General features: G+C 47.3%; 1 protein-coding gene and 2 long non-coding RNA genes across 4 annotated transcripts; 2 read left to right on the top strand and 1 right to left on the bottom strand.

The window, feature by feature from the left end:
- Positions 1-16,157: 16,157 nt before the first annotated feature.
- On the top strand, positions 16,158-20,167 carry ARL4C (ADP ribosylation factor like GTPase 4C). The gene has a single exon (XM_005610737.4). The coding sequence runs from the start codon at positions 16,689-16,691 to the stop codon at positions 17,265-17,267; it is 579 nt and encodes a 192-aa protein (XP_005610794.2). The 5' UTR covers positions 16,158-16,688; the 3' UTR covers positions 17,268-20,167.
- Positions 20,168-27,275: 7,108 nt separating this feature from the next.
- LOC138924586 (uncharacterized) lies at positions 27,276-35,435 on the bottom strand. Its single transcript, XR_011439559.1, has 2 exons — positions 30,892-35,435; positions 27,276-27,673 (listed from the first exon to the last, which is right to left on the bottom strand). It is a non-coding gene; the product is annotated as an uncharacterized lncRNA (long non-coding RNA).
- On the top strand, positions 33,022-43,047 carry LOC138924585 (uncharacterized). 2 transcript variants are annotated; one of them, XR_011439557.1, is made up of 5 exons: positions 33,022-33,167; positions 33,483-33,607; positions 38,386-38,491; positions 39,392-39,549; positions 39,809-43,047. It is a non-coding gene; the product is annotated as an uncharacterized lncRNA (long non-coding RNA). The 2 variants fall into 2 exon arrangements; XR_011439558.1 differs by lacking the exons at positions 38,386-38,491; positions 39,392-39,549; positions 39,809-43,047 and adding an exon at positions 33,969-34,257 and having other exon boundaries at positions 33,039-33,167.
- The last annotated feature ends 28,501 nt before the right edge of the window (positions 43,048-71,548 follow it).

Here is a 71,548-nt window from a genome sequence, read left to right as displayed (position 1 = left end):
TTTTACTGGGGGCTGGTCACGCAGGCACCCTCTGCCTGGCATATACCCAGATTCCAGACTCCCGGGAGGAACACGGGTGCTCGGAATGAACCACACAGCTTATCCCAACAGCACAGGCACAGAGAGCAGCTTCCATTAGCTCAGGGGATGCTGGGAGCCCTCTCCCGAAATCCAAGTTCCCAGACACCAGCCAAAGGCCACCTGGCAAGCAGAGTTGTCTAGGGACAGCAGTCAGGCCTGCAGTGTGAAGTCCCTCCTGAACAAGGGTCATGGTGCCCTTGACCCTGGATCAAGGGTCTGGCCTGGATAACCCAGGGAAGGTCTGTGCAGCCCACACTCGACCCTCCCGTGAGGCAGAGTGTTTGCTGGGGGAGACGGAAACAGCCCCTTCTCCCTGTAACGGGGGCCTCAGGGGAGCCCACATTGATTTTGGATATGGCCAAAGGCTGTGCCTCATTCAACAACACACCCCCTTTACACATGACACACACTCTACAGACACACACATGACACACCACACATATCACTACACACACAACACACACACACCATACCACACAAACCACGTACACCACACACACGCATACACAGCACACACTCCACTTCATACATTGGCACAAAAATTAAAAGCAGAAAAAACATCATTTGAACGTTGCAAAATACTGACTTTAAGTTGTTAAGCATGGTAACTGCAGTAACAAAATAATCAATTTTATAGTCATCTAATCATACTCAGGACTTCAGATGTAGATGAATTTTTGTATGTTTCAGGAGACAAATCCAGGGGTCTGACAAGGAAGGAATTTGCATATACAAATCCACTGATGCGGCTGTCCCACATACGTGTGGAACATGACGTGGACAGCGTGAAAAGATGCGTATTCTCCAATCGAAAGTGGAGACTATAACCTTTTATTCTCTTACAAACTGAGAAAACACATTCTCGTATTAAATCTACAGATGACCACTTATTGAAATAATTATAGGCCAGAAAACTAAGCTACACCACATCAGTAAAGTGATATTTTAGTGACTTTCAGGAAAACCACAAAATGAGCGCGTAGAGAGAGAAGATGAATAATATAATCTGATGTAACAGAAGACAAAACGACAGGAGCTAATGTTACTGAATGTGTGTTGTTTTCCAGGATGGCGCCAGATCCTTTAACACCCAGACTCAGACAACCGCCCCTGTGGCTTATGAGACAGGTGTCATTATGATGCCCATTTCACAGATGAGCAAAGTACTGCCAGAGAGGTTGGCCCTCATCTCGCATCACCTCGCTGTGCAGAATTGGAGCTCAGAGCCTGCCAACTGCCCGAGCAAAGCTGTTAGAAACTGAGTCAAACATCCCTTCCAGAAAAGCATGAGTCACAATCCAATAGACCTAAATACGCCCCTACTCCTACGTCTTCCCCGTAAACGAACAGAGTATTTAGATGTGGCAAATATTTGCATTTTTAAGGAACAGGGTTTTTGTTTTTTTTTAATGAAATAGCACTCGAAAATATCACAGATATTGCCCATTTGAGGGCCTGCACTATTTTGCAGACTGATTAGGCAGGCAAAGGCTCTCGAGCATGTTTCCTAAATATTGACTCAATGCCTGGATTACAGGTCACGCAGCTGAGACCTCTTCTCTGTTGATTTGCACTGCTTCTCCATCACCATTATGCAGTTCCCTTCACGCTCAAGGGGCCGTGACTCTGGACCATCTGGAACTTTCCAGATGTGCCGTGGTCCAAGAAAGGTCCCGAGTGAGGTCTGTGCTTCTGCCCGGACACCCTCAACAGGGGCTTCTGGAAGACACATCAGGTGTGAGGAGTCAGAGCAGGGTCCCGGGAACATGATAATCCCCTGTCAATCCCTTACTCCCAGCTTCTTGCTCCCAGCGCGGCTTTTTAATTGTCTAAAAATCTGCTCGATTGTATTAGATGGTTTTGTCCCAATGCTGTTCAGAGACAGCCCAAGAGCCAAGGGACAGCTCGAGATCTCTTCCAAATGGAGGTCGCAGACCCTCCTCGTCCGGGCTCTGCCCCTGCTTCTTGGGAACCAGAGCAGACAATGGTGGATGAGGAAGGAGTGCAACCTCTGCTCTGGCTGTCCGCAGAGCTGAGGAGACACCGGGAGGATGGCCCTGCAGGTGGCCACACCACCCCAAGCATCCTTGAAGCCCCGGCAGGTAAGAGGTGTGCCAGTAGGATCCCCAAGGAAGGGGGTCTGGGAAGTCACTCTCCATAGGATGGGATGTACCTCGCCTCATTTTCATCCACTGAGCTGTCTGCCATTTTATAAATGAGGTTGATGGTCCAAAGTCTTGTCTGCCATTTCCGCTATCAGACAGTCCAACCAGGCTGGCGGGTCAAGTCCTCCCGTTGACTCAGAGGAGCTGCCCATCTCCTCCGGACTCTGAGCCTCACTAGATGATTCTTACTGACCATCTCAGATCGTTTTCTGTGAGTTCTATCTTCATCCCCAACCTGGGCTTTATATTTTGGCAATGTTCTTCTCTGTCATCTAAGTGAGTCAACTTAGAAATGCTTCTGTGCATTATCACGACCTGTGATGTTCTAGTTAAATAATTTCCAATTTCGTAATTTTCACACTCAACAAATGATATTCAAAATAGCCATTCTGCAGCTCTCCTAAACGGCAGATGTTATTACAGGCTGTTGTGGATTAGAAGCAGGCTGAAAGTGGGACCTCTGCTGGATCCCATGTAAACCCAACACCCAGCTTAAAGTCTAAGGTCTAATGGTGATGCTTGGCCCCCACCTTCACCACCACCTGTCACCCTCAATGCTGCAGCAAGAGGAGGACAATGGGCAGATCCCCAGTGGTCTCCTCGGCCCAAGAAGTAGTGGGGCTCCCGCCACCTGTGGACCACGATGATGTCATCAAGCTCACTCCAACCAAATGGGAGAGAAAGTGGCCTTCTTCCCTCTGGATGCGGTGGGACTTGTTCTCAGCTGCTTCATCCAAAGATGTACAAGAGCTTCACCAGGCTCCAGCTCTCTGCTGGGATCTGGCTGTGAGACAAGGCGACGGCAGTGAAGGAGGTAAGAGGAGGAACACAGGAGGGGGGATGGTTCCGTCTAAGGAACCATCTAAGGACATCCATGGGACATTCCACTAGAAACATGGAGCAGGAGAGTGAGCGTAGGTCAGAGCACAGCAGAAGCTGACATCTGGGTTGTGATAAGACCTGAGACATCAGCATTTGGGGGAAAGAAGAATTCACTGGTGCAGGGAGCCTTCAAGGGAGTCCCTTGAAGGTGAGTGTGGTGTGGAAACAGCCAAGCAGAGGACCCAGAAAACACTCACAATTCAGGGGCAGAGGGAAGAAAAGCACCCTGGGAGGGAACCTGGAAGGTCCAAAGGAGCTGGGAGCCAGGGCTGCAATGAAATACGATGAAAGCCAAGGCAGAGAGAGTTCTGGCAAAAAACAACGTGGTCAAGAGTGCCAGATGCCACAGGGACGCATAAGAGGAGACCGAAAGGGATCCAGGTCGCGCGGCAACAGGAGGTCACCTTTGTCAGAGCAGGTTCAGAGGTGGGGGAGAGGGCACAACAGATGTTGGCAGATTGTGGGTTGCACGGTGGGGAGGAACAGAGACTCCTCTGGGTGGCAGAGACAGAGAGACGGACAGACAGCAGATGGGGGAAGAGATGTGTGTGTTTGGGGGGGGGATTCTTTTGAGGCAGATGAGACTTGAACAGGGGCTGTATCTTAAGTGGATTCGTACATCTTTGTGTTCCTGTGGCCAAGAGAGTCCTCCACACACAATGCAAACCCAGTGCCTGATGAACAGGAGGTAAAGAAAATGTGCACTGATGACGATGGTGCGGCGGGGACATTGATGATGGTTCCAGTCCAGTTGGGATGTCCTTGCCCCACGTCTGCCTGGGGGGACCTGCAGGGTGCAGGAGGCGGCTTCCCAGCGTTTCTGTCCCATGCTGCGCCTCTTGTGATCCACCAGACAAGAGCATATTTCCTCCTGACTCGTTTTATTAATATGAATCTACTTAACATTAAAACTGTGTTATTGAAATAAATCCTTGAAGTTACTACACACCCTAAGTGAGAGGCGTTATCAATTAACTGGCACATAATAGTCGCTGAATTAACGGAAGCTGTTTTTGCTGTTGTAATTGTCACTATTACCCTCTGATGCACTAAGCTGTCAGGGCTGGCCTTTAAAAAGTGCATGGTATGATTTCAAGACTATAAGCAGAATTTTTTATTCCCCACCTGAAATCAGGACACAGAGGCCCTTGGGGCTCCAAGAGTAAACTCCTGAAATGGTTGTCACTTGGACTCATCAGGGGTTTTGTCCCGAACTCTTCTTTCAGATAATACCTGTGCTGTTACCCAGGGGCCTGTCCCCGAGATGTTGCGCAGAGCCTTTCTCAAGCAAAGCTTCTTTGTCTTCTCAGGTTGGTTCGTGACCATGCTACCTCAGGACCATCGGGGGACCGCAGTGCATTCCGGAGGACATGGGGACAGATTCACAGACAGCGGTGAGCTAACAACGTATTTTAGTCACCCGAGTGTCTGTTTATGATGTTCCCTGCTTAGATCTCACCTGCATGGGAGCTTTCCCAGATTGTATCGCCTCCCTGCCCCTCCCACTCTCTCCGCACCGTCCCCCAACCCCACTCCACAGTGCTCTGGGCTCACCTCTCTCTTAGAAATTACCCCCCACTATTCTCGCCTGATGATCTGTCTGTATATTCACTAGCCTGTAAGCTTCCAGAGAATCTGCACCACGTTTTATGAGTCCATCACCTGACACAAAATAGACATTCACAAACTACATCTTAAATGAGTAAATATTGAATGATTTCCCCCCAAAGGGTATTTCTATTTGAAATGGTGGTTTGTTCATTTCCTGTATTTCACTTGAACTCTTCCCTGCGTCAGAAACATGGACTATCATGTCATGACTTGTGCATACATGTCTATTGCATGTCCATTGATGATCTTACAGCAGCAGGATGGGCAATGGCATATGGCCCTGGGCTGTCAATCAGGTGGTTTTCCCATTTACCTGTCTGAAAGTCCTTGTTTTCTTTGTTGAGTTGGACATAGAGGTGGGATGAACAGTTTAGTTGTGTGCCACGGCCCAGGCTGGCACTATAGGCCACAGCTCAAAAAGAGGGTGAGGAGAAGTCCTTGTAAGTCGGCGACCTTTAAAGACCTCCAGAGGCTCTCAAGAGAGGGTGCATTTGTTGGCAATGGTGGGAGGTGGACAAGGGCCCAGGAGAAGACTGGGCTGCCGAACCCCAAACGGCAGGTGAGCCATTCTTTGGCCCTAAACACCCCCAGTGGCGCCAGATTAATTCCTCTGGTTACTTAGGATATTAGCAGAGGACAAGAGGACAAGGAAGAAGAAAAGGAAACCGGAAACTGGAAAAAAGGAAAGAGTGAGGTGGAGGTGGTTAATGAGAAGAAAGGAAACAACAGGAGGAGAAATGTAACTTGAGGAGTAGAAAAATAAAGGTCCAGTGCATTTAAAGAAACAGGCTTAACTAGGGAAATAATATTCTTTGGCTACTTCTATCCATATTCCTGATAGGTTCTTACGTCTGCTGACTTCTAATAGATTATGCACACACCCAGGTCCCTTGCAAGCAGTCTAAAGAGAGGATTAAAAAAATTAATTCTTTTTGGCAGAGGGTGTTGATCAGGAGAATGGTTTTGACAAAAAAGGAAAAAAAACTCTAGAAATCAGAAAAAAATGACGTCATCAATTTGATCGTAAGATCACATGAGGCACAGGCGACTTGGAGAATGCACTGACTTTTTTACATCATTTCCAGCTCTATGTTGTGTGACTATGACAGAAGTTTCCAGAATGGGGGAAGTGGCAAATAACTCTATATTCAGAGCCTGGGCAAATCAAACTTGCTGAGTAAATTCTTTAGCTTGGGTCTTTACAGTGCCCTGAAAAGAAATCAAAAGTAATGAGTTCCCTGAAATTATTGTGGAGAGGGCAAAGGTCAATTTGACACGAGCAGATGTGATCAATATCAGTCATAATGACATGGTTGATCTGGCCAGACCCAACCGTCCCCTGAGTGACAATGTTTTATTCTGCACACTACGTCATCGAGAAGCCAAAATTAAATACGGTCTGGAAGGGTGATTTCTTCAGGAAAATCTTATTTCCATAAGAGGCATTGAGTCTTGAAGGAAAGAGGAGTGTCTGTTGCTATTGCACACATTTAGTAACATAGAGAACACCCTGTGTCCTGGGTGGTAAGGATTGATACATAGATAACACACATTCTTTAAAAATGAGAGGTGTCCTTTCTCATGCAGGAAACTGCCTAGATATTCAGAAGCCACATGCAAACATGAGAGACCCAGCTCTCCCTCCCCACTGGTTCTTCCTCTAACGTTTCTGTGCTTCGTTTTGCCCAGATGAACACAGAAAGTGTGTAAAAACCTCGTGCAGGGCCAGCTCTCCACTGCCTATGGAAACTCTGCTGGGAAACACTTCTCCATCATTTTCTGTGATAAGGTGTTAATGACATGTAGATTCGATATTGTTATGAAAGAGAATTTGCATGCATACACAGCAGAAAGGAGAATTTTTAATTTTTAAGTAATAGTACAAAATGTCTCCAGCATCCTGGGCATGTTTCAATCCACTGCTTTATTCTCAACCTTGGTCCTGGAGAGAATCATTTGAAAACGTGCAAAGAACTTGGGATGTTGGCAGGATGACCCCTTCTGAAAAGGCTAAAGGGGTCACTTCTGCACTTCCGCCTCCGTGGCACAGCACTTCTAAACGTTCCTGTTACATTTGACCTTGTCAGCCTGACCTTGACGTAGCACACCAGCAGGTCTGGAGGAAAACGATGCTCTCCATCAATTTGCACCTGGAAGCGCTTCCCAAGCCCCACACCCGTCCTGCTTCTCTTGCAGCCGAGCATGAATCATTTATTTACGGATACCTGACGTTTGCTGTGGGGTAATTCACTCTCTGGACATTTGTTTTATTTATTTTAATTCCTTCTAGAGTGCAGGACAGAATTTAGAGCTTTTAAAATCTGTAGACATATGCAGGCATTTTTTTCTTTTTGTGTGCACATTCATTAGCTAAATGGGCTTTTTGGACTTTGTTATGGTGAAAATAATATTTTCATGCACATAGAAGGCAAATCAAACAGTACAGAAGGTATGCATTGAAGCATGGGTCCCTTTTGCATCCCACCTACTCAGTTCTACTATTCAGAGGTGACTACTATCAATAGATTCCTGTGTTCTTGTGCATCTTTTGGGAAAATCTCCACACATTTTATATATATATATATCTATATCTATGTCTATGTCTATCTTATACCCCACACATTCATACATATATATATATATATAAACAATTTTTCATTGAGATGGAGGCATTTGTGTACCACTTTTACTCAGCAATATCTGGGTAATCTTGACCATATCAACACACACAGATTCATCTCACTTCTTTTAATAGCTCTGATTTAATTGATAATTTAATTTATTATTTAATAATTTCACTACAGACAAGCACTCCAGTTTCTGCCTAGTACAAACAACCAACTTTTCAGGGGACTCTTCTGTCAACAGCCCACTCTCTGTCCTTATGGCTACACAGGATTTTAATCTTGGTTTCTTTTCTTTTCTTTCTTTTTTTTTTTTTGAGGAAGATTAGCCCTGAGCTAACATCTGCTGCCAATCCTCCTCTTTTTGCTGAGGAAGACTGGCCCTGAGCTAACATCCGTGCCCATCTTCCTCTACTTTATATGTGGGACACCTGCCACAGCATGGCATGCCAAGCGGTGCCATGTCTGCACCCGGGATCCGAACTGGCGAACTCCGGGCCACCGAAGCGGAATGAGCACACTTAACTGCTTCGCCATGGGGCCGGCCCCAAATCTTGGTTTCTTGAACTGTCACCCTGCCCTGCCGTGTAGGCCTAATTTTTGTGTTTGAATTTATGACTTCTTTGGCAAGGAAAAACCTAGGGTTGTTTTTATTTAGTTATTTTGTACATTTAGCACTACATAAATTCATAACCAAAGACAAAGATGAGCAGCAGGCTGGAAATTAGGTTACAAAATACTAGATAAATAAGCTAGAATTCAGTAAGAGATGGTAAGCTGCTTCCATCACAGAAAGTAAATTTATTCTCATTTCTTTGCTTTTGTTTTTCTTCATCTTTTCATCCTCAGCCATAACAGACTGGAAAACTGCTGGGGTTACTGTTTTCATCAGTCTTGCCCCTCCCATCTGTGCCCGGCCATCACTGAGCAGAGGAATGAAGGCTGCTGCTGAGTCAAACAGGATGCCACCAGCAGCTGGAGGTCCAGATGCAGGAGACAGGAGGAGGGGGTTCTGAATGATTGGCCAGTTGTCAGGACAGCAGCCGAGGTGGTTGGAGGTCCAGTGGCACGGTGGGAAGGCTGAGGTCCAAGACTCGGGTTCCCCGGGGAGCACTGCCAGGTGACCCCAGCAGCCAGCTGCTCCTGGGAGCAGAGGTCCTTCTGAGCTCAGAGTCTGGGCACGGCTGGGCTGTGGGTCTTTAGTGAGAGCAGCGGGAAAGATCTGATAACTTATTCTTTCTCCAGAGTTCATAGTTTCTCTCTGGAGTACTTTGCCTTGATGTTTCACGGCCCGATTTTAGCTCTGCCAAACTGCCTGCTATCAGATTAATTTACGACCCTGCTCTGTCTTTTGCCTCCTTGGCCTAGGATTTTTGAGAAGCACAAATACATTTTCTCTAAGGGATAGCTCTGAAAATGGACAACTCAGTATCTAGAAGAATACACAAGCCCTTGGCAACCGCAGCCACCTCTAAGGAGAAAGCTGTGGCTGGGGGTGTGGGAGGGTGGGAAAGAGAATTCTTTTCCCCTGAAAACCCTCTGTGCCTTCTGAACGTTGTACTCTGTGTTCCACCTAACAAAAAAATACTGGAAAATGATCTATTTAGTCATTTCTATCTGAGTTCTCTTGAACATCAGTTTCTCAAGAAAGAAAAGTTCCATCTATTGTGAGCCAATAAAAGACAGGATCCTCCATAAAAATTGTGACGTCTTTGACTCGAATGAAAATATCAAAAACAAGAAAAAAGAGGAAGCTGAGAAGGAGGAACTAAATTCACTTCCCCGTGCCTTTATTCTTCTGCCCAGGAGTTCTTTCATCTTATCTTGGTGCCTTTTTATTTGGGTCTCTCCTGTCCTTAGAGCTTTCTCTTATTGTATTTCTCCTGTCTCCTCACCTTCTATTTTGGATGCTAGAGTTTACTGAACATCCTCCTGGGTCCGGTTAGGGGATGAGAGTTGGGTTTCGAGGCCCAAATCCCTTCACCTCTCACCTCCCTGTGTGGACCAGGTGGAATGGCTTTATTAAGCTGGGCAAACACTGATGACCAACCTCCCACCTTTTTCTAGAACTCTGTGGTAAAAGCTAGATTGAAAAAAGCATCTTAGACCACAGACCGAAGTGATATTGCCTTTCTCTATCCCTAAATATAAGCAGACCGACCCCACAGAGCTTATCTACCTTGTGACAGGTGGAGAACGGGGCAGACACTAAATCTACTCACGGACGCACATCCCTTCAGTGATCACTAGCAAAATGTGACCCAAGGTAGTATTAGGTTCAGGCCAATCAGGTTAGCCACTCTCTTCCCCAGGGATGCAAGCCGAGAGGACAGAAGCACCTGCCTCCTTTCAACACGCAAAAATGGAAGTAAATTCAACATTCATCAAGGACATAACTAAAGGCAACTGTCTGAAATGGAAGAAAAACCAATAAAAGTGATTTAAAAGGGCTCACCATCTCAATTCCAAGAGGCCACTTCCGAGGTAGAATTATCTGGGCTCTGGTGGACTGGATGTAGGAATGAGCAGACAGAAGGGAAAGATGAGATTGTCTGTTGTCTAGTGCTCATTCGATGTACTTGCTCGATAATCCTGGTGGAGAGATAGAGAGAGTGAGCCCTCAGCTCGATACCCCGTGTTGTGTCCTTCCGCCTTTCGGCAGTGAGAGAGATTGAGAAATCACGGGAGGTAGATAGAGCTGACTACCGAGAGGACGAGAAGGTCCAAGACCAACCACTGAGGGCCACCAACATCCTGTGGGCTGATGGGAAGGCACGCACAGACAGTGAAGTGGCCGTGATTGGAGAGAGGGAGGGGAGCCTGGTTTTGTAGCCATGTGTTTGGAGGTCCCCGTGGGTGACGTACACCTGAACCCATGAGCATCTCCATCCCAGACGGTCATCAGCACGAATCTGTCCAGCACCTTAGGGGCAGCATGTGGAGCAGGAAAGGGTGAGAGAAGTACCACCATTTAGCCAGGCCAGTTTTCTTAGGGAAAAATATTAAGAAGGATGGAGGGATCAAGAGAGTCAGTTGAAAGGCCAAGAATAAGGGAACCAAAAGGCCTTTGAAGTTTTCCTTTGGTCACCAGTGACCTTAGAAAAGCAGATTTAAGAGACTGGAGGGTGCAGGAGCAAGAAAGTAAAAGGAATCTTCTATGATTGATGGAGCAAAGTATTAGATTACATAGGCACAGTGTAACTCATAAGGAGGAAATAATCATCTTAAGTGGCTGTGCCTTTTATAAAAGCAGCCAGGAGCCAAAGAACTTGATTCAGATGCTTGTGCCATATTCACATAGAGAACAGTTCCACCCGAAGCCAACTGCTGCATTAAAAGGAAAGAGGGAAAGAGTCATCTTGAGTGACCGCACCGTAGACCAAAGGGAGAGCTGCCAGCAGACGCCATTCTCCTCAATCACAGTCAAGAGAGCCAACAGGGCTTGATGGAGGCACAAAAGCACGATTGTTTCCATCTCTCTTGGGTCCAGCCAACTAGGTTTTAATTAAATGAAAATAATAGGCATCCTGGTTCACCTGGGGAGGAGAGCGAAGGGGAAACAAGAGTAATCCAAGTTTCCACCAAATACTTTTTGGTTCATGGCGTAGTGCTCCAATCACTGGTGTTTATCGTTACTCATTTTTTTCTCTTTCTTCACTGCAACTATTAGAGGAGAAATTTAATTACGGTGATTGAATTATTAAAGGAATCACAAATAACTTTTGCATACCAAGCTTTTTCTCCCCCTTCAACTGAAAGGACACTGGCACAGATCTGAGGACTTCTCTGTCATTTTAGCAGCCCTGAGTCCTGAGTTCCAAAGGGTAGACTCTTAATGTCCTTGATAAAAGTTCACTTAAGAGATGAAACTTAAGTATTAAGGAGAGATTAACACAATCTTATCGGAAAATGATGTTGACAGGAAAGATAATGACTTCTAAATTTTCATACCTATCTGGGCATATAATGGCTACTGATCATTGATAACGAAGACTCAAATGGTGAAAAAGAAAAGTCTCTTAACTATATTTTGCCAAAAACAATAACAGCAATAACAAAATGCTCGTAGCAGCGGTTGTTGTAAAAATGAGAACTTAAATTGTTTCAGCCCTGTCGCTTGACAAAAATTGAAAATAAGGCACTCTGAACTGTTTCTGTGTTTTCATTAAAATCAGGAAGTTGAATGGACGATAGAGTAGAGGATCCTTTTTATTTCCACGCTTGGGGCCACTTGAATGAAGCAAAGGCCACAAGCATCCCAGATTCGTATTTGTCTATGCCAAAAATCTACTGCCCCATCCACAAAACTCCCCGTGGAACCAGTGCCTTAGTCCTTCCACTTGTGCCCAGAGGCTGGCATTTCACCTGGACTCAGGGAGAGCCAGCGCTCCAGTGATGGAGACATTCTCCATCCTGCACGCCCCAGGACTTCTGGGAGTACAAGTTGAGGTCTTCGTCAAGGAAACACTCCCATCAGACAAAGAACTTCAATCCTGGACCGTTTGGCTGCAGCTGCTGCAGGCCTTGTTTCTTTCTCTGTCCAACTGGCCTCCTTTACTCTCAGTTCTTGTTTCCATCTTCATTTATGGTTTGCCCATGCCTGCCCACTGAATTTGATGCAAAAATTGATTTCTTCCGATCTCGAATCTCAGCTGGGTTTCCTGCACGCTGATTTTCTCTGTCTTCCATCAATCTGTGATTCTTTGAGCAGCTTTTCTGGAAATATCCCTTCACAGTCTGCGAGGCTTCTGGGCCCCTCTCCTGGCAAATAAGCCCTCCTGCTCTGCACTGGTCTCACACGTAAGACCCAAGCCTGCCTCTGAGAATCCACACCCTCAAGCTCTGAGCCTCAAACAGAAGCATTTTCTCAGCCTAGTCAATGGGGCTCTAAGAGATCTGGTCCCACAGGTCCAGATGGAGACTCAGGTTAGAGAGTCACTTATCCAGTCATTTGTTCAATAAATATGGATTGACCGTTTACTAAGCACTAGGCAAATTTGCCTCTGTAGAGGCTATCATCTGTTATACAAGAAGCTCAGCAGAGGGCACTCCTGTATTATAACAGCCAAGCATAGCGGGCAGTGAACTCAAACCCAGGGATCCAAGGAGAAAATGCAAATCATCGTGCACCTTTATATGCATGCTTGTGGACACACATGCCCACGTTCTGACATTTATCCTTATCCACGCTCAGCTAAGGATGGGACGCTCATCTTTGCCTTTATGCCATTAACCTTACCGAAGCAAGGATAACGATGGACTGTGTTGCTCTATTTACTAGATGCACTCAAAAGTGATTTTAATTGGTTGCACAGTTTGTTTCTCAGCCTTTAAAGGGAAAAAAGAGAATATCTTAGGATAACAATTTCAAAATGCCTGCCAAGTTATGGCATTCTGTTTGCTTGAACCAACTGAGTTCTTTTCTGGGTATAAAGTCATCTAGATGCAAAAGAGAGGGGAGAGGAGCTGAAACATCACTGAGGCTGGAAGTGAAATTCATCCTAGGCAAGACACAAGTGCATGCTATTCTTTGAGAAATGTCTTATTCTGATTAATTAAAATGAAGAAAGTAGCACATGGCAGTCGATATTTTCTTCTCAGTGGAACACTTGCCTATCTGGTGGCCACCACTATTCCAATGATTGTGTACATTATAAAAGTGGTTTGTTTGTAGTTATCAAAACTGACATTTATTAGACACTTACTGTGTACCGGGCACTGTGTCAAACACTTTACGTGTATTATTTTCTTTAATCTTCACAACCACCACATATGATAGATACATTTTAGAGAAGGAGAACTTGAGAAATAGCAACATATTGCCACATGGCAAGAACGTGGTGGGAAATGGGTAACACCCACCAGTCTGTCGACACAGTCCAGGCCATCAGCCATGACGCTTACGTCCATGTGGAAATCGGCTCAAGGTGGGCCTTGCTTTTCCGACCTAGCAGTAAACATCACTTTCCTTTTCATAGTTCCAGTGTTTTTCAATTGCAATTCATATTCGAAGGAACATTGACGAATGACATTTTTATGGGTTAGAAGTTAAATTATCCACTATAAAATCAACTTATCACCTGGTGAGTGAAATTAGAATGGAGGGCCATTGCTATTCAATTATGGTGAGTTACTGTTTAATGGCTCTGTTCTGGAAGGCCCTATTAATGTCTATTAATCTGCTTTTTCTACTGGACAACAAACGGCCTTTTATTGCTAAACCCCACCATGGGGGTGCAAACTGTGGGGGCTGCAGTCAAAACCAGTGTTGGCAGTCGTCAGTACAGCACCAAGAAAACACATCGGATGTTTTACTAAAATATTTCCCTCCTACTACCCTTAAAAAAAAAACCCAAGATGTGACTAGGGGTAGAAGCAAGTGAGGGAAAGGAATCCTACATTATACTTGTGGGAGCCAGACCAAGGGGGTTCCAGTCTGGTCTATCCTTTTCCAAATGCCCAGGCCCCAGACTACTAATCCAGACCCATCTTGGGCTGGCACCCAGCCTTGGCCCTGTCTGTAGCTCAGAGGAAGGAGAGAGAAGAAAAAATCTTATGAGAAGGTGGCTATCTATGGGGCAAGCCTTGAAAAGAGCCAAGAAAAACCAGTCCACAAACACAAAATCCTGTCTTCGCAGGGTTCCCAGTAACCAAAATGACGTCACTATAAATTACACCGAAATCTGTTAGTTTTGCTTCCTCACTACCATTTGCCCTTTTGGGAACAGATTCCTGATTCTTCTTTAGGAACCACCCTGCCCCAGCCAGTTTTAGGCCCTGGGTCACATCTATCAGCGTGTTTCATCCTCCCGGAGAGTAGTGCTGGATTCAGAGGTGGGCCAGACAGGTCAAGGGGATGTCCAGGCTTTTGCTGGAGATATTGGAAAAGAGACACATCTTTCTTCTAGGATATAAACCAGGGATGTGAGCTGCCAGGAGGAAAACAGGAGAGAGGGAGAGAAACCTGGTCTAAAGACTTCCTTTGCACTCCTGGATCAAGCCATGCCTGAAGAGAATCCTAATCATGAGCTGTTCAATTATGCTAGTGAATGTGTTTCCATTTTTGTCCAACTCAAGCTGAGCTGAATTTCTGTCTTTTGCAACTGAATTCACGGTGCTTACAACTTCATTCCCCATTAAAATAAAATAGTGTGAGGGTGGAGGGTAGAGTGGGAGAGAGAGCAGGCAGCCCCTCAGCCCTTGGCATGAATACCACTGGGCTTGGAGCATGCAGCCCGCATCTAGGTTCCACCTTGACAAAGTCACAAGCGCCCGGCCCTTGGTTTCCTCATCTGGTGGGTTCGACAGAATGACTGCAAGGCTATTTCCAGCCCCGACATTCCATTTCTCTAGCCCACTCTGGATGGCAGATAACTGCAACGGCTGTTGCCACCATGGGAATTCCAGAGATGGCATGGCTTGTCCTGCCTTCTGCAGATGTGGGCTTCTGACACGTGTCAGTACAACAAAATCATATATACTTTATCACATCTCATGAAAGGAAGGTGATAAAGGAAAGCATTTCTATGAACGTTGGTTTTTATTCCTAAATGGTTCTCATTTTCATTTCTGTCCCCCCGGCCCCATTTTTATCTTTTCTGCCTCATAAGCGGGAGTTGGAAAGACGTGTAGTTCCATTCTGCCTCTAGCATCTCTCCTCCAGAGCAGCTCCACCCAGGTCTGTGTGTTATCCTTAACGCCCTCTCAGTTCCCTCTGACCCAGACAGGATGTGCATTATGTGTTTACAAAACAGAATAAAACCACCGAATTGGAAAGAGGGGAGATGGAACCAGGGATGGGGCATCTGTGTTTGTAACCCATGATGCCACCCACTCCAAGCTGTGGACACATTTTCTTTCAGCCCCCAAGGTTGTTGGGAGCCCCAGGCACCTGAGGAGCCTGGTATAGCTCCCATGGAAAGGTTCGCTTGCTGGCAGGTGGTTCTCAGCTCTGGGAGTAGGGTGGCAGAAGGTGCCCTCCCGAGATGCTAATGCTTGCCCTTGGCTGCCAGTAGACTCGGTGGGAAGAAAATAAGGCAGCCAAGGGGGTTGTCTGGGAAAGATGAGTTGTCTGAGCTACCCGGGGCAACGAGGTCTCCCTATTCTCCCATCTCGGCCTAAGATGCAAGTGCCTGACCCCTGGACCTCTCCACTCTTGTTGCCAGCAGGCCGGAAAAGCTGGGCCTCCAAGATGCCCTGGGCACAGGCCGGGTGGCAGGAAAAGAAGCCAGGGCATCATGGAAAGCCAGGGCCCAGGGCGTCACGAAGGGTCAGGGCCTAGGGCATGACGGAGAGCCAGGACCCAGGGCACGGCGAACGGCGCGAGAGAGGGAAGGTGCTCAGGCTGGGCACAGGGGCGCGGCTCCGGGCGCAGGCTGGCGGATCACTGAGGCCAGCGCCCTCCTTTCTCTTCTGGGAATCTGGCGATCAGACCCCACCATCCTCGCTGGCCCGCAGGGCACTCACACCCCCACCCCGGGCGCTCCCCAGCCTCGGACTCCCGGCCCCGCCAGCGCCGGCAGCGCGGGGGCCCCGGAGCCAGCCGGCCCGGGCTTGGGCGGGGGCTGGCGGGGCACCGGGGACTCCTTTCCTCGGCGCCTCGGTCGGCCGGGAGGAGGGCGGCCCGGCTCATTGTCCTCATGCGGCGCGGGAGGGACACGCCCAGCGCATTCGAACGCGCGGAAGGCGCGAAACCCGCCCGCGGGGCGGACCCGTCCCCTCCCGCCCGGGCCGCGGGGCGGGGCGGGGGCGGAACCGTGGGGCGGGGCCGGGGGCGGGGCCGCGCGCCCTCGGGCCGCGGCAGGCTGGCGGCGGCGGCGGCGGCGCGGGGACTGCGGGGACAGCCAGGCGACCGCGCCGGTAGCGACGCCCGGGGAAGCCCGCGCCCCGCCTGCGCGTCCCAGGCGCGCCCCGGGAGCGGGAGCGGCCCCGCGGCGCCGCCCACGGCAGAGGCGAGCGCCGGGCGCCCCGAGCCCAGAGCCCGGGCAGCGGTCGGAGCGCGGGGGCGCGGCCCGAGGCAGCCGCAGAACGAGCCGGGGCCGGGGGAGGGCGCCGGGCGCGAGCATCCCGCGCCGCGGCGGCGGAGGCGGCTTCGCAGGAGACAAAAGCCCGCCGGAGAGACGCGATGCCCGGGCGGCGCGGGCGCGGGGGCCGCTGCGTCTGAGCGCTCCGAGCCGTGCGCCCCGGGGACGCCGAGGCCGGGCCGGTGCCCGCGGCGGAGGGTGGCAGGCGGGGCCCAGGTGCGCCCGGCCTCGCCGGGCCCGGAACTGCGGGGGGCGGCGCCCTCCCGCCGCAGCCGCAGTGGCCGGCGCCGCAGCGAGGAGCCATGGGCAACATCTCCTCCAACATCTCGGCCTTCCAGTCCCTGCACATCGTCATGCTGGGCTTGGACTCGGCCGGCAAGACCACGGTGCTCTACCGGCTCAAGTTCAACGAGTTCGTGAACACGGTGCCCACCATCGGCTTCAACACGGAGAAGATCAAGCTAAGCAACGGCACCGCCAAGGGCATCAGCTGCCACTTCTGGGACGTGGGCGGCCAGGAGAAGCTGCGGCCGCTGTGGAAGTCCTACAGCCGCTGCACGGACGGCATCATCTACGTGGTGGACTCGGTGGACGTGGACCGGCTGGAGGAGGCCAAGACGGAGCTGCACAAGGTGACCAAGTTCGCCGAGAACCAGGGCACGCCGCTGCTCGTCATCGCCAACAAGCAGGACCTGCCCAAGTCGCTGCCGGTGGCTGAGATCGAGAAGCAGCTGGCGCTGCACGAGCTCATCCCGGCCACCACCTACCACGTCCAGCCGGCGTGCGCCATCATCGGCGAGGGCCTCACCGAGGGCATGGACAAGCTCTATGAGATGATCCTGAAACGCAGGAAGTCCCTCAAGCAGAAGAAAAAGCGGTAATGCTCCCGGCAGCGTTCGGGAGCGAGGGGGCAGCAAGCGAGTGAGTCGGGAATGAATGAATGGGCCAATGGGTGGACGGACGGATGGGTGAGCGAGAGCCCGCGCCCGCGAACAAAGACAGCGAACCAAAGCGATGCTTCGAATTTTTAAAGCAGCATCCTGCGCCCAAATGCAGGACTAGTGACTTAACCTGGGTAGGTAGGCTGACTTGCCAGTCTGCCCTCGACCTGCCCCCACCCCCAGCTCAAGGGACCTTTTGTCTGAACGCCAGAGCTACTAATGGGGTGAGGGGCCGCGCTGGGAAGTGGACGTTCAGGTCCTGCTCTCCGCCCTCCCGTCCCAGGTGGAAGGCTCAGATGTCAGAGACAAAAGCGATTTCTTCCTGCTCCGGCGGGGCCAGAAGTTCAGGCCGCCCCGCCCTCACTGGGGATGGCACCTGTGAGTTACCTGAGGTATGCGGTTCCCAGAGCCCATCAGGGAGCATGTTGGCAGTGGGAGGTGCTGGGGAGACAGCTGCTTCTTGCATTCTTGAGCTGTGGAAGCTGGATAATTTTATGTCACAGGGCAGGCCCCTGTTGAAAATTCATTTGTCCTGCTCTGGGCCCAAACGAGGTGGTGATTTGGGCCATCAGAGGACTGTCTGGAACAATACACAGCCAGAGGGCATGGGGGGCTGTGCCGGCCTGGGCTGGGGAATGGCCCCGAAGATGCCCTTTCCTGGTGCTTTGTGGTGGCTACGGAAGACCAGTTTTGTTGAGAACTGCTTTTCAGCCTGGAATAAGACATCTTTCAGATGGTTTGGACCCTGTCCATGTGTAGGTCATTATCACACAAAGAGACCAATAAAAATTTAAAAAAAAAAAACAAAAACTGTTGGAGGTGGTGGCAAATAATGCGTTGACTGTCTGCAGGATAGTTAAAGGTGTTTAAAGGGTAAGGTTCTTGGCGTAAACGCTGGATGGGGTGTGTGTATAGATACTGGGACCTCCCTCTGTACTGTGTAGTCAGTAAATACCTAGACCCAGATATGTGGAATCTTAAATTCTCTTAGCCTGCCGATTGGTTTATGTGAGCACACACCAGCTGCAGATGTGTGCTGAATTGCAAGATGGTTTTCACAAGGGATGTGTCTTGTCATACTAACCGCCTGATGATGGGTTTTGGTTTCCAGACATGTTTAAAAAAAAAAAACTTCTACAAATGAATACTCACGTTAGAAATATTCACCTTAGGAAAAAAGACTTTGCCCTTTTTCAATCCCTTTACGATGCAAGTGGCGACATGTTCAAATTTCTAATTTGGTTCCTTGTGGCCTATCTGGTTCAAGTATTTTCATTACCAATGTCTCGTTAGAGTTTTTGATGTCATGCACCAAAAAATAAAACCCCACCTTGTTGCAAAAGCCGACCTCGTTGCATGGATTTAAAAACGAAGGAAAAGCACAAGGATGAGGTCTTTCCTAATTCATTCTTGTGGGAACTGGCTGCGTAGCCATCGCAAACAATGAGTGCATGGGATAGCAGAAAGCAGCGTGACGTAATGGTCACCTGTACTCAGGCACCCTCCCAGTTTACTTGAAAGAGGCTTTGGAAGAATAGATAAAATGAAAGAAGAGTAAATACATATTTTTCATAACGTAATTTTAAAAAATCCTTTATAATCAGGACTGAGTCTTGGTTTGCAGAAGCTGTCATTTACGCTGAGACACAGTATCAAAAGGGACACTTAAGCTTACTGTTTGATTTTTATTTCCTCTAGGAGTCCACGTTGACAGGCAGCATTAGGTTTTTTTTTCCCCTGCCGTTAGAAATTTCTTTATGAAGGAGGCCTCTAGAAATTGGCATGATCAGGCTAGAGCATGTAAGTTAGGCAAATTATAAATCCATGCCTTTTTGTCCATTGCACTCAGAAAGGTAATTTAAGAACCAGAGACAGAAGTCCTGGCTTCTTGCTTGAAACCCGATTCTTCTAGGAAATATGTTTAAAAGAAGAAAACTGGCAGCCCATCTTTCTTTTCTCTTTTGTCGGTGTATTTGGTACCCCTCCAATGCTGGTCTTTTTGTAGAAACTCAGTAGAGAAAATTTAGCTAAGCGGTGTTGAAAAGCCTGCAGGATTTCAGTTTACATATCAACAGCGTATTCACTGATTTCTAAATGGGCTGGTCCCAACATCTGAAGATTCTGTATAGAATTATTAAAAAAAAAAATCCATCTTCTTTATTTTCTTCACATGCGACAATTTCTTAAGCACTTTGACATTTTGGTAGTTCCACACTATTGAGAGAATAATATATTTATTTTGTGACATTGCAGATGCCAAATACTCTAACCTTCTCGTGCTAACGATACTTAGGTTCTAGGTCACTGTTCCGATCCTGTCGTGCTTTACAAATGATGTGAAAGGATTCTGTTTTTTGCATTATCGATACTTACCGGTGCAGTCAACTGTTAGTAATTGTGCAGTAAAGTAAAGCCCTGTGGTGTTTCAACTACTAGTTAAGAGTCTCAGTTGATTTCTCTAATGTTTGACCTAATAATTGCCCATTTCATCTCTGACCAGAGGAAGCAGCGATCAAATCTGGAAGGGTCACCCCCGGAGGCCGCTCCAACATAGCGATCCGTTCTGCCTCCTGCCCTTGAGAATGAATGGGCTTCACGTAGAAGTTGGCCTCCCCGTGTGAGCTTTGGCAATGTTTTCTCGTAGTCGCGGAGAGGCCGGTTTTGTTTCAGGACAATTCTCTTCACAAATTCTCGGGCAGGGTGCCGGGACCCTGTCTCCTGGTTTCAGTTTTCGTTCCTACTCCTGTGATGCTCCGTCTTCATCCTCCTCTTCTGTTTCCGTTCCCTTTTATATGCATATATGATGCTGTGAACAGAAATAAATTATTTATACAATCAAACTTTTGGGGAAATCGTCTGTGGATGGTTTTTCGAGTTGCCCCTGTGTGTTCTCTGGGTCTCCTATGCTGAGCGGAGGGATGGATCACAAGGTGGTCTCTGGGGTCCTAACGGGGTCTAGGGCTGCGTGAGTCATCTCTGCTTTTTTGGTTGAAGTGTCCAGCTCTGCCCTGAGTGGTGGATTGAGAGGCCTTGAAGGCAGGAGTCTGTGTGTCCTCTGACAGGGCCTGTCGGTAGGCCTCTCAAGTCCCTTAGGAAAATGGCCCGACGCCTCCCCGTCCTCAGCCTCTCACTTGTTAAAAGGGTCATGATTGTTAATTACTTCAAAATATTATCCGATTATGTACAATTGGAAATAGCCATGCGCTGCTATAACACCGTTAGTAGTCATGAAGCTGCTCAGAAGCTTGGCTGCCTCTCTGCTCATCTCTGGGCCGGGTCCATCACTCTTGAACCTGTCAGAAGTTCTGGACTCCAAGACTTGAGTCCTCGTAGACGGTAGGTGTGCTAAGGCCATCAAGCTTTGTAGTGGTTGGGCAGAATCAATAGAGCTTTGGACAGGCACAATGCATAGCTCATGGAAACACTCGGCAGGTATTAACAAGCTTGATACTGACCAGGTGATGGTTGGGTCTTCACTCTGCAGCCACAAAGATCTAGTTTCAAATTCTGACTCAAATGCTTAGGGCCCCATGGTTTTGCTGAAGTTCCTTAGCCTCCGAGCCTCAGTTTCCCCATATGTAAAATGAGATCATAACGGTTGTCGGAAGGAGGAATTGCAATAATGCACAAGAAATGCTTCTCAAGTACCTGGCGCGGAGCGTTAACTTGGGTTCTTCTGGGCTGCTCACAATATGTGGGATGCACGATAATTTCACCTTATGACAGGCCTTCAAATTAGGTCGCTGCATTCTCCCTTTTATCTTGGTGTGCTTGTCCTGCTAAAACCCAGGCTGCTGACTCCAGACCCAGGCCAGAGGAGTCGAACGAGCAGCTATAGAATCTGTGATCAGCCCGGGCGGTCTTGTCATCCAGAACTGTGAGAGGCTGAGTTAGGTGCCAGATTTAGATCTCTAGACTCGAATCTGTTATTCCTCATACAGCCCACCTCATAGGCTGTGAGCCTCGCATCCTTGACAGCTGACGTCCAAAATAACACTGAGTATGTAGTAGGTCCTCAATAAATGTTGGTTGAATGACTTAATCCATGTTGGTTAGTTTTGGTTGCTAACTTTTAAAGTGGGCATTGATAAAATAAATGATTATTTCCCATGAAATATTTTAATTATGATGAAAATAGACAAAAATATTCTCATCCTTCAGGATCGCTCTTGTGAGATGAATCATTGCAGTGACTGTAAGAGGATGCCGGAACTTTCCCCCGTCAGTGAAACATCTGTGAGCTTAGTGGTTTTTCTTAAAAAAAAATGAGCCAGGCTTAACTTGATCATTCACGTTGCTACAGAAGCTAATGTTTGAGAGCCAGATTACATCTAAAGGGCACAGATGCCATTTCTAAGTACCGAGACCCAAAAAATTACAAATCGTTTAGGGACCATTGCTGCTCCATATGAGTAAAAGTATTAGAAATCAAAGAAACAGAGCTGGAAACTCTTGTTTTATGGTACGACCTAAGTTTAACTTGATTTAACAAATAAATCCCTGAGGATCCAGGAGACACTTGATTCTTGGACGATATTGTGCATTTTTTGTTCTCCAGGGAACAATTCCTTTACCAACATCATAGACTGTTGTGATGTCCCACTTGTGTGGTACCGAGGGACAACAAGTTATATGCAAAGAGCAGAAGATAAAAGGCCAGAAAGGATGAGCACACCCAGAATGTGGCCCTCCTTGATTTCACAGCTCCGACCTGTCCAGCTAACCTCTCTGCTTCCCCCCTTTGTATCCAGATGCATATCTGATGCCCACAATTCAGCATTTGCCATCCCGGAAACAAATTCACCATCTCAGGTATTATGAAGGCATTTCTGTTCTCTCCTCAAACTTATGCCTTGGACACATTCGCTTGTCCTTAGCGCAGCCTTCTCCTTGTGGCTCTCCCTGGTTCAGCTGAGACCTTTTGAACATAGAATTTGCACAAGACCCTGGAGTACTTTATACGTTTGTTTGGTACAACTTCTGAGCTTAAGACGGGCTGCTTCAGTTTCTGAGAGGAAATTGCAACTAAACCCTGCACTGTGGGTTTCTGAGAAGGTGGTGTATTGTTTCTTCCCCCAAATTAGAATTGAGAACGAAAGAGAATGTGGTTTAACCCCACCTAAGTTTTCAGAATACTCAGTGGCTTTTGAATGGTACGTACAACCTTATATGCCACTGTGGGCGGTAACTTCTCCTAATGACAGCATCACGGTGAGTGCATTCTTAGAGAGTGACAGCATGGCATGAAAGAACCCAAACAAATAATTTTTTAAGTTGTACTTATAGAATGGGTTTGGGAGGGCAAGCATCTCTTGCACTTACTAATTACAATAGTTTAACATCCTCACGTACAGCTCTATTGCTATTCCGACTCAGTCCTGTGTCACCATGATAACAGCCATTGCTAATCTTTAGCGAGAGCTTGGCATATGTTAGCTGCCAAGGTAAGTGCTTTATCCCCTTGGTTTTTCTCCTTAAGAGCCTCAAGGGATCAATGCAAATAAATTAATCAATTAATTGTATCCTCATTAGCAGATGAGGAAACCGAGATGATGAGAAGAGGAGAGAACCTTCTCCGAGGTTAGTCTCTGTTTAGGGCGGAGCCCCCCAGGTCCCTGAGACCCAGAGGCCCAGCTCTCGGAGGCTCCCCCAGCCTGCTGCTCCAGAGTGAGGCAAGCCTGCAGGTGGAGGCAGCTGGGACTCTGAGCGCAAGGAGGAGAAGGTGGAGGCTTGTGTCCCCGGCGTGCAGCGCTCCCCTCCTGGCAAGGAGGGCCACCTTTCCCACCCCCTCCCCAGAACTGGCACCCCCCTACCATAACATGCTTGACCCCAAGCTCAGTGCCTCAACTTCCCTTCTTAGAAAACACATCCCAGTGTCTAGGAAAACACAATCCCGCGTGTACCAAGTTCTGTCCTTGAAGCATTATATTTCCAGTCTTCCTTTCAAGAGACTGTTTGTGTGGGGGGCGACACCTCCCTGGGCATACAGGAGCGTTTACATATCCCAAGGCACAGACAGTGGAGGGTGTCGGTGTTCCAGCATCGGGGTACCCTCTTGACCAGGTCATCCACCTCTCTCAAGCTATACCGTGAGGCTGAGAGTTTCTGCCCTGCCTGTGCCTCAGGGGGCTTCTAAAGAGAAAATGAGGTAATAGATGGGGAAGCGTGGTGCAACCTGCAGGCAAGTCTAGACACACGTCAAGGTTGCACCTCACCCTTGGACGGGGCCCCGGCTCTCAGCGATGCCAGCTCTGGCTCGCGGATGCTCTGCTCATCCAGTGTTTGGACAAGCCCCGAAACACCAGCTCCCTCTACCTTTCCACTGATAAGAAAACTCCCACCTCCTGGGGTAAAGCAAAGGAGATGTCTCTAAGGAAAACCTCTCCCTGCGAGATTCTCGATGTAGAGCCTTTAGTGGAAGTTTCCATTGAGTGGCTGTTGGGCCTTCCTCCATCTGTCGTTTGCAGAATTCTCATTCTCCTAATGGCTACTCCTGATTGTTTTCATTTCCTTAAACACCAACTCCCCGTGCAGTTAATTTCAACTGCCCACATCTCATAAAAGCCAAAATGATTTCAATGTATAATTTAACAGTTATCATGGTAAGTAAGGACAATTGCAACAGCTGATTTCATAAATACATGTTTGAATCCATTATTACATAGATGACATTTTGCATTGCTGTGTCATTTGAAGTGTGCCAGGATGCCGTAGTCATCACGTAAAAAATGCTGTGGAAAACAATATCCACAAACCATTGTGACAGCCATTATTTTGGGGACACTCCACGAGGGAGAGGTGCCAGGAAGACTGACAACATCATTCTTGTCCCCAGAGGCTGCTAGTCCAGCTGGTGAATCAGGCCTAAACTGTCAAACGAGGTGCTTGACTCCAGTGGGAAGCATCTCTCAGTTTTATCAAAGACAAAGTTACTAATTCAACCAAGTTCACGTTTTCCATGCCATGCTAGCCTTGGACTAAATCTAGGAATAAATACATATTACTCTGTGTCCTGGTGCATTCCATTTGAAGACCGCCAATCTTCCATCAATATCCTTCTCCAGCTCTTTCTGAGATTTCCTTGGGGGTGTTCATTGTGCTGATGTCCACTGCCTCCTCCATTTTCTCCTTTTCTGCCCTAACCCCCTGTGGAGACGTCTGTTTCATGGTCCTTCTAGAAGCCAGGGTCAGTGTGGTGGCCGAAACTGCTGGCCCCAAACACCACTAACCCACCTTGAGTTCCTTCATTCTCAGCGTCCAACAGATATTTCAGTGGCTTGGTTCCTTGGCGTCTACCCCCACATGTAAGGGACTCAGACCTCCAAGAACCTGGGGACTGCCTGAGTGGCTGACCCTGAGCCGTCTCAGAATCCCTCTTCTTATCTGACAACCTGACACTGGCTCTGTCAGCGTCTCCTGGGTGTCTCTGCCCTCTGGTCCCCTCCATGGGGTTCTTCCCAAGAGACACCTCAACTGGCTAGAAATCCTGAGATGAATATGAATCCCCGTGTGGACCCCCACACCTGAAAGCAGAGGGGTGATATGTCTTGGAACTGGTTTCCTCCCACAGAGTTAGGAATTTCCTGCAGAAGTGTTGAAAATGAGCACTTCCTCCTGAAATTCATTCTGCGCCTTAATCCTGCTCTTCTTGCGCCCGTTTGAGTAAGTAATTGGGACAAAGAGATGGGGGGGGCGGGTTGAAGAATCTGATGTGGGCTAAAGGCTTCGGAAGCAGACACTATGGGCAACCCACGCAAATCCACATCTCTGTCATCTTTCTTGCTGCCAGAAGCCCAGTTTTGCGTGGGGGTGTCCACTGCCTCATGGCGATATACTCAGCAAAAGTGACCATATACCCTTCTTCAGGGGAGATTGGTCTGAGCCATGAATTAAATCCATTTTTCTGAACAGTGATTTGCTTAGGAAGGGTCATGTGACACAGTTCTTATCTGTGAGGCTGGAGGGAAAAGCTTCCTGGAGAGGAGCAAGTAGATGGGCTTTGAAAAAATTTTCTTGTGTTTTAAAATTAGACACAGGAACCATATAGCTCTCCTTTGCTGCCTCTGAGTTCTGCTGAATGAAGATGTGATGGCTGGAGTGGCTGCAGCCATCTTGACACCACAAGGAGAGCCAACCCACACAATGAAGATAGCAGAAGGGAAATATGGAAGAAACCTGGGTCTTAGATGGTGTCATTGAACTGCTGAAATAACCAACTCTAGGCCTGCCCAACCTCTGGATGATTTATGAGAAAATAAATCACCTTTTACTTGGGATTTCAGCTACCTGCAGCTAAAAATCCTCAACTGGTGAGTTCCCTCAGACACCAAACATTGATGGTATAAAACATTCAGGGCTCCACATAAGAGCTGCTGTGTGAGAGAAGCTACACCACCACCTCTGTGCCAACAGATCATAAGCAGATTGAAAGCCGCCTTGATTGGCCCAGGCTAGGGGAGTGGAAGGGCTGACTGCCCAGCTCCTGGGTTAACAATGACCTCCAGGGAGCCAAGGAAATCCTGGCCAGGACAGCGTGGCACGTCTTGAGTGTAATTCCAAGTAAACAATTGGGAAGGTCATTAAATGTTAAACCCTATACCAGCGCTCAATATCTCAAAAGAAATGATTAAGATGATATTAATTGGTACCACTCATGGGGTGTTTGTTTTATGCTAGACAAGGAATTAAGCCTTTTACAGAGTCGTTTCATTTCATCCTCTGAAAGACCATGAGATCGGGTGTTCCTCCTGCCTGCACCACTGCCAGCCTTCAGTAGACAGATGGACAGACGGGTGATGGAGAGATCCCCACAATAATAGATACTGACCACTTATGGTGTGCCAAGCGCTGAACTAAATCCGTTAGGTGGATGTCTTCTTTACAGCTCCTGGTAAACATTGTGGCCTAGGGACCGTTTCTGTCACAGCTCTCATTTCACAGATGCACAGACACGCTTGGAGATGCTGGGTGTCTTGCCAGGGTCACAGAGCCCCTAAGCAGAGGGAGGGTTTGAATCCCGCAATGTGACTTCAGAACCTGTGCACCCACCACGAGGGAGCCCCTCGCAGCCAGGAGCTGGGGCCCGGCACGTGGCAGGTGCTTCAGATTATCCGTGACAGCAATGAGCTCGTCCTCTTGGACGGTCCCCCACCACTGCAGCTCAGAAAGACGGCGTGTGAGCTCTCCAGACGGGCGCCTCTCAAATCTAACATGTGCGTCGGTCACCTGGGGTCCTGTTGCATCACAGGTCCTGATTTGGTAGGGCTGGGGGGTGTCCTGAGAGTCTGCTTTTCTAGTAAGTTCCTGGAGACGCCATGCTGCTGCTCCCTGAATGCAAGTTTCAAAGCCGTTCATTCCTCAAGAGCTGCCAAACCTCAGCTTTGCATCACGCTAGGGCCCCAGAGATCTTGTGCCTGAGCTGAATTACCCTGGTCCCTCTAGGGCAGTGGCTCTCGAGTGGGGGCAATTTTGTCCTCCAGGGGACAATGGCAATGTCTGAGACATCTTTGGTTGTTGCCACTAAGGAGAAGGGTGCTACAGGCATGTAGTGGGCAGAGGCCAGGGACGCTGCTCAGTATCCTACAGTGCAGGACGCCCACATCACAGAGAGTGATCCAGCCCAGGACGTCCTCAGAGCTGAAGAGAAGACCCAGCTCTGCAGACTCCACAGCGGCCATTCCTTCTCCTTAGAACACCTACCCTCAGCGCCCGGCTCCGTTTCTCTCCCATTTCAGGTCTGTGTGTGCCCGCCCCCTTCTCTGCCCGCCCTCCTCTGCCATCCTATTTTAATGGGAACCCGTCCCTCACTCTCTCTCCCCTTCTCTGCACCCTTTTCCTCCGTGGCACTTATTTCCCCTGACATAATATGTATCTTCTTCAATTATCTGTTTATCGTCTGTCTCTTCCTATGTGTGTTTCCTGTTGCCACTGTAACAAATTGCTACAAGCTTTGGCTTTAGATGGCACACATTTATTCTCTTACAGTTCTGGAGGTCAGAGTCCTAAAAGCAAGGTGCCAGCAGGGCACCCTCTGGAAGGTCTGCTGGGGGCTCTGTTCCTTGGTTTTCTAGCTTCTGGAAGCTGCTGCCATTCCTTGACACACGGCCGCCTTGTGTTGTCCAATCCAGCAGTGTGGCATCTTCAAATCTCTCTCTGTCTCTGAATCTCCCATCTCTCTCTGATAAGGACCCCTGGGATGACATTGTCCCTTCCGGATAATCCAGCATCATCTCCCATCTCGAGATCCTTGACTTAATCACACTCCCCAGGTCCCTTTTGCTGTGTGGGGAGACGTATTCGCAGGTTTCATTTCTCGTGGAACCCAGAGCCTGGAAAGGTGCTGGTGTCTAGGAATAATAATTTGTTGAATAATGAATGGCTCTTTATTTTTGGAGGAAGTAATAAGAAAACTAGAAGCCACAGGAGACACTCCCCAGTGACGTCAAGTCTCACAGCTAAGAAAAACACAGTCACAGGGGGCACAATTCAACCCATAGCAATGAGTTTCTGTGAATTGAGGTAATGTGGGTCTGAACCTCTGAGTTTAATCAGCTTTGAGGAGTGGAGGAAACCCTGAACTACGGGAAATCCACCCAGAAACGGGGGCTGTGGTAGCAGCTGCTTGTTCTTCATATTTACACCTGGCCTCACCCTCGCGTCCATCCAGCCCTCTCAGTCACAGGGAACTTCCATCTTGCCAACATCATATGACGTTTGTGGGTTTTTTTTCCCCGAGGAAGATTAGCCCTGAGCTAACTACCGGCAGTCCTGTTTTTTTTCGCTGAGGAAGCCCGGCCCTGAGCTAACATCTGTGCCCATCTTCCTCTGCTTTAAATGTGGGACGCCCACCACAGCATGGTGTGCCAAGCGGTGCCATGTCTGCACCCGGGATCCGAACGAGTGAACCCCGGGCTGCCGAGAAGCGGAGCATGTGAACTTAACTCCTGTGCCACTGGGCCGGCCCCTCATATGATGTTTTACAGCTGAGTTTCAAGGTAGAAATCAGTGCTGCAAAGCTATCCTGATCCACAACATATTAGTACATGTGTTTGGATGCAGAGAAATAAGCCTGCTGTCCTGGGAGTGAAGTCAAGTCTCACAGCTAAGAAAAACTGGGAGATCTACATGTCGCCATTCTTACATCGATTTTTCCTTAAAACGAGAAATGTGGTGTGAGTTAATATAAATGCCAGGAGAGACAGCCTGGTGTAGCTTCAAGACAGGCGGCAGTTTTAGAATCAGGCATATGTAGATTCGAATTGTAGCTCAGGCACATAATTGCTGTGTGACCCGGAGTAAGTTTCTTAACTTATCTGAAGTTACATCCATAGGAGATGCTCAATAAATGAATACGAGTGGCATCCCATTTCAGTCACTTATTAGCTCTGTGACCTCGGGCAAGCTACCTGACACGCTCTCAGCCCGTCTCCCTGTATTTAAATGGTGCAGAGGACCCGCCCCACCCATGGCTGCGAGGACTGAGAATAACCCATCACGTGGCACAGACAGCCCTGCAGGATCTTGAATGTGACACAGGTGACAGCTCCCAAAATCTCAGTGGGACGTTTATTCTTCAACAAGCGTGGAAGGTCTGCCAACAAAAACTGCTCAAAAAATATGTGCGAACAATCCTTTGCTATTCTCCACTGAATATGCCAAAACTGGGACGGTTAGCAGTGTTGTCGATGCAGCATTGTTTCTGGAGCAAATCAAATTAACCCTCATTGTGAACTTCTCCCTGTTCACCTCAGTAAGATACTGATGGTCTCAAGAGAAACTCTTACAGATGTGGCTTTAGAAAACCATGTGTCAAATAGTCAATATTTTGTGTCTTACATACTTAGCCAGATGAAAACGCTAAAGGTAGAGATATACATGAGTCATTTACCTTTAGCTGAGTTTACCAATTATGACAACTTTAAAAAAAAAAAAAACATAAAACTTTTCAACAGTAAAAGGCCAACCCAGGAGGCTGGCCCGGTGGCTCAGTGGCTAAATTCACACATTCTGCTTCAGCAGCCTGGGGTTCGCTGGTTCAGATCCCGGGTGTGGACATGGCACCGCTTATCAAGCCATGCTGTGGCAGGTTTCCCACACATAAAAAATAGAGGAAGATGGGCATGGATGTCAGCTCGGGGCCAGTCTTCCTCAAAAAAAAAAAAAAAAAAGGGACAACCATAGCTAAAAAATGGGCAAAGAATTTGAATAGACATCTCTCCAGAGAAGATACACAGATGGTCAATTAACACATGATGAGATGTTCAATGTCATTAGTCATTATTGAATTGTAAATAAAACCACAATCAGGGCCCAGCCCCACGGCCAAGTGGTTAAAATTCCATGTGCTCCGCCTCAGTGGCCTGGGTTCTCAGGTTTGGATCCCAGGCACCGACCCACTCCACTCACCAGCTATGCCATGGAGGTCTTTCAGGTACAAAAAAATAGAGGAAGATTGGCATAGATCTTAGCTCAGAGTGAATCTTCCTCAGCAAAAAACAAAAACAGCAACAAAAACCAACCACAATCACAGTGTGATACCATGTCACGCACCTCAGATGGCCAAAATAATTTTTTTTTTTTTTTTGGTGAGGAAGATTAACCTTGAGCTAACATCCGCCACCAATCCTCCTCTTTTTGCTGAGGAAGATTAGCCCTGAGCTAACATCTGTGCCCATCTTCCTCTATTTTGTTTTATATGGGACACCTGCCACAGCATGGCTCGACAAGCGGTATGTATGTCGGCATCCGGGATCCGAACCTGCAAACCCCAGGCCACTGAAGTAGAGCATGTGAACTTAACTACTATGCCACCAGGCTGGCCCCAATAATAATAACTATTTTTAAGTGGAAAACAACAAGGGTTGGTGACGACATAGAGACATTAGAACCTTCATACACTGCTGGTGGGAATGTAAAATGGTGCAGCATCTGTGGACACAATCTGTTTACCTTTCCCTACAAAGGTAAACATAGAATTGCCATATGACCCAGCAATTCCATGCCTAGGTACATACCCGGGAGAAATGAAATGTGTTAGCACAAAAACTTGTACACAACTGTTCATAGCAGCATTCTACTTAACAGCCACAAAGCGGAAACAACCCAAATATCCATCAACTAATGAATGGATAAACAAAATGTGGTATATGTGTACAATGGGATGTTATTTGACAATGAAAAAGAATGAAGTACTGATTCACGCTGCAATATAGATGAACCTTGAAACCCTTATGCTGAGTGAAAGCAGCCAGACGCAAAAGGCCACATATTGCATGATTCTATTCATACGAAATGTCCAGAATAAGCAAATCCATAAAGACAGAAAGTATATTAGTGGTTGGCAGAAGGTGGGGCCGTGGGGCGTGACCACCAATGGGTATAGGGTTTCGTTTTGGGTGATGGAAATGTTCTGGGAATCAGACAGTGGAAACGGTTACACAACACTGTGAATATACTAAAACCCACTGAGTTGTCCACTTTAAAACCACGAATTTTATATGACTTACATCTCAATTTTTAAAATTGAAAAAAAAAAAAAAAAAAAAGCCCAAATGGAACAACTTACCTAATAGGTGGCCGCAATCATCCTCAGGGAAACGTAGTAACACAGTTGTTTCTCTTCAGCTTGACAAAATGATAAATTGTATCTGTTTACTTGTGTGTACCCAGCAGAGAGTGCTATTCTTATGCCGCTATATTTGAGCAGCCCAGGACCACGACGTCCCAAGCATATTTAATCAAGTTATTAACGAGGGCTGTGTTTGATCTTCTGCCATCAGCCTTAATTGCCACTGTTGGGCTCCCAGATATGAAATCACATCTTTGTATCAATTCCTTTGGTAAAACTCAAAGGCAGAACAGGGCTGGGAGAAAAGAGACAGCCCGATTCTATTGACCATGATTACTAATATTCCTGCTTTCGTTTCTCAGATCCTAGGTTTTTACACTCCCAGGAATATGTATTGATCCCAGAAAACACTGAAATGGTGTTGCTATTTATTACCTTGCAACCAGCCTTCCAGTAAACTCAGGGCCTTTATGCTAACCTCAGGCTCTGGTTCAAATGGAAGTTTGAATATCCAGACATGTGTATACATCTTACATGCCCATCCTCCTATAAGGGAGTCGCGTTACAATTATAAATCAATGGAAGGCCCCTTAGGCTGAAAAAAGATTCTGACCTTGGAGTTTCCGCGTTGTTCCTCCTCACTGTGCACGTAGATCTTTGTATCTCGATCCTCTGAAGATCCTATTAACCCTTGTTTGTCTGGTACCCCTTTAAGATTATGATCAACACGATTCAAGTAAGACATTCATCTACCGTTCTACGTTTCCTCTGGAATCAACAAATTCTACAGATGACCGCTTCTCAAGCTGTGACGTGCAGGGGACTCACCTGGGGGCTCGCTAAAATGCAAAATCTCACTTATTAGGTCCAGGTGGGGCCCAAACTTCCGCATTTCGACAGGCTACCTGGTGGTGGTGACGCTGCTGGTCTGCAGACCTCACTCTGAGCAGCCAGGTACGAAGCCATGGTTTCCACACTGTAGGAGATGGAATGTAACGCACGATATGCCGCTCGTGCACTTCCGGCTGCCGGCTCCAGTACAGAGGGAAGGCATGCTCATGTAGGAAGAGGACCCAGGAAATGCACAGATGTGCATTGGTCCCATGAAATGAATATTACCACCGCCCCTGCCAGCACAGGGCATCAGAAGGGGCACAGAGATACCAGCGGGTTGCTAGTGTGGCCCCAGGTATTCATGAGACACAGTGTGTGGCCTGAAGCTCAATATGGCACGTTCAATGTGAAGGTCAGTAGCCATGACCTTCCTGGGGTCCAAGAGGATCTGTATAATTTGCGGAATCTCAAGATGTTTGCCTGGTCTTAGAATAGATGCTGGCTGCATGGCAGCAGGGGATGCAACGTCTCAAGAGCAGCTGACAAGTTGTGCCTACTCCTACTGCATCCCTCCCTTCCGGTTCCTTCTATTCCCAGTGAGGCAGGGTCTCCATGCTCCCTGCATACGCATGTGCTTCTCTTCCCTCTCCAGCCCTTGTGGATCAAGACTCATCTCCATGCAGCTGATGCTCCCCGATGTAACGCGAGTGAAAATGGGGCAGTTCTGAGGGGATGTCCCTTCTCCATGCTCTCGCTCCCCTCTGTGAGATTGAAACCAAAGATTCCAAGATAACAGGTACAAGATGGGAACATCATCCAGGAGAGTCGTGCTGCTCAGCTGACACCAACGGCAACATGAGCCAGACTGAAACCTCCGTTGGGCTAGACCACAGAGTTTATTTGCTGACATAGCGAAGCTGGGCATCATGACATCCAGACACGCTCCCTACCAACCACAAGAACTCACAACGCGTGACAAGCAGCTGGTTATCAGGAAAGCTGGTGACAGTGAGCCTGCACATTCAAAATCCCCTCCAGTTTTTAGGAGTTTGTTCTCTGGGCTCTTGGTCAATCCCCTCCTACTTCTTACTTGTCGTAACAGCTAACAGCGTACATCTGGCTGTTGGCGCTCCCGGTTCCTCCCAGGTACTCCTAATCTTTTGGCATCCAGGGCAATGCCTTTCAAAGGAGGGCATCAAGTGAACCTCAAGTTTATTTAAAGCGCAAGCTTCCTTGCAGGTGTGTATAATTATACCCCAACTCCAAAATGCGGTTCCGATGAGAGGGCGTGCCGGGTGCACGCGGGCAGCAGCTTGTCCTGGGAGGTGTACTAGCTTCCTGTGGCTGCAAGTTACTACAAACTGGGTGGCTGGAAACAACAGGAATTTCTTCTCTGATGGTTCTGGAGGCCAGAAGTCTGAAATCAAGGCGTTGTCAAGGTTGGTTCCTTCTGGAGGCTCTCGAGGAGAATCTGTTCCATGACTCCCTCCTAGCTTCTGGGGGCTGCCAGCAAGCAATCCTCAGTATTCCTGGGTTTGTTGATGCCTCACTCCTGTCTCTGCCTCTGTCTTCATCTGGCTTTCTCCTCTGTGTGTCTTCTCCCTTTTCTTCCCTTATAAGGATGCTTGTCATTGCCTTTACAGCCCACCCTAATCAGGATGCTCTCATCTCAAGATGCTTAACTTAGTTACATCTGCAAGACCCTTTGTCCCAAAAAGGTCACATTCACAGGTTCCCATGGACGTATCTTTTAGGGGGCCACCATTCGATCCACTACGTGAGGCAGTAAGAAGCATATTCCCGAAGGAATTGTTGAAATATTGACGGACTTCAGAGCTCCGTGAGCTGGGCGGACTCACATGGCTGGTGTCCATGCTATGTAAGTATCTCCCGTGCTAAATGACACCACGGTGTGGCCAATACAGGCGCCCACCTGTGAGTCGCTGGCAGGGCATCGCCTGTTTTGATGTGTGCTCTGCCAAGGGGACAGTACCCTGCTGAGATGACACACTTTCTTTCAGTTTCTGTTAGTCTGTGTGTTTGTTTGGGTTTATAAGACCCCAACCCAGAGCCCCAACATTGGAAGAAAAGGCAGGGAACTTATTTCCCAAGTGGAGGGAAGAGGGCAGGCTGCCCTGACCCTTGTGGGGAAGGAGGTCAGCCATGTGCCCACCTGAGACTTTGTCAAGAAGCTTTTTGCCCAAGGTAGCTAAACCCCCCCCCCCCCCCCCCCCCCGCAGGAGGCGAGTGGGGCCCGCATGCTCTATGCCCTGGAATGCCGCTCCACCCACCTCAGTTACTCATGGAAATTAGAAGGAATGGGCTTCGTTACACCATTGTGAGTTTTTCAAATGGGATTCCACTTCAGTTACATTATGACATGGAGGCATTATGAAAAGTTACTGACAGAAGGAACACACGTGTGAAGAAGGATGCTCTGGATGGAATTTGATTCTCTTCCAATATTTGAATGTTGAACATGGACCCTCTCAGTTCACCTGCCTAATCAATAAATATCTGTCCTGTGCAGCTGTGGATTTCTGGCCATATGAGCCTCCATTAGGAGATGCCCTATCCTAGTAGAATGCTGGTAATGATTTCTCTCATTCAGTCCTAAAAGTGGTGGATTTCATGCACAGAGAAGCTGCCAGGTGTTACTTAGGGCATCTTTATTGGTCATAGAAGCACCTACTGCTGACTCAGTGGGCAGGCTGGTGGTCACGTGCCTTTGATCAGCAAGAGGGTGTAACTCACACGAAGACAGAATCCGGAGGGAGCAGGGAGAATGGAGGTGTGGGTAGGAAGGTTCTGGGATGGCTTGGGGTTGGCTCTAAGGATTGGGCCACGGCCTCCAAAGCCCAGCCTGATGGAGGCAAAGAGAAGGAATCGGCGCTCTGAACCTTTGAGATCTATAGACATCAGGTCTCCTCTGGGATCAAGGATGCAGGAAAGTCTGATGTAATAATAACAACCACCACCATTTATTGGGGCCTCTATGTTCAGGAATTTGCTAAACATCTTATAGTTTTATTTCTTTTAATCTTCACAGCAGCCCTGGGAGGTGGTATCCTAGTCAGGGCTCTCTCAGTTACAAGAGACAAACTAGGTCAAGTTCAACACAGGGAGGACTGGACGTATGTTGGGGTCACTTGAAGAACTGGAGGAAGAACCACAGAAACCATGGCACCCCCAGGGGCCTGGGGACCAGAAACGAGAGCGGGTCACCATCAGCACACGCCCCATCTCTGCTCCCTCTAGACGTTGCCTTTTTTCTCTTTTACAGTGGAAAGCTCTTTTCATACAACAAAACAGCAAGCAGCTTTGGCTTCCATCATGCAGTTTCTCCAGTTGTCCATCTAGAAAAAAATTCTGGAGAATTTAGCCCTGCTTGCATCTGGGGCCCAGTCCCAGGCCAGTTCCTCTGGGCAGAGGGGTGGCCCGTCTAGACCATGTGCCCACTCAATGAAAGTTGGGCCCATTCGTGCAAGAAGGGATGGAAGGTTCTGGAAAAAGCAAAGTAGCAGTAGGTATTGCTCTCCCCTTGGACGGATGGGGCAATGAGGCTCGGAGATGTCATGCGCCTTTCCAGGCATTTGAACCCAAGTATATTTGGCTCCACATCTTGGCTCTTAACCCCATCCTGGTGCTGCCTTGCCCAATGCCAGCTGTGGATCCCAGGCAGAGGCTCAACATGACCACGGGAGGGCCTGTTTGGGAACGAATGGATGAGAACAGGTGCTATATTCAATATATTTTGCATGGGCATTGCATTAATTTCCTAGTGCTGCTGGAACATATCGCCACAGACTAATTAGCTAACAGTTCTGGGGGTCGGACTTCCCCAAACCAGTCCAACAGGGCTAAAATCACAGTGTCAGTAGGACTGAGTTCCTTCTGGAGGCTCCAGGGGAGAAGTCATCCTTTGCCCTTTCCAACTTCTAAAGGCGCTTGCTTTCCTTGGCGCATCTCCTTCTCTGACTCTGACCCACCTGCCTGCCTCTTATAAGGACCTTTGTGACTAAATCGAGCTCTCCTGGAAAGTCCAGAATCCTCTCCAGGATAACATGTTGCCGTGTGAGGTAACATAGCACAGGCTCTAGGGGTTAGCACGCAAACATCTTTGGGGCCATTATTCTGCCCATCGCAGGCATTGGCCAATCAGAGCAGAGGCGCTCTGTGCTGCTGAGGCAGGGCCTTATGGCCCTCTGCTGTGCCAGGTGTTACAGAGATAGTTGCTAGCTCGTTGGGGGATCTGGGCAGAGGGAACAGGGAGCTTCAGGCAGTGGCTCTCGGCCAACTGACATGGAAATATTTCAACAGTAACGAGTGGCATCGTGGAACTGCTGAGTCCCAGCTGAGGGTCAGCCTGGGTGACATTCGATTGAGGGGTGTCATGGAGTGCAGCAGCCGACACTGGCAGCAGGTGGGGGTGCTGTAGGGTGGGGAGCGAGCACTAGAACCTGCGGAAAGAAGGGTGGTGCTGGGTCTGGGCAAGGCTTGCGCTGCTTCACCTGGGACCAGGGAGAGGGAGCCAGGCACATCCCAGAGCTCAAGGGTTCGGGGGCTTGGCGAGGTCAGTCGTGGCTTCAGGTTGGGTCCACGCGGCCAGATCTGGCCAGTGGAGGCAGAGGGAAACGAGAGCAAGGGGCTCTGGATGGCAGAGAGACCACCCCAGAGAGACCCACTCTTCTGACGCTTGAGATCATCTCAAGAAGGAAGCTCCCTGGGGCAGGCGGCTTAGGTACTTAGTCAACAGAAGGGCCCGTGGGTGAGAAACAAAGAAACCAGAGAGCGATCTCTGCGTCTTACAAGAAGAGCATCCTCCAGGGCCGGCCCAGTGGCTGAGTGGTTAAGTCTGCATGCTCCACTTTGGCAGCCTGGGTTTGCCGGTTCATTTCCTGGGCGTGAACCTATACAACGCTCATCAAGCCACATTGTGGCAGCATCCCACATTGAAGAACTAGAACGACCTACAACTAGGATATACAACCATGCACTGGGGCTTTGGGGAGAAAAAAAAAAAGAAAAAGAGGAAGATTGGCAACAGATGTTAGCTCAGGGCCAATTTTCCTCAAAAAAATAAATAAATAAATAAAAAAGGCAGAGCATCCTCCAAAAGAGAGAGACAGCCTCCCCCTCTGATGGTGTGGGATCCTCCATCGGCCTGGTTTGTCAGCCCCACCAGGATCCAGGGAACCCCATGCCTTCCCCAGGGCACTGGAACCAGAGCTGCCGGGAAAGGCCCAGGCCTGGGGTTGTGGGGAAGAAACGGATTCTACAGAAGGCCCTGGGCTGGAAGGCTCTGACCTAAGCACGTCCATGTTCTTAGATTTCCTGGGACTCAGGCAGGGCCTGCTTCATGGGCGGGCGACCATGTGGTTGCACAGGCTTTGTGCTCAGAAGGGCCTAGAATGGACTGGATAGTGTCCCCTGAAAGAGACACCTCTATCCTAACCCCCAGGACCTGTGAACGTGAGCTTATCTGGCAATAGGGTTTTTGCAGAGGTCATTAAGTTAAAGATCTTGTGATGAGATCATCCTCGATGTGGGGGCCACCAAATCCAATGACTGGTGTCCTTGTAAGACACAGGGGAGGGGAATTTGAGATGCAGAGACACACAGACAGAAGGGCCCTGTGAAGACCGAGGCAGAGATGGGAGCGATGCAGCCGCAAGCCAAGGATCGCCAGCAGCCACCAGAAGCAAGAGAGAAGCGTGGGACGGATTCTCCCTCAGAGTCCTGGCAAGGAACCGGCCCTGCCAACACCTTGGTCTCAGACTTCCGGCCTTCAGAACTCAAGAGAATAGATTTCCGTTGTTTTAAGGCACATGGTTTGTGGTGATTTGTTACGACAGAGTTAGAAAACTAATCCAGGCCCCACACTTGGTTTAATGTCCTGCTTGGCCGCTGTCTCAAAATTCTTAATGCTTCTGACCCAGGGCCCCACATTTTTACCTGGCTCTGGGTCTTGCAAATGTATAGCTGGCCCTGAGCTTGGGTTTCCATGGGAAGTAATAACGGTATGCCTGCCCTCCAAACCTGCTCATCACTCTCTCTGGGTGGCAGTGAAATGGCTCTCCAGTCAACAGCAGAGGGCCCTGTGATAACCGCCCTGGAATAGCTAACCGGAAGCCCCTTTGCGTTCTTTCAAGAGGAACTTAGGCCCATCCAGAGAAGAATGGGTTTTTGAAAGCCCCAAAGCCATCCAAGTGCGTGCCCAGGGGTCATGTGGAGGAGATCAAGGCCCTCCCGGTTTCTGACGGTTCAACCGCCTTAGCCGTGTGCACAGACCATCCCGGGAGCGTGGCCGCTCTTTCTGCCTTACACCCGAGACTTGATGCCCAGGGCTGGTGGAAGGAGCCAGAGGCACCCCTGCCTGTCGCTGTGTGCTGAGTTATGCAGGGTCTCATGAGTGTGTGTTGTTCCTTCTAAGAAGCCCAAGGAGCATTTTCTTATGGTGTTTTTGTAGTTATTCTTTACCGAAAAGATGCAAATGATCCATTTTCTTTCTGTGAGTGAGACACTAGAAGAGTCTCTGTGTGAGAGCCGGTTCTCAAAATGACTAATCTGTTCATTGGAATTTGGTTCCTGAGTAGGGTGGCTTTTCCTGAGTTCTCTCCAGGAAATTGCTATGACCAGTGGCCTCTCCTACTACAGAATCAACGTCACTCCCTCGCCCCACCTGAGTCACCGTGCTCACTGAGGTGAAGCTGTCCTGCCCTTCAGAGAAGCCCCAGGTCCCAGATTACCGAGGAGGCCACAGGTAGGCAGTACCCAGCCAAATTTAGGGCTACCTCGTTTCGTCCATCTAATTCCCTGTGAGCGTCCAGTCACCTGCACCAAGCGAGATTCCTCCTGACTTGTGAGTCTGGCAGGTTACCAAAGCTCAGAGTCTGCATAGACTCTGCACTAGGTTTCTTCCACAAGAGCGTATTCTTGTGAAATCTAAACCAAAAGGGAGAGCTGGCAGACAGGATATTTTTCTCTAGACCCGTGACTTAACTGTTAGCCATGAAGTGTCCTGGATTTAATGAAATGATGTTCCCAGCCTGGGTCCCCTTGGTGCCCACCGCAATGGCTTTCTTCGTGAGATGGGGAGAGGAAGATGCACAAGACCCCAGACCATAAGTTCTGATCCTGATGTGTGTGAGTTCAGACTGTGCCTTCCGTGGTCCTGTAGAGAAAGCATCATCTGAAGAGTGAAGTGTTCACAAACAGATGCTCATAAGTTGGGTGTTAGAGAAGGACTCATGCCCTAGGATGAAACCAGATTGGATTAGCCCAGCGAAACTTCCAATTCTAAAATTCTATGCTTCTGTGTAGTCCTAGAGACCCATTATGTCAGACTCTCCAACTTGTGGCAAATTGGTCAACGCACAACCTTTGATTCTAATTTACATGGCAACCCTACTTACCCTCGAGTTTGGAAATAAAATGAGCGTACCCTCTAATGTTGTTACCCGGGTAATTTCTGCCTTCATGTGTAGCCCAGGATTCCTCAGTCTTTAAACCATCAATTATATGTCCTGATTCCAGACTAGAATGTAATCAATACTTACTTATTCGGGCAAGTGTCTACCCGCAGCTTGCTGAGCCTAGCAAGTAAAATATTTACGACCTGACAAACCTGTTTTAACTATTCTCTCTCATTACTTTATTATAGCCAACTGTCAATGGCTCAAATCTAAAGCCAATTTGTTTCGAGTACAACTTGTGGAGTCTATGTTCCAGAAAGTCTGAAGATATTTAGAATCTAGGAATCAAAAATTCACATTAAAAGATATGTATTCTCTCCCAAGTGTTCATTTTTAACTGTCTCAGGTAAGTGCCACATTTAATATGAATTCCTTCAACATCTACCTTGGGCACAGGAACCAGCTCCAGTGCTAAGGGGAGCCAGGATGACCGGTGACCATTGTTCTTTCCTTAAGGAATGCCTTCTTAGGGGAGGAGCCAAGAAAATCCCTGGCAGGGGGTGGGGTGGGGGATGGGGATGCCCAAAGTCCTCTTCATGCCCCCTACATGGCCCTGACCACACCTCATGGAGATTCTCTCTGTCTGTGTCTCTCTCCCCCTCTAGCTATGGCCTCTCACGGATGGAATCTTCTTTTGTCTTTGCATCTTCCATACCTACCTCATGGCTTGGTAAAGAGTAGACATTACTTCATTTCTTTGCACTCTGATGAAGTCCAAAATCATGCAAAGGCATCAGTGACTATGTCTCCCAAAGAGCTTCGACATCAGACCCCTGGGTCTTCCCAATCTCTGCCCTGCTCAACCGCCTCAATAGCTCCCATGTGCTCTTGGCCTTGTCTCGTTCCATGAATGATCGCGTCCATCACAGTAAGTTACAGCTTGTTGCTTCTGTGCCTGTCTCTCCTGGAGCTGCTAGAAGTCAGAGGTCGGCACTTGTCCCTCTGTTGTGCTCAGTACCCAGAACACGCATGATCTGCAAAGTTTGCCACCAAACAGTCGTGTGGGTGGAGGAGCAAATCCATAAGGAGGAAGAACGTGGCAGGGAGAGATGAGAGGAAGCAGAACCTAACCTCCCACCAGGAGGGCTGGATGGCTGGGCCCTGAGCAGCTGCAGGCAGAGTTGGGGTTCTCCACGCTCTTGGGGAGCGCACACATCAAGAGTGGATGGTTTCCTACAGGAGGATGCACCACTGGTTTCTCCAGCCAGGCCGCTTACCCCCTGGGAGAAGCTTGTGCAGCCGACAGCTGGGAAATAGCGCCTAACTTGAGGTCTGTGGTCTCTGGGCTGCTTTGGATGGAATAAAGAGGAGTTTTATAAAAGGCGTGTAGCTCAAATGTGGAAATGTGGCTGTGAAGGCATGCTCCAGTTCAGGGTTTCCAAAACTTCCCTGATTATGAACATTCCCCAGGATGCTAGCTGAATGCAGAGATTAACAGTTCCTGGCAGTTGGTCTGGATTGGGGCCTGAGAACAGGGAACATTTTGATGTTTGTTTTTAAGGAGTTTCTCTGTGAGATCCATCCTCTGGGATCTTTGGAAGATACCACTCTGCTTCACGAGAAAGCTCTGTCCCCTTCATGCTCAGTCGCTTTCCTGTCTGTATGAGAGACACCCCAGGACTATGGGTCCTCATCAAGGGAAGAGTGTCCTGGAGGACTCTGGCCAGTGCCTTGGGAACCCCACTGTTCTGCAAGTGTGGGGACCTCAGTGACTCATATCCCTCATGGCCACATCAGCCCTCACTCCTTTTCAGATAGGTGTCTTTGAAGAGTACAATAAAAGGCCAAAAGTCTAGTGTGTGTGGGGTCCCCAGTGTGGTAGCTTGGCCACGGTTGTGTCCAACATCAGACTCTCTGGAAAGCATGGATGGAAAGAAGCCCTGGTGCTGGGGGACTGCAAAGGCTGCCCGCCCCTCACAACCTGAGCCCTGCGTCCCTCCCAGGTCCTGTTTGCTCCAGCATCGCAGAGAAGACAGGCGAGCCCCTTGGGCAGAATTAAGATCATAAAGTTGAACCATTGCAGAACTGACCTCTGATAAAACATAGCCCCCCTCCCTGAAGAATCCCAGCAGATTGACACATCCATACAGATCCGTCAGCTCTGGCTGCCGTAACAAAATGCCATGGGCTGGGTGGCTTCAGCAATAGACATTTATTTCCCACAGTTCTGGAAACTGGGAAGCCCAAGATCAAGGTGCGGGCAGAGCTGGTGTTTGGTGAGGGCTCTCTGGCTGCCTTCTTGCTGCGTCTTCGCATGGTGGAGAGAGAGAGACAGAGAGAGAGCTCTGGTCTCTTCCTCTTCTTATAAGGACATTAATGCCATCATGGGGGCTCCACCCTTAGGACCTCATTTAACTCTAATTATCTCCCAACAGCCCCACTTCCAAGTACCATCACTGCGGGGATTAGGGTTTCCACAAATTAATCTGAGGGGCACACAATTCTGTCCATAACATCATATTACTCATACCATCCACAGATGCACGAAGGCAGTCCCTCTCGGCGTGTCCACGAAGCACATCAGAGGACTCGGACTGAGTTTAGAGCCGTGGACCACAGTATTTGTTGCACATGTTTATCTGATGAGATGCCCTTCCTTCTGGTCTGCAGAAGTCTTTCCAAGTTGCTCGTCTGATGAGCCTGTGGAATTGCAATGGCTAAACATGTCACCATGCCATCTCACCAGAAGGCTCTAGAGAATCCAGTAGGAGTTAATTCAGAGTGGTAGTTTGGTGTGAGTTTCTGGCCCCGTGGAAAGGGGCCATGCCCTTGCAACAGTAGACTGTCCAGTAGAAGGTTGTGGACTTGAGTGGAGCTGCATTGAACAGGGGCAAAGACAAGGAACCTGCCTGAAACAGCACAGCATCCAGCACCCAGGTTGGAGCACCGGGTTGGGAATAAGACAGCACCTGTACAGGGACAGCCAGTGGCCCTGGGGCTGCCCACCGCCATTGGCGGAGACTTCCCAAACCCACAGTGAGGCTGCAAATGTCTGCATGCGAGTTGCTGCCCATCGAATGATGAGCTGAAGGTGAAAAATGAGGAGACTCTGGTTTTTGTCTTCTTGGATCCTTCTAAAAAGTTGATTGATTGGTTATTGGCTGATTTCAGAAAGCTCCCGGGACTTTTGGCAAGATAAGAAGTGATAAGGACCCTTGCCTTAGTGATGTCAGTTAGACACTGAACGGAGCAAAGTGCACCCAGAGACACCTTCCTTTTGTCGTGCATCATAGGTAGATGTTTAGATGTTGTGTTATGCAGTACAGTTGAGCTGGAAGGAAGCTTCGAGCACATTGGTCCAACTTCAGTGACTTCCCATGGCTTGTTGGATCAAGACTGAGCTTGACCCTCAAGGTCTTGAGATGCCCAGCCCTTGCCCACTCTCCGCCCCATTCCTTGTTCTCTGTGCTCATCACAGTGTGATTTCTTGAAGACCCTTCTCCTCCTGCCCCAGGGCTTCTGCATATGCTATTGCCCCTTCCCAGAGAGCTCTCCTTCCTTCTTTTTTTGTCTTTATAAATCCTCCTCTCTCTCCAGCTCTCCAGCAACCTTGACCTCTCACAGAAGCCCTCCTGACAGGTCAAGCCTCACGTGCCCTCACGTCATGTACCTGGCTCTCAGCACTCGTCTCAGCTGAAATTTCCTGTTATTCGTGGGACCATTCTGCTTCTCTCTGTCTCTCCTGGCAGACTGGGAAGAGCCACATGAATGAGAACAGGGTCTGCTTTATTCCCTTGTCCCCTTAGCTATGCGACTGCACCTAACACTCAACAGGTAGTGGTGACATGAACAAATAAACTCCCTCTGGTCCCAGGTGAGGACACTGAGAGTCACAGCGATAAAAGATGAAGTGACCTGTCTCTGGCTCACAGCTAACCCTCACACCAACCTGGGTGTAGACACGATCATTACCTTCCTCCATTTACAGCTGAGGCTCAGAAAATATGACGGTCACTGCCAGTGCCCCACCCAGATCCCCCTGGCCCTCCCGGAGCCACCTGCAATAGGGGATGGCTCCCTGCCTGTCCCTCACCTCAGGTGTCCTCTGGCCACATGAGCCGGCTGGATCTACTCGCAGGCAGGACAGAAAGCTGGGAGTTAAGGCTCAGGGAGCAGCCCTCGATCACTGAGGGGTGGAGGTTGGAGAATCGAGGGCTCCCTTGCCCTTCAGGAGGCCAATCTGAGGCGAGTTTTCCACCCGGCCTTTCCCAGGGCCCCTTGTGTGACTGAACCCCACAGAGGCAACCTGCTCATACCACATTCCCTTTTAGCTTTCCTTCCTGACAAATGTCCCCACCCCCTCACAGTACTTCCTGGGATCGCTTCCAAAATCAACTGTTTGCACCTACAATCCTGGAAACCCAAGCGAACACAGAGAGAGAAGAGCAGGAACTTGCCCAAGGTCATTCAACAAGCTAGCGTTGGGATCCAAGCCCCGGGTTCACCATCACGCCACACAGGTACCTGCCACCTGACTCATGCCACATCCTCGTAATAAGTAGGTCACTGCTAGTGGACAGAGTAATAGCCCCCAGAGATGTCCCCACCTTGATCCCCAAAGCCTGTGAACGTGTTAACTTACCAGGGAAAGAGTGGAATTAAAGTTACTAACCAACTGACTTTAAGATGGGGAGGATACCCTGGATGATCCAGGTGGGCCCAGTGATCACGAGGGTCCTTATAAGTGGAAGAGGGTGGCAGAGCAGGAGAGTCATGGGGATGCGGCCATGAAGAAGGGCACAGACAGACGCCCCATTGCTGGGTTTCAAGATGGAGGAAGGGCCTTGAACCAAAGAATGCAGGTGGCCTCTAAGAGCTGGAAAAGGCAAGAAAACAGATTAACAGGTTCTCCTCCATAGCTTGCAGAAAGGAATGCAGCCCTGCCAGCACCTTGATTCCAGCCCAGTGAGACCCGTGAAGAACTTCTAACCTACAGAACTGTAAGAGAAAATATTCATGTTGTTCAAGCCACTACAGTTGTGGTCATTGGTCACCCCAGCAACCGGAAACAAATACTACCCTTAAAAAAGTTAGCACTCCATCCCCAGCTGTGATTTATGAACTAGGCTCGGATTTATTTTTATTCTTATGACTTATATGTCAATTAAACCGCAGAAGATCTTGAAGACGTTGTGGTCCTGGGTGGACTGATTTTGTTTTGAAAACATACACCTTACACTGTTAAGCATTTACAAGGCAGGCTCTCAGAATGCTTTGCCGACACCGGAAGAGGAGAGCTGTGCACGATTACCCGAGGGCTGAATTTGCCTGGCTCCAGTTTGATGAGTTGTTTCACTTCCGCCTGTTCTGAGCACTGAAACCACAGCAATATCGCCACCCTGATACCATCAATTTTCAAGTGCGCGGTGAAAATGCATGTAAATAATAAACCGCCCGTGCTTCTGAACAGCTCCCACCTGTGCCTTTGGAAAACATTCAGAGTGCAGTAAACAACTATGAGAAGGGGAAAGAAACAGCAAATGACGACTCATCAAGGAACAGATTTTTATTAAGACTTTAGAAGAATTTTTCCTAGAGGACAGTGGCTAATGTGGTTGCCTAATTGTTGGGGGACCCAAAAAGTAGTAACCTTGAGAAATTCAATCCAAGTGGAGAACACCTTACCTACATGGTGAAACTTAAGGAAGCTAAAAGTTAGAGCAAAGAGGGTGAGCCCAAGAACGTCTTCTCGGGGACACACATGGGGGGCATATTCAGGGCCACTGGTTTTATGATGCTGAGAAAATCGAGAATGAATTGACTGCCCCTCCCTGAGCTCTTTCCATGAGGAGGGGAATTCAGAGATGCTTAGAGGAAATTGTCCCATGGGGAATGGGTGGCAGAGAGTCTAAAGAAAGGAATGGAAGATTCTCACTGGGATGTGGTCCTTAGAAACTGATTCCATTCCATTAAATATCGTTTTAATGACCAACCATTGTGTTCTAGACATTATACTTGGTATTTGAGAGAGAAGAAGGAACCAGGCCTTGCCTGCTTCCCAAAGCCCCAAAGCCTTAATGGCCTGGAGGAGGCTACAGAATGAAAACCAAATGCATTACGAGACAATGCCATACGCCCCGTCTCTGAAAGTGGACAGAGATGTGGAAGGAGCTCAGAGCATGGCACGGTTAGATCTGGGTGCCTTGGAAAGCTCTCTGCAGCAGGTGCTGTTGGAGTTGCTGGCCAGAGGAAACCACCAATCCATGTGGTATTTGGCTGGCATCCTCATCTCTTGTCATGCATCTGTTCTTTTTACGGCATTATTCATGCTGCCACTTCCTTAAAGCCTGTTTTTCACTTCTCCCTGGGCAAGATGTCATCTTCTCTGGGTTATTGGCTAGAGTGTAGGGTTATCAGGTGACATGGCAATAAAGGCTTTGTGCCCCCCCCCTTGGGCATCCATGGGGACCCCTGTACGGTGTTTTCTGGTTGGAAGGTTAAGTAGACCACCTCAGGCAGTGGTCTCAAGGAGATAGGAGAAGGACCAGTTGGAAAGGGCAATTATTCAGAGATATAAACTAGAGCAGGGGGAGTAGTGGAAGCCTGGAAGGCTATGTAGGGGTGAGGGGCCGACGGAAGCAGGAGAAGCATGTTCCATGATCTGTGTGAAGGACACAGTCATAAGAAAGGATGTGCCACTCAGGAGCTGTGGACGAGGATCTTGCTAGGAGGCCACACCCATCTGGCTAAGGTTTGTGCCTACAGTGGCCCTAAGGATATCACAGTCTGTCCTCATCAGCTCGGGCTGCCATGACAAAATGCCACAGATGGCAGGGCTTAAACAACAGAAATTTCTCTCTCACAGTTCTGGAGGCTGGAAGTCTGAGATCAGGGTGTTGGCATGGTCAGGTTTTGGGGAGAGCCTGCCTCCTGGCTTGTAGATAGCTTCTCACTGTGTCCTCACATGGTGGAGAGAGAGGGAGACCGCAAGCTCTCTGGTGTCTCTTCCTATCAGGCCACTAATCCCATCATGACCTTATTTAAACCCAATCATCTCCCAAAGGCCCCCTCTCCAAAGACCGCCACATGTGGGGTTAGAGCTTTCATATATGGATTTGGGGGGACACAATTCTGTCTGTAGCACAGTCCAAAGTGGTCGAGGTGAACGACTGAGTGCACAAATGTTCTCATCGTCAACCTTGGGGAGGAGGCGGGATCACAGCTTGCTGGCCAATGGCATGCCCATGAAGATGACTGGTGGCAGTTTGGGGACTGTCGGCAGCAGGTCTTCCATGCTCCAGGATGCTACCTGGAGACGAGACTGGTACCCAAGGCTGGGCCCTACCCAGTGAATTAACCAGGGTCAAGAATCTGACCCTTAGCCCTATAGGCTCAGGAACCCTGTCTCTTCAAGGGCCCAGGAAACCATGATGCCATTGGACTAGTTTGCAAGAACTACACCTGTGAAGTGGATTGGAAACCTGTATGAGCCTGACAGGTGAATTCTCCTGCGTGTGGTTTAGGGAGCCAGCAATCCAAGCAAGGAGCTCTGCTGGACACATTCCTCAGAAACAGGAATCCCTCTTTGAAGGGACAGTGACTTCTGACTGGTTTGGCCTTCAAGGTAATTGTGTGTCTGCTCTGATCCATCAGTATTGATTTTAAAGTTTAACTCTAAAATAGGAAAATCTGGTTTCTAAGTTCTAGAGGAGCCCTGTAAGGGAATTCAAACTTTGACTATTAGCTCTGTTATATGCCCATATATGCATTAGGGGGGTTATATTTCTGCTTTTATAAATGTAAAATCACCGTTAAAGATTATGCTTCAGAACTAACTGGCTTAAATCTATTTATTTGTAAAGAAACAAAAAGCTCAAATCTTAACTTCTCTAAAAGGTAGAATTTCCTTAAAAATCTGCTAACAATTTGGGATTTCTAAACATGTTGCAAATTTGATCAAAAGCAAAGAAAAAGAAAGCTCGTGTGTGTGTGTATGTGTGATTTCATACATACAAAGATTCTAGAAAATATTCATAAATGACAAGTACATAATATCTATAGTGTACTTATAATGACATTTAAACTTTGAAGAAACGTAACTCTATCTCATAAGAGGGAACTTTTTTGAAGTTGAAATTGCTAAGTTTTTCCCCCTATAGTTTATACCTAAAGGGTTCCTGGACCATCAGTTCCTTATATAATGTTTTTGGCAGTAGTTTCTAGCCCGATTTGCAGGATAAAAAGACTTGACTAAGAGTGAGATAGGATCTGAATTTTGAGAAACTTACCCTAACTCAGTATCTGAACTCTTTGAGATTTGCCCACCCTCAGTTCCTTCTAGAAAGACCAATCGAGCTTTAAGAAGGGTCTTACTGCATGGACAGGCACTGGCCAACTGTGCTCATTGATGCAATTCAGAAGGCGGGATTGACTTATTCGTAATAAAACCTGGAGTGTCCATCCAGAGGTGTGGGCTGCTTCAGGCTGTGTAGGGAGAGAAGCTGCCAGACAGGTTCATCTTGACCTCTCCGAGGAGCTTAGCCAATTGGAGGAGAAAAGAAAGTCTAAGAGAATTTAGGAGCTCCTGGGGCTCACGCTTGTGGATCAACAAGCTGACGAAGTTTCTAGTGTCTTTGATGATCTTTCCCACTGTCTGAAACACTTAGACTTGGCAAGAGAAGCTCAAGGGAGCATGAAGAAGTTCCCCGCGTCCCCCACGTCTGGCCCCCTTCAGCCGCAGGATGAAGCGGTCTGTGTGGTGAAGTGGTTTCTGGGTGTGGCAAACCTGAGCCTTTTTGCACTTACCTCCTTGCCTCTACCCGGTGGATTTAGCATGCTCTGTGGATGGATTACAAAATGATGAATGAACGGGTAACCCAAGATTAGCAAATTAGAGTCTTCTACCGCCAATTCCTGTGCATTTGAGACACAAATTGATGGAAGTGGCATTTGACTCAAAACTGGTTCTAAGGTAGTCTGCAAAGGCCAGGATGGCATCTAATTGCTAGTAAAACCGAGACACAAAACTATCGTGGATTAATTTTTCACTTCTAGCAATGAACAATTAGATTGTAGTCGAGACTGTATAACTTAGGTTTTTGTATAGAACTTTACTTGTGCTTTCCGCGTATGTCCTTTTATGAGTGTTACAAATATCAAAGGAAGAGGTTAAGGAAAGAATTCCCTTCAGTTTTACAAATGAGAAACTAATATGCTTGCCCAAGTTTACAAAGCCAGAAAATACTGGAACCAGTTCTTGGCTGTCTAGACAATTCCTTCCCCTCTACTCTGAGCTTCATTTATCGTGATTACTGATTTATTTGTATCACTTCTAACAGCCTCTTTGCACTCGTTATTTACCATGCTTTTCCCTTGCTTCTATTTTTTTCCCTTTTTGCCTTTCCTTGAATTGATGGTTTTCTTTGTTTCCACTTTCAGGCTCCCCACTGATTTGGAATTAATATTTTTATTCCTTCACTGGTTTTTCTTAAAGTTTAAATATACCTTCCTGCTTAATGAATTGTAAGATAAATCAATATCTCTACTCTTGTGAATAATATAAGAAACTTGGAACATCTTAACTCTAGTCCCTGGTTAGTATTCCCTTATTATTGTTATGTAGTTTTTTAATGACTTATTTCTTTGCTCCCCAATTAGTTGTTGCTATTCCTATTGTTATTTCCAGATAATATTTGTATTGATTGTTTGTTGCTGCATGACAAATGACCCCCAAACTTAGCAGCTTCAACAACAAACATTTATTATCTCACAGTTTACATAGGTCAGGAATCCAGGAGCAGCTGAGCTGGGTGGTTCTGGCTTAGGGGTCTCTCATGAGGCTGCAGTGAAGGGGTCAGCTGAGCTGCAGTCATCCGAAGGCTCAAGTGGGGCGGGAGCATCTAGTTCCAAGCTCACCTCCGTGATTTGGCGGACAGCAGTTCCTTGTGAGCTGTTGGATTGAGGGCTCAGTTCCTCCCCATACCATGTGGGTTTCTTCCTAGGGCTGCTCACAACTTGACAGCTTGCTTCCCACAGCACAAGTGAGTGTGAGAAAGATGTAGCAGCCAAGAGAGAAGCCATAGTCTTTTTATGATGGGACCTTGGACGTGACATTTCGTTACTTCTGCTGGATTATATTTATTAGAAGCAAGTCACCAGTCCAGCCCACACTCAGAGGAAGGAGACTGTACACAGACATGAATATCAGGAAGCTGAGATCATTGGGGGGGCAGAGGACATGGCACAGGGTCATCCCAAGGACTGCCCACCTCAATATTTAAATGTAACCACTTACTCAGCAATTCTCTCCTCCACAACTTCTTAGTACATCATTAATAATCCTTCAAGTGAAGGTCTGTGAATGGAAAAGACTCGCCATTTGTCATCAAATATCTGTTTCCTTCTCACTCTTGAATGATAATTTATCTAAACTCATTTAAGTTGATGGTTCTTCCTTAGCCCTTTGAGCACCTAGTTCTATTATTTTGGGTTTCTATTACAGCTAAAAAGAAATCTGCTGTCATGCCATTGTTTTGACTGTAGGGTTTTCTTTAAGATTCTTCTCTTTGTTATTGGTGCTCAGCAGTTCCACTGTGATTTATTTAGGTATTCATTTATTTTTATTTATTCTGTTCAGGATGTTCTTTGAATTTCAAATTGGAGTAGAGTTCCCAGATAAAATACCAGAAACTCGGTTAAATTTTAATTTTAGGTAAGTATGACTCAAATATCGCATGGCACACACTTCTACTTAAGAAGTTATTTTTGGCTTATCTAAAATTCAAATTTAACTGGGAATCTTCTATTTTTATTTGCTAAATTTGAGGATTGTTGTCTTCCATCTAATGTGGAAAATTCTCAGTCATTAGCTCTTTAAATATTGCCATTCCTCTAACCTCTCTATTCCCTCCTTCTAAATTCTTATTGAATATACGTTTGTATTAATTTCCTAGGGTGACCATAACAAAGTACCACAAACTGGGTGCCTTAAACAGCAGAAATTTATTCTCTCATGGTTCTGGAGGCCAGAAGTCCAAAATCAAGATGCCGGCAGGGCCATGCTCCCTCTGAAGTTTCTGGGGAAGAGCCCTTCCCTGCCTCTCCCTAGCTCTGGGTGTTGTTGGCAATCCTTGTTGGCATTCTTTGTCTTGTAGCTGCGTCACTCCAGTCTCTGCCTGTCTCATAGCAAGGCCTTCTTCCCTGTCTCTCTGTGTCTCTATGTCACATGGCCTTCTTGTAAGGCTATCAGTCCTTGAATGAGGACCCACTCTCATCTGTAGGACCCCATCTCAACTAATTATATTTGCAAAGCCCCCATTTCCAAATAAGGTCACATTCTGAGGTTCTAGGTAGACATGAATTTTGGGGAGACATTATTTAATCCAGTACAATGTTGACCATTTGAATAATTTTTTATAAAACTAAAAGATCAAAGGCAGAGTTAGTCATAAATGAAGAAGAGAGAGCTTAACTGAATCTATTCTTCATTCTATCCTTAATCCAAACTCTCTCTCATGTCTCTGTTTCTTTTATCAATCTGTTCTTCTATTTTCATCACGTATTATTCTTCTTAACATTTTCTATTCCTTCTCTAAAAATGCTTTCCTAGCTTTGAACATACTAATTTTTTTTTTATCTTTTCAGATACTTCTGTTATCTTAAGGTCTTGGATTGATAGAAGGGTATTATCAATGCAGGACCAATTTATATGTTACAGGCTTGACTTAGGGATTGCTGCACCCTACAAATAATATAAATTGAGACTTTATCCTTTTTCAGAAGCCTGAACAGAGGCACATTGTCAGGTGGGGTTTTTTGTGTCCTCTTCATTGAGGATGCTGAGTTTCAAGAATCTCAGCTTTATGCAGAGGTCTCAGTTCCAACTCTCTACCCAAAACCTCACCTCCTGTCTTCCTGTGGTGTTAGCAAAGGCTCTAGCTGGGGCGTGTATTTCTGGATCAGATAACTCCCTGCACACACCCCTGCTGACCACAGCTTTGACTCACACTGCATTGCTCTGGGTTTTGGTTCCCTCTTTGTTTCCCGCATCTGAAAGTCTCTCTTTCTTATTTATTAATTGAACTATGTATTTTAAACAAACTTTGTCTTATTTTATCTAACATTTGTAGACATTTGTAGCTAGGGGCATTTCGCATTCGTAGCTGGCACTGGAAACCTAGTCTCTGAGGTTTATTAAAACCAAGGCAACTAGCCCTCCTGGAGGTTAGCTCACTATCAAAGCTGGATTCAGCATCAATCATACAGAAAAGGTCTTGTTTTCCACGTGCGACGTGTAACTATAGCTTATGGAGCAGCTTAGGCTCTTCACTTTGCTTAGTGGATTCCTCAAAACATGCTTCCAATATAGAGATAGTTGCGTGTCATTCTGCTTTATGATTTTTCTCTCCCCAGGGGTTCCTAGGAAACCCCAGAGGAATGAGTCCTACAGACATGAGACAGATGTTTGGCATATTCAGAATACGGTTGTTTTAATCCAAAGTTTAAGAAATACGGGAAGTACAGAGGAGACTGGACTGAGAAGTCGGGGAGTCAGAGTGTAGACCCACCTCTGCCACTGACTGGGTACCATTTCTGTCTCACAATTTTCATCTGCAAAATAAGGACATCGGACAAAATAACTTACAAGCTCCTTCTAGCTCTTACATAATTTGTAAAGGTTTTGGGGTGGGGGTAAGTTGGGGGGAGTTCAAAGGTCTGCATAGCTGAGAATCCATGAAGAGGTTCTGATGGGCTTAAGTTGCCAAGGAACAAGAGGGCTGGGCTTGTCCTTGTTCCCGACCCCAGGGTGGACGTGCTACCTCTCCCAGGCCTCCATCCTTGCCTCTTTCCTCTGAGACTATTTTGAGGGTCACCTACTCTCTCCCTATTTTTTTTTTTACCTTCTGTCCCTGTGAAATGCACCTGCTCTTGTGGCTTCAGCGAAAACTTTCTCAATCCTGTCTTCTCTCTTTTCTTGCTCTGTATCTCTTGCTGGGCTGTTTCTGGCGGCTGTCCATTACATTGGCAGAGATCCGTGTAACCCCAGAGAGTTCCTCGCATTTCTGCAGAACCCCCTCCCTACTGCCACCACTATGCTTAGTGAGAATGTTAGTTGATCCAACCTCTTCATTTTCCAAGTCCTACTACTTCGCTTGTCAATGTCTCCTACACAAGTTGCGTGCACTCAATAGTTTTTGACATAGGCCAGGTACTCTACTGGACAATGGGATAAAATAAAGAAGAAGGAAGGTAGACCCCTGAAGCTTGAGGTGGAAAAGAAGCCAGTAGATAGGATCATGATGGTTGATGCTATGTTTTAAGTGCTCTGGAAGAAAATGAGTAGGGAGATGAGGTAGTGAATGATGGGGTGGATGATTTGGGTCAGGTTACTCAGGGGGCCTCTCTGAGAAAGCTGAGGTCTGAGAGATGGGAAGGAGGCAGCTTTGTCAAGAGCCTGTGCGAGGGAGTTCCAGTAGCAAGTGAAGACCTGAGGAGGGAGAATCTGGTGTGTCGTGGGACCTATGAGTGCCCCATCCCCCTACTATGTGGCAGGGCCAGGAGGAGGCATGTGGGAGAGCGGCCAAGGGGATTCCATGCCAGACAGCCCCTCTCCAACCCACTAAAGTCACCTCTACCTAGTCTCTAATCAGCATCTGTTCTAGAATCATCCAATGAATGTCTCTGACCTCAATTCTCCATTCGAGAATTGAGAAATTCTCAATTTCTCCATTTCAATTCATCTTCCACAGCTCTGCCAATTTATCTTCTTTAAAGACTACTTTTTAATGTTGCTTTCTCTTTTTTTATTGAGATATAATTGGCATAGAACATTATATTAGTTTCAGGTGTACAACATAAAGATTCGGTATTTGTATATATCGTGAAATGATCACCACAATAAGTCTAATTTAACATCCATCACCACACATAGTTATAATTTTTTTTATTGTTCCATAGGTCTTAATTTTTCCTCTTCAATTTAAATTTTAAGGACACTTGGAGTGGGCCCCATATCTCAAACTTTCTCTGGACTCTTAACATCTATCCCAGTGCCAAAGAGTTTTATTCAAAGTATATTTTTTTCAAGAAAATGTGGTACATCCATACAATGGAATATTATTCAGCAATAAAAAGGAATGACACATACTACAACTTGGATGAACCTCAAAAACATTATGCTGAGTGAAAGAAGACACACCAAAAAACCACTGCAGATTCTATGATTCCATTCATGTGAAATGTCTGGAAAAGATAAATCTATAGGGACAGAGAGCAGATTAGTGGTTGCCTGGGGATGGGGTTGAAAATGAGAATTGACTGAAAGAGGGTAAAAGGAATCTTTCTGAGTGATGGAAATGTTCTAACACTGGGTTGTGATGATGGTTGCACAATTCTGTAAATTTACCCAATACCTTTAAATTGTTTTCTTGTATATATGTAAAATATCAAATGCTATGTAAATTATACATCAATAAAGCTATGTACACACACACATTTGCTGACTTATGAACTGAAATAAGCAACAGTTAACATTAAGTCTAAAGCAAAAGAAAAGTAATTGTCAGTCTTTGCAACCTACTTTGCCAAAGGGCAGGAACGTTCTGATTCAGGTGATGGAGCAGAGTAGACTGTAGGTGTAAGAAAGTCCCCCAAGGAGAATCAGAGCACTCGATCCATTATAGGGCATTAAAGTGCCTCTTAGGAATGTTAAGGACTGCAAGCCTGGATTCTATAATCACCCACAAGCTTCAATCTTAATTAAATGTTTGCGTGACAGCTAGCCGAGGGGCTAGTTCAGTTCTCACGCAAATTCCATCAACCACAACAGATAAATTCATCCTCATCCTCATACAAAGAATTTTCTTGTGAATTTGGGTTTGAAGAGCTAGTTTTCTTAAGGCCTATCTGTCCTTGTATGCCGGGTTTGAATTTTAAACCCTTTAATTAAATTTCCCAGTCTGTCCCTTTGGAACAGACACTTGTGTCCCCAGGCAACTTAAAAACAGAGCACATCACTTCACAGGCTGTTCTGTCCTTGGTTCCCACCCTTGCTCTGCTCCCGCCTCTGTTTACCTGGGAACAGAAACAGAACTCAGCAAGAAGTAGTCAGACTTTTCTTCTGGGCTCCTGGTCTAAGATTTTGAGTCAGGTCCCAGCAAGGAACTCGACACCTGGGATGTCTAACCCAAACTCCTGCAAGGGGCTCAATTAAGTAAAAGGGAAACCAGACACAAGACAGGGACCCCATTCTCCAGGAGGTTACCAGAACACAGGCTATTTCATGAAAATAGCATGAACTTATTCAAAGATTTCAACCCCACCTTCCCTGTAAGCTCTAAGCAGGTTGGCCCACTACAGGGACAACCAGGGCTCCGCCATCATGCTTTTGACTGCACCGTTGTCACCTCATAAGAACTAATTAGATTCAGCTTCCCCTGTGGTTGGTATTATCTATGGGAAGCGAACAGGCCATTGAGGCCAGTTCAGTTCAGCCCACCACAAGTTCCCTGGTTTGGCCATGAACATGGGTGGCTAAAATGACACAAAGGTGAAGAAACTAGTGTCGATGAAAATAATCCATAACCAATCCATAAATGAAAATTTAGGAGAGTTTACTCTGAGCTAGAATGTGAGGACCATGGCCCGGGAGAGTCCTTCCACAAAGGAATGGAGCACTCCAAAGAAGCGGGGGTATCCAGGGTGGTTATATACCCTCAAAGAGCGTGTTTCACATATGATTGAAATGTCCCTCCCACAATAGTCACGAGATTGCTCTGTCGGCACAGCGCTTGATGGACACAGCAGGTAGTGGGTCTGCTATCTTGGTGGGCATAGCAGGAGGCAAGTCTATTGTCTCGAGCTGGGTGGTCACAGGTGAGCCAGCAATCAGTTCCTAGCCTAAGGAAAGATGCTTAATCTTTAAGGAAATTCCAACGTTGGGAGGGGGAGGGAAGTTGCGTCTTTATCTCAAGGGCCTTTGTTCTTGCCATAGGGAATGTCTAATGCAGACATACAATGCATGCTCAAGGTCATGGTCAGGCCCTTTTCGAAAGATAAGGTCAGGCCGAATTAGGTTTACACCAAATGGCTTCCTCATATACTCCAATATATCCTATTGCTTGCCATGTCTATTTGTCAGTAGAATCAGAAGGCTGAGGCCCCACGAGACTGTGTTCTGCTGGGTCACCCACAGGACGGCTACCTGGGGAGACTTGTTCAGGAAAGGAAAGCTGGATGTTGGGGGGCCATAAGGTGCCCAGGTCTTAGACAATGTGAAGAAACAAGCACATTTTGGCAGACAACAGTGCCACTGAAGTAGACCAGCCAGTCTGCCATATTGCAGTAAAGCCGGACATCATACAGGACACTTCAACCTGTACGGAGAGAAGATGCATGTCCTGCTTTATTTACACCCCAAAGAAGAATCTATGTAACTAAGAGACTGGGAATCTCTCTAGAGACCTTCTGTACCATCACGTTTGTGAGATGTTTTTGCTCCAAAACCAATTAACATAATAAATCAGATGAGAAGAAACAGTCAGTCCAAATGTCTTCATGTTTGTCAGAGAGAAGCATGGAGAGATCAGGCACAATGTGGCCTTTTAGCTTCCAATTCTTTTCAGATCTTGGGGAAGGAAAAAGTCAACAAGAGAATTTCTTAAACACGCATATATATGCATTAGAAAAGAAAAAGTGCAAATCCTGTGAAATACTTTTTATCCTCCTTTTTCAATAATTACACTTATCAAATATAAAACCAAGTGTTTGTTTTTTATTTTTATTTTTAAAACACAAGCAAACATTAGGATATGAAGAAAGAACGCTTTTCCATTCCTCCACCCAAAAGTGTATCAGCTTTTCCCCAAGCCCACCCCCCTCTTGGCCCAGCACTGAAAAGAAGGGAATTAGGCCATTACATGGTCTCTGGGGATATTTGAAATGCCTGCCCAGCACCCTTCCTGTGGCTTATAAATCATTCATCCTCACCTGAGCTTGAGTGGATGCATCCATTTCAACCCGCCCTTCTCAGCTGCCCTCCTGTGCGCCCTCCCTCCTTCTGCATTTAAGACTGAACCGACCACATCCTTCAAGGCCCTGTCATTCAAGCCCGCAGTGGTTCTGGCTAAAGGCTCATTCCGAGGCATGAAGATGTTTATCTCTACTTACACAGCCTGCTGGTTGTTGTTGAGGAAGAGGTCAAGCCAACAAAATGATCTTTATTGTAAAACTCCACATTTCCTCTTTGTTCTTTATTGTTAAAGAGCTTATTTCATGGATTTTAAGCTGCTTTAAAGGGAGAGTGTAGGATCCCAACTGGGATGCACAGGGAAGCAGATGGGACGATGCTGGAGTGTCTGTGCCTGCCGCTGGGCCCTCTAGGCACAGGTGCATGTTTGTGAGAAGAAAAGGCCATTGCAGTGCCCAGACATGAGTCCCCAACATACTCTTGCTATAACCCACCAATTAAATGGGGTTCTCACAGGTGGACTGTGGGTTCCAAGCTTTGCCCCATTTTTCTGTTGGGCACTCTGTCCTGTGCAGCTATTCAACTCCTTACACCCTCGCTCAGCTCGGTCTGCTGAGGAGTGATTCCCTGAGCTGTTCATTGGTATTAGGCCGACATTAAAAAAGGAGGAAGAGGGGCCAGCCCAGTGGTGTAGTGGTTGAGTTCGCACCCTCCACTTTAGTGGCCTGGGGTTCATGGGTTTGGATCCCAGGAGCAGACCTACACACCACTCATCAAGCCACGCTGTGGCAGCATCCCACGTACAAAATAAAGGAAGATGGGCACAGATGTTAGCTCAGCAACAATCTTCCTCAAGCAAAAAGAGGAAGATTGGCAACAGATGTTAGTTCAGGGCCAATCTTCCTCACCCCAAAAAAAGCAAAAAGATAAAAGGAAGAGTGGGCAGGAGTCAGGCGGGCGCACATTTCTGAAATGCTGTGTTAACTTCGCTGCTAGACTTCAGGAGCCTTTTTTTTCCTCACCTCTTTTCAAAGCCAAGTTGAACTCTGCTGCAGTTTTTCCCCAACGTGCTTGACCCTGACCCCTCTTGTTTCGTGTGGCGTCTCATGGGGATTTGCATTCGTTGCTGTCCTTTGGGAGACCAGCTTCTAAGGAGTCACAAGTCAGATAATCAAAAAAACCACAGACACAAATGCCTAGCACACCAGGTGGTATTCCGTTCGAAGATATTATTAATGAGATATTTTAATTTTGTTTGTACGAAGACTTTGAAACCCCGTCTCGACTTTCTATTTAGAGAACACGTTGGTTCACAGCAGCCACTTTTCAGGGGCTCAGGGGCCACATGGTTCAGACCCTCGGGAGGGGGAGAGCACACAGGGCTTTGTGACCTTTTAATGCAGCAAAAAAAGGATTCCAGAGGCTTTCTTCCCCCAACCCCCTTCTCCACTAATCCTCTTCAATTACACTTATTTCCTCGGTGAGCTGAGGGTGAAAGTATTTACCACTCCTTGCCTCAAAGGGATTTTGAAAAGATTAAAAAAAAAATGTTTCAGCTCAGTCTTCTGAGCCCATCGGCCCATCCCGGTGGTCATGATTATAAATAAAAGCCATCGCTGTTATTTGCCTTCTTGAGTCCGTAATATGTCATCGATTTGAGCAGCTGCAGAGTTTGCTTTGGAGAATTAAGCTGAAAAAAAACAAATACAGGAGTGAAAAGAAAAAGAATGTGGAACTTTGAGTCAGGCTTTTCTTCAGAACACACTCAATTGTCTGAGGGGTGAAGCTTCCTCTATTTTAACAAAGGAAAGTTAATTGTGAAGCATCTTGTGAAATGTGGAAACTAACATGATAAGCAGTGACGTTTTAATGGGCCGAAAACTAGCTTGCATAGACACTGCAGGCCAAAAAAAAAAAAAAGAAAGAAAGAAAAGAAAAAACGAATGCTCCTTTTATCCATCTAAAGAGAAAAAAACCCACCTCATTATCAGCTCTCAATAGAGGATTAAGAAGCTCTGAGCAGCTGAGCAGAGAAGCTTCTGGAAGGCTGGCATGCCAGGGAAGTTTATCAGGTTTTTGAAAGGAAGCATGTCAACCCCACTGAACTCCCACCCTCTCGTCTACACAATGGGGAGAGCTACACACACAGGTCTGACTGGCCAGTCTACGTTTGCAAAGAGATGAGTTAGAAAAGACCAGAGGTTGGGGCAGGCTGGACACGGGAGGGGGAGCTGACTAAAAGGCTTCTGTTAGTTGCAGGTACCTCCCCTCGTCCCGTCACTGTTCTTGCCCTTGCAGACAGCTGAAGGACATGTCTGAGATACAACTGGGGGCGGGGGCAGCTAGCTGCTCCCCTGAATGAGCAGGCCCACTGCTGGTCCTAGTAGGGTTTTCTCTTTCTCTTCCACTCAGCAGATGGAGACCGGGACATTCTAACGTTGGCAAAGTTAAACATTCAAGCTACCACTTAAATTTTCTGCTGCAAAAGAATTTTCAACCACCAAATGGTTGGAATTAAGGGAAAAAGATCACCACTCCCCTGTAATGCCCTTACGAAAACTGCTTGCTGTTTCTTATTTCAGGCTGGAAGATTCTTTAGGACGTCCAATTTGGGTAGACGATGCTGTCTTCAGCGTTGCGTTACGGATGCTCAGGAATGAGCGTCATTGCGGTGGACCCTTTCTGTGGCCGTGGGCCTTGGGAGACCAGGTAATGGAAGAAATCATCCAATGTGCTGTGGGATGTCACCCAAGCGTCTGACTACTCTGTGTATTAACTTCTCAGGGCTGCCATGACAAATGACCACAAACGGGATGTCCTAAAACAACAGAAATTGTTCTCTCCTGGTTCCGGAGGCCTGAAGTCTGAAATCAAGGTGTCGGCAGGCTTGGTTCCTCCCAGAGCTCTGAGGGAGAATCTGTTCCAGGCGTCTCCCAGCTCCTGGTGGTTGCCCAATCATTGGCATGCCTTGGCCTGTAGACGCATCTCTCCAGCCTCCATCTCTGTCGTCACATGTCACTCTCCTCTCTGTGTATCTCTGTGTCTTCACACGGCCTCTTATAAGGGCACCAGTCATTGGATTGAGAGCCCACCCTCATGTTTACTGGTTACATCTGCAAAGACCCCGTTTCCACATAAGGTCACATTCTGAGGCCCCAGGTGGACAGGTATTTTGGGGGGAACACTATTCAGCCCAGTATGTTATGATTCTTCTACTCCAAGAGGGAATTTCCCCAAACTTCTAATTACTGTTTTTATCCCTGAAAACGTTGTCACCTTGACAACAAAAGGGCTCTGCTAAACTCCTCGCTGCATTTAAAAGGTATTTCAAAGCCTGTGGCTCAGAGATGAACCGAGGAGAGAGAGTGAAGCAACTGTTGTGCGACATGTCTGCAGTACAGTGTTGAGCACTGAGCAAGGGCCTCAGAGACCAGGAGGAGAGAGAGAGTTGACCTCTGCTCATTCCCTGTGGGAGCAAGAGGAGGAGAAGGAAGGGGAAGAGTGGGAGGAGGAGGAAGAGAGAGCAAGCTGGAGCACTGAGGAACCAGGTGGACCTGGGCTCTGAGGTCCTTGGGGATGTGAGGACACAGAGATGACCAGAAGGCCTCTCAGAGATAGGACTGTGACGGAACCACCCAGGACCCACCCCAGGAGGGTAAGTTCTGCTATGCAGGGCTTTTGGTTTACTGAGGAGGTCCTAGTGGAGAGAGGGTGGACAGAGGAAGCCCTCAGGTGAGAGTGGACACTCCAAGCCACTAACTGTGTTCCACCACCATCCCCCAGTGGGACCAGTCTCGCCTCCTCATTCCTCCAGCTCAGTCTGAACAGTGTCAGATGTTAGCTGTTCTGGGCCACCCGTGTGTCTTGCTCTGGCTTTGCAGCTCCACAAAGCACACTGGAAGCCTCAGTCAATGGTAACTTCAATACAAGGAGGGAGGGAAGGAGGTGGGCAAGGAAGATGGGAGAACCCCTCCCCCAGCTCCACCCCCTGCAAGGGGTCATTTTAGCACAGAACTTAGAGCTCCCTTTTGGACAAGGCTTCATTACAGTAAGTTCCTGTCCTTGGCCACATTCTGGCATATTCTGTGCCTCCTGCCCGCTGGCCTGGACCCCCAGCTTGCCGTGGAAAGCCCCTACTTGGAGGCTGTCACATCAGAAGCCACAAAGGAAGGAAGTCTGTCAGGCCCATCAGCACATGGTCGACTGAAGTCTTGCTTTTTTAAAATTTTCTTTCTAGTGCTCATTTCAAAATTCTCCCTCTCTCCTTTAGAGAGCAGCTTCTTTTTTTAACCCTCAGGCTAACGTGGAAAGAATTTGTTTAGTTTGCAGTGGTACAGCGGGGCAAGCCGTCGGTGGGGTGATTCATACACCCGGGGCTGCTGACTTGCACGGGGCGGGACGAGGAATGCCAGCTGGGGGAACTCGTTCGAAGTTCTAATTGTGATGAAAGAAGTTGCAGGCTGATACATCAGAAAATAAATGCTCGAGAGTAGCCTTTCATTTCGTAGTTTGCTTTTCTGTAAGAATGCTTTTTATGTTTGTTGACAGCGGGAGGGGATGGAAAAACTGGAATGCACATGCAGGTACGAGATGAATTATAGGTCAGGTACGGCCCCTAACCCCCTCAGGGATACCTGAGGGAGTCCTGACCCTGCAAAAAGGCAAAGGCCCAGGTAAGGTATTAAATGAATGACTCATGCAATACCAGAAGCTTCTAAGCTTTAGATTATCTTTCACGGTTCAGGAACATCTTAATAAGGAAAACTGAGCTTTAAGAAATTCCGTGAAATCTTGGCTCTCTGTTCTCTCTGTCTCTAAGCTCAGTGTTCAACAGATCTTCGTGCTTCTAAAAGGAGACAGGTTGATGCAATGGAAAAAGATCTGATGTGGTAAAAATCAGAGTCCTAGCATTTCTTCAGCCACTAACTGTTACCTTAGATGGCCAGCTTGGCCAGGCTGTCTTAGGTTTTTGGTGAGGATTGAAAGGTATGGAAAGGTCTTTGCCTAGTGCCTGGTCCACAGAACATGCCTGACAAGAACATATGGCTGGAGCTTTATCACTGCAGTGTAGACCCCCGCCAACACGTCAATGAGATCCGCTCGGATGCTTAGACTTGCCCTTCTTCATGTCCTTGATTCTTAGAGCTCTCCAATAGATCTCCTGTGAGTTGCTTTCTGAGTAGAGTTAACCACGTGGAATTTCCCTTGCTTGCAACCCTGCCCAAGACAGTCAGTGGTTGTATTTCTTTCCTGCGGCTGCTGTCACAAATTACCACTAATTTAGTGTCTTAAAACAACAGCAATTTATTCCTTCTTGGTTCTGGAGGCCAGAAGTCCAAAATCAGTTTCACTGGGGGCAAATCAAGGTGTGGCCAGGGCCACGCTCCCTCCTGAAGCTCGAGAGGAGAATCTGTGCCTTCACTCCTTCAGCTTCTGGTGGCTGCCAGTGTCACTTGGCTTGTGACCACGTAGCTCCAATCTCTGTCTCTGTGGTCACATGGCCTTCTTCTCAGCTAGGTGAGTAAAATCTCCCTCTGTCTCTCTCTTATAAAGATCCTTGGGATTGCATTTAAGGCCCACCTGGATAATCCAGGATAATCTCCCCATCTCAAGATCCTTAACTTAATCATATTTTTTTTGTTTTTGAGGAAGATTAGTGCTGAGCTAACATCTGCTGCCAATCATCTTCTTTCTGCTGAGGAAGACTGGCCCTGAGCTAACATCTGTGCCCATCTCCCTCTACTTTATATATGGGATGCCTACCACAGCATGGCTTGCCAAGTGGTGCCATGCCCACACCTGGGATCCGAACTGGCGAAGCCTGGGCCACCAAAGCAGAACGTGCAAACTTAATTGCTGCGCCACCAGGCTGGCCCCCACCTTTGGTGTTTTTTTGATGGTGAACCTTAAAGTGCTCATTGTATCAATTTATCGGGACCTGCCTATACCAATGACTACTATTTGTAGACAGGAAACAAACAACAACCAGAGATTGCCAGGATCCTGGAGTTATTGGCATCCACTTGCCTTTCCCTCGCCTTTTGCTGTTTTGGGGTTCCTGCCTCATGAGAGCTATAGCTGGAGGTCCAAGAAAGCAACTTGCACGCTTTGGGTGGGAAAAGCTTTTGGCCTTCACAAGGGGAAACGCCCCAGCGAACGTGTGGTTTTCCTCCATAGCTAAGTTGAGCACAACATGTTAAGAAATATTGCCCAAAACCTTTCCTATCAGAAGCATTTAAGTTATTCTTAAACAGTTTTGACAACAGCATATTTTACCTCGAAGCCATAACCATGCATTATTTAGATAACAGATTTCTGCTGAATTCCATCCCCTTTCTTGTCCTAAATGTTGTAATGTATTGGGTATTTAAGAACACACGCAAGAACGTTAGCCACAGGACTATGTGTCCAACCTACTCTGTAAAATGCTCCTATTATCAAAATGTATGCTTCCGAGTTACAAAATAGTTTTTCCCTTTTAGATGGTATGCAGATTGCCAGGGAATAATGCCTTTTATTGTTAACCTTTGTTAAGTAATAGTAGCATTTGTTTCCGTTAAAACATGACTATTTCTGTGTAACATTTATTGCATAAAAATAGAACAACGTTGACAATTTGCAGCCCCTCTTCTTGCCAGCTCTTCCCCTAGATGTCTGGAAGACAAACGTACTTTTTCAGTGGAATCTAGAATTTGTTTTTCAAAGAATAAAACAAAAAAAAAATAAGAGTTGTTTATTGTTTTGTTTGAATTCGATTAATCCTCCAAAGCTATGGGCCCAACAGCAAATTTGAGGGGAAAGGGGGAAGATTCCACGCCAATAGCCAAACTCCTGCTGGGAGCTCAGTGGAAACTGAAACATTGTAGGCACGTGATGGTGTGTGTTATCAGTGGAAACCAAATTGGAGCTAGAGATAAGGAGAATTTTTAATCACAAAGTGTAACATGTATACTCAGTAATCAGGCAGCCTTTTCCATCACAGCAGGGATGGTGGGCCAAGGACATCTGATGGATTCATTCATTCATTCATTCATTTAACTGATATTTAATGAGCACGTAGCATATAGTAGGTGTTAAAGGTAAAATGGTGATCTATCGTTCGGGTCCCTATCTTTGTTAGGAGACATCTTTGTGGAGGAAATAGATATTGAGAACTTTCAGCTTCTTCTAATTTTACCCTAAGGGCAGAGAGGACTCTTGGAAGGATCTTGAAAAGAGTGAAGTAGAAACTGTCATTATCAGATTTGCATCTGAAATGATCACTTGTCTGGACACCAGTATGAGTGTGGGTGGACCTCAGCCTAGGGGAGACATGATGGTAACTGGGGCCTGGCGGGGTGGGGGGAGGCAGGGCGAGGGTCGTAGAGGAAGGGGATAGATTTGAGAGATGTTTACAAGGTAAAGTCCACAGAACCAGGTGGTGGGTTGGCTGGGTTGGGTGGTCATAAGTCTCAATTTGCTGGGACAGTCATCATTTATGCCTGCTGGTTCAGCACGATCATGAATGGTCCCTCCTTTTACTCTCCTAAGGGACCTAGTTTGACCCATAAACTATGCCGTCATCCTACCTATGAGGCATTAGGGAGAGGGTGGTATCAAGAATGACTTCTGAGTCTCTGGCTTGTGCAGCTAGAAGGATGGCAGGGCCACAGCCTCAGATAGTGAGCGAGAGAAAATCATGATGGTTGTGACGTCGTGAGCAATTCCATCGGGAATTAAGTCGGACAAGTCTGCAGACTTAATGGCATTGGCATTTGTCTGGTCAGTCAACTGAGTAAACGCTGGCCACCGGTGTTGGCAAAGACAGGTACCATCCACCACCTCGGGCTGGTCCTGCTGGCCCCACTGTGTCCCACGGTCACTGAGGCTCCCTAGTGACTGTGGCCACAGTTCCTGGGCCAATTAATCATGTGGGAAACACACACTGGTCTCATGTGGATCACACAGCCCCCCTGCCACCATTTACTCTTTGGCTTACCTGGAGCACCACACACATCCCTCCAGGGCCTGCTGATGGTGGAGAGTATGCTAATGAGGGTAGTCTCAGAGTGAGAAAGTGAGTGAGCCTGAGGTGGGCACAAAGCTGTGGAGGCCAAGGCTCCAAAAAGAAGGTGAACAGAAGAAAGAGATAGTTATTGCTGTAGGCAAGGGACCAAGGACACAGAGTTCTGTTTCCTTATATTATACTCCAGAAGATGCATGTGCTTTCTCTTCAGCCACATTCTCCTAACAGACACCTGCTCCCTGGGTGACTTATTTCTGTACATCTCTTTCTCATGCTCTAACTCCCAGCAGAGCAGGGAGCTCAGCCCAGATCGCCTTTGCCCGTCTCTACCTGCTTCCAAGAGTCTTCTCATCCTTCGAGGCCCCCACTCCCACTGCCCCCCCCCCCCATGTTACTAACAAGGGTCTGAAGTGTTTCTACGAAGTCCAGTCCTTCCTATGGACGGGATGCTTTTTCACCAATCATCATAGTACGTGACCAGTCCGCTGTTTTCCCCTTGACCAGGATGCCAATGGATTATGTCTTTTTCTTATGGATTTTTGGAATTTCTTTGTACAATAGGCACATTCACTTTTTGTCTGATGTGTGTGCTAAAAATATTTTTCCAATCTATCATTTTTTTTTTGGATTAGGTTTATGGTATCTTTATATCTATATTTATATATATGTAGTATTTATGGCCTTTCTCCACTCAGTGCTTATCTTACTAACGGATGGGCTATTGGCCTATATTTTACCATGTATAATATATATATATACCCTACTATATCTATATCATAATATATACCATTTTATATACGCCGTAATATATATACCACAATATCTATCCCATAATATATCTATATCATAATATATCTATACCATAATGTAGCTATCTCATAATAGATTTACCATAATATATATACCATAATGTATCTAAATCATAATATATACCGTAATATATAGACACTGTAATATATAGATACCATAATATATATTATGATACCTTTATATACATATATGTATAAGATTGCACATATACCTATTGCTAGCCAATGATTTCCTATCAAGAGTAATATGGTCACCTCCTGCACAGTGTCATATTTTCTCTAATTTTATTATATTTTCTTTGCATTTAAATCTCAAATTATTCAAAACACAGTGCCATTTTTATAATTATTCCTAAAGACAATTTGTAAAACACTAACACAATCTGATATTTTTTAAACAAATCACTCCAAATAAGTATCTTCTGTGAAAATGTTGTGTTATAGGAAAATAAGATTCTGAACAGGCTTGAAATTTCCTGGTTTTTAAAGACCTATTGTTAGCAATGTTGTGCTTCCCTGCGTGTAGCGATTTCTATATAAACAGATGAGCTCACATTTCCTCCACTGGCCCTTGAGGGGGGCGCCGTCCCACAGCAGCCTCCAGCTTCCCCCATCCTGACCCCTTCCAGGCAGAAGCCGGCTTCTCTGGGGCACCCCCTCATTTCTTACCCCCCAAGAGAAGTCAGTGTTTCTTCTATTCCTAAATCAGCCCTCGGTGGAAAGACTTGGTCAGATCTAAAGTGAGAGCTTCTTGTTTCTTATGGGTTACTTTAAAGGCATTACCTACTCATAGTAAAAAAAAAAAAAAAAATTAATGTAAGAAGTAAAAGTGGTCCCCTGGTGAACTTGGGGGAAGGTCTCTCCACATCCAGTCCCTGTCCCCCCATCTTGACATCCACCTCTGTCCTCCTGCAGCCGCTGTCCAGGGAGCAGTTTGAGGCCTGGTGTGAGCTATGGAGACACAGGAGATAGTGGCCCTGGCTGCTGGATAGGAGTCCCAGCTTCCTTTCTGGTCCCTGAGGTCTCTGGAGGGGACATTTCTGCTCCAGGTGGTGTGGGGACAACTGGGGGCTCTGAACAGGCTGCAGCCACTGAGCTGCCACAAGAGGAGCCAGCTCAAGACCGATGCAAGAACCGAGGAGGGGGGAGCCACAAGGATGCGTTTCAGGACATTGTCTCCATGCGTGGCCCGAGTATCTGATTGACTGATGGTGTTGTGCAGGAAGTTGGGGTGCAATTCCACACGTGTCCCACTCCCAGCGGCCAAGTAAGCCAGCTGAGCGGGAGTGGGGCATCTTCATTGGGTCTGCCAGGCAGCTGGAGGATATGGGAGAGGATGCCTGCATCTGATCCAATTCTCTTCTCCTTTGTCCAGAAATAGGCACACAGTGAGGAAACCGCCTGATTCCAGATGGCACTTGTCCCAGAAAAGCAGGTGCCCTGCATGGTGTGGACATGCACGCACATTAATAGAGCAATTTCCATTCAGGGGGTAGCAGTCTGACTTCATAAGGAGCCTCCGTTCACAAAGGGTGGAGGAAATCCAGGAATGGGAGACAATGGTCTTTGTTCTAAAGAGAGCCCCAGAGGGAGGAGTCATTTGGACACTTGGTTTGGATGGATGGAGCATAAAACGCAGGCCAATATGCTGTCAGTTAGGAAGAAGGACTGAGCGGAGAGAGGCCACTGCAGGAAAGCGATCGGAGGGTTTATTGGTGGGGCCAGGGTTTTGTTTTATCTCCTATCTACTTCAACCCAGGAAGAGCTACCACATATCTACTGAACACTCACCCGGGGCAGGGAGCAAGGACCTGGCCAGAGGAGAATGTCCTAAGGGATGGAGCAAACAGTGCACACCAGAGAGGCACTGACCTCTCGCTGGGAGACAATGAGCCGAGCTGCTTAGTCTCCTAAGAGAGAAGGATCTGGAACAGAAAGAAGAGAAGAACCTGGACCTGTGGGTGGCCACGGGAGCACATTTTGGGGCTTTTCCCTAGCCTGTTAACGTGGACAAATGGGGGGAATTTACAAGGACAGAAATTGAGGAGACCTCGCTCTCCTCTCTCCTCCAGAAGCCCTAGGTTTCCTGTGGCTACTCACATTGGAAGCTCCTAACTTGCTTCTCTCTGCGGTCATGCTTCCGTAGCTAGAATGTTCTAGAATGTTCTTACTACAGCTGCTCAGAGGAGACCTTGATCAGGGGCACCATCCAGGGGAGCAGAGGGTAGAAACAAGGCTCACAACCGAGGTTGACACCCACGGAAGCCTGCAGCTGGATTTGGACAGCCTTAGCATTGATGGTCCCTGAGACCTTGAAGACACAGCAAACAAATCTGTGTTAGAATATCAGACATGATAAGTGCTAAGAAGAAAAAATAAGGCAGGCCAAGGGAGGGAGAGAGGGGGAGGGGCCTGTTATGGGGTGGCCTCCCTGCAGAGGGACATCAGAGCAATTGGTCCGTCCCATTCGGTGTCCCACTCAGCATCCATCTCCAGATCTTGGCCTGGGACAGCTAACTCCTCCTACCCTCCAGGACACTTAGGGGGACTCCAGGGCTCCCTGCTCACTGGACGTGCCTGAGGAGTCCTTGGGGGCAGCCCAAAGTGAGTGCCACAGCTTGGACCAACATCCCGGGCTCCCCTATGCAGAGGGAGGAGGAAGAGAGACAGGTTAGTGACAGGGGATGTTTTGGCATGATGTTCCAGGAAAAGCCCACTCCCTCCAGGCCTCACCACTGACGGGGAGCCAATCCTGCAGACTTGCCACCCCTTGGTACTCCCACAGCCCCGGCAAAATCTCCCAGGGGCTCAGCACTGAGCTGGGTCCCCATCCCAACCCCTCAGCATCCCTGATAACCAACTTCCTTCCTGGGCAAGTGCCTCTGGCTTCTCTGCCTCGGTTCCACCCGCACCCATCACCGGAGCCCAAACCTGGGCACACAGGTCCTCCAGGAAAACACAGGACACAGGCGGCTCACCCAACGACCAGAGCGCAGTTTAAAAATAGTCTCTCAGCACTGCCCGATTTCCACCGAGCCCATTCCACTGGATCTCATCACGTTTTTATATTCTGGGGGCACTAGATACGGGTTTTCACGAAGCATAAAGCCATCCATGCGACATTTGACCAAAGACAGGCACACTTAGAGTGAACCAAAAAAGATTTTTTTTCTTTAAGCCTGGGGAGGCCCGGAAAGGGATAGTTAGGCACAGGAAGTGGATATTTGCACTCTGGGTGTGTATCAGAGGGGTGGGGAGCAGAGAGGGGAATGAGACAGGAAGTGGAAATGGGCCTGCTGGGAGCAGAGACGACAGCAGCTCAGAAATCTGGGAGAGGAATTCTCAACTGCCTCAGCCATCGAGATGCAGAGACCACAGCCCACCCCCCACAGCCCATCCTAGAAAAGCAGCCTGTAGACTCCCCTTAAAATTAACATGGGAGGTCCTTAGATCTCAGCCTTCTGCCTGGCCAGCCGCGGTGGCTCCACCCCAACTACCACCACCCATCTCTCTTAAGTCTTTGCTGGCAAATCTTTGGTTTGAATCCAATAGAAGAAAGAGAGAGAGACAGAGAGAAAGAAATAGAAAAATTTTATTCAACAAATATTTGTTGAGTGCATAGGCTCTGGCCCTGTTACAGACATCACAGCATAAATAAAAGGAATGAAAGGACAATGCCCTTCTCCCTTGGCATTTACACCCACACCCGGGCTGGGGCAGACAGAAACAAAGTACCAAACCTCTAAGCAGCCAGGTGCTGATGAGCACGGTGAGGAGCATAGGGCAGGGTGGGGAGCTGGGAGGGCGGGGAGATCCCGGATGGGGAATGGAAATCAGACAGGGGGGCCTGTGAAAGCAGGGGGGAATCACGACAGTGAGATTCTGGCTCCTCAAACACAAATGTCATTTCATTTCGTTGGGCGGTTTGGGAATTTCCAATAGAGGCCCGGCCTGATGCTCAAAATCTGACCTTCACTTAATGTCGTTTAAAGGAACGTTCAGGAGGAAATTACAGGTGGGGTCCATGGGCTCCTGAGTGGTATACAGAGTCAGCATGTGGTTTCTGGCTGTGGTTGACATGCCTATTAAGTTCTAGGATGATTTTTCCCTTTTTTTTTTAACCCTATTATTTCTTTGATTATGTTGGTGAGATTCAAAGGCCGTGGGTAGAATTGAACACACAGGCCCAATTCACCACATTGAACTGGACGATGCCTTCACCCCAGTCCAGGCCACCTTTCTTTAACACCTTTTTTGATCTGCTGGCTTCGTACCAGGGAGAGATGCAAAGACGAATGAGACACAGCAACACCCTCTTTGCCTGGAACCTGCGACCCCAGCACAACTCAAGAGACTTACCTGCAGGGCAGGGGCGAGGTGGGGGGGAATGTGGACCCCAGAGCAGGCCAGTAACGCAGAGCCATTTTGTACTCTGTGTACCCCCCAGTGCCATTTAGGGTCCCTAGTAAATCACACCACCATGCTAATAGTTTCCAGAATGGCTTGTGGTCTCCATTTCACATGGATCCACAACACTCTTCAGTCACCTTTTGTATATCCTTTTGGACTCCTTTCCCATCACCCACTTACTCTATTCCAAATTACATCCTCAAGACTTCTAGCCCTTCCACCTCCCCACCCCGATCTTTGCAGGTAACCTACACCTTAAAAAGAGAGAAAATTGAGTCATGGAGCATGCATTCCTTCAACTTCCTGCCCCTGACATGAAACGTCACCTACACTCCTGTCTTTGCCTTCAGTCTGCGGAAGAAACACACTTCCTCTTGCAAGTGGCATGGAGAATACCTGCACGAGAACCTTTACCCCATTTCCCCCATCCTACACAATGTACCTCCATCACTGTTCCTCCTTCCCGCCTATTTTTCAACCTTTTCTTACTCAACAGAGTCTTGCTCCCTCCTTGCAAACATGCTCACGTCTATCATCCTGAAAGCATGAGTGCTCTTGCACACACACACACACTCACCCCCAGTCCACTCCAGCTGTGACTCCATTCCTTGTTCAATTGTCTTGAGTCCTTGTCTCCATTTTCTTCCAGTCTTAATGACTTTTTTATGCTTTTTTAAATGATGAAAGCAACATATACTCATTTTTGAAAAATTTGAAGGTAGAGAGAAATATAAAGGAAAAGGAAAAAAATGCTCGCATTTCCACCATTGTTTCAGGGCCCAGCACACGTGGGCATGAGACTTTCATATGTGTCACAACATTTCCATGTCCCCATATGTTTGTTCATACTTGAAATCCCATCGATACACAGTTTTTTTGTTTTGCTTTTTAAAGATTGGCACCTGAGCTAACATCTGTTGCCAATCTTCTGTTTTCTTCTTCTTCTCCCCAAAGCCCCCGAGCATGTAGCTGTATATCCTCGTTGAAGGTCCTCTGGTTGTGCTGTGTGGGACACCATCACAGCGTGGCCTGATGGGTGGTGCTAGATCCGCACCCAGGAGCCAAACCTGTGAACCTCTGGGCCTCCGGAGCAGAGCACACGAACTTAACCACTCAGCCACGGGGCCAGCCCGATACACAGTTTTATATCTTATTTTACTTAAAATTATATCATGAGCATTTTCACATTTTAGCAAAAATTCTTCGTACAAAAATTAAAACAGCTTTTGCAGAAATATTCCTTCTAGTGGCTATATCACATTTGACTTAAACATCCTCTTTGAAGGATCTTAGTTATGTTCTCATGTTTCTGCATTGTGAGTGACGTGGAGATCAACACCTTAGATGCACAGCTCTCTGCTCTGGGTCCTCAGAATATGTTTCCAGAATGGAAGTTCTGGGTCAGAAGTATGAACTTGTCTAATGCTCTTGCTACCAATTGTTAGATTCCCTTCCAGAAAAGCTGACCTGTTTCCAGTGGTATCAGCAGTTTCTGATTCTAAGAAGCCTGCCCTTTGCCTGTTGATTTAGCATCATTGCACTGCTCTTATCCACCCTATACTGATTTTTTATTAATTAGGGGCACTAACCTCTTTCATATTTGTTACCAATATTTCCTCTCTTTTGGTTTCCTAGAAAACAAAACTTTTTCTTGTCAATATATAATCAAATATATTGCTTTTTAAGTTTAAGCCAGAATTTTTTTTAGTTTCCTTGTTTTAAAACGCATTGAGGATTTAATTTTTTCTATGGTATGAGGTGAGGGTCTATTTTTTCCCCCAAATAGTGAATTTTCACATTCCGCTGATAGAATAATCTGTTACAGATCCATCAATTTCTGATGACTTTTTTTCTGATGATATAATAAGTTCTGACAGGTACTTGGCCTATTTCTGCTTGATGTCTTTAATTCTGTTGATCTGACTTTTCTTGTGTGAGCCACAATGATTTTCTGTCTCTTTTTGTTAAGTTTTAGAATGAGCAGCGTTTTTCTTTTTACTTTGTTCTGAAAAAAGCTATTTGTACTCTTTTTTTTTCCAAGATAAACTCCAATGATTTTATCAAGATAAAAATATGGCTTTGAGATTTTACTGGGATTGTCTTAAATTCACAAATAAACTTGAGAAGAATTTATTTCTTTACGATATTCAGCATTGCATCAGGAATGGAATATGTTGATCCATTTATTCAAGTTTTATTCTCTATGTCCCAGTAT

Source organism: Equus caballus, chromosome 6 (genome assembly GCF_041296265.1).
Source record: "Equus caballus isolate H_3958 breed thoroughbred chromosome 6, TB-T2T, whole genome shotgun sequence".
Lineage (NCBI taxonomy): Eukaryota > Metazoa > Chordata > Mammalia > Perissodactyla > Equidae > Equus > Equus caballus.
The sequence above is the reverse complement of the archived record's forward strand: the minus strand, read 5'-3'. Positions and strand labels throughout refer to the sequence as shown.

Coding starts and splice junctions, on each gene's coding strand:
- ARL4C (XM_005610737.4), top strand. CDS start 16,689: ATGGGCAACATCTCCTCCAACATCTCGGCCTTCCAGTCCCTGCACATC.